Source organism: Pseudorca crassidens, chromosome 4, assembly GCF_039906515.1.
Source record: "Pseudorca crassidens isolate mPseCra1 chromosome 4, mPseCra1.hap1, whole genome shotgun sequence".
In the NCBI taxonomy this organism is placed as follows: domain Eukaryota; kingdom Metazoa; phylum Chordata; class Mammalia; order Artiodactyla; family Delphinidae; genus Pseudorca; species Pseudorca crassidens.
The window spans coordinates 907,596-968,543 of record NC_090299.1 but is presented as its reverse complement, the minus strand read 5'-3'; the positions used below and the strand labels follow the sequence as shown (position 1 = coordinate 968,543).

General features: G+C 60.9%; 1 protein-coding gene, 1 long non-coding RNA gene and 1 pseudogene across 7 annotated transcripts; 1 reads left to right on the top strand and 2 right to left on the bottom strand.

The window, feature by feature from the left end:
- Positions 1 to 421: 421 nt before the first annotated feature.
- Positions 422 to 6,092, bottom strand: LOC137223314 (uncharacterized). 2 transcript variants are annotated; one of them, XR_010942786.1, is made up of 2 exons: positions 5,609 to 6,092; positions 422 to 3,989 (listed from the first exon to the last, which is right to left on the bottom strand). It is a non-coding gene; the product is annotated as an uncharacterized lncRNA (long non-coding RNA). The 2 variants fall into 2 exon arrangements; XR_010942787.1 differs by lacking the exon at positions 5,609 to 6,092 and adding an exon at positions 5,408 to 5,601.
- Positions 6,093 to 6,366: 274 nt separating this feature from the next.
- On the top strand, positions 6,367 to 30,644 carry FAM53A (family with sequence similarity 53 member A). 5 transcript variants are annotated; one of them, XM_067734835.1, is made up of 6 exons: positions 6,367 to 6,423; positions 7,128 to 7,233; positions 16,906 to 17,153; positions 20,121 to 20,175; positions 21,434 to 22,143; positions 29,827 to 30,644. In XM_067734835.1, exons 3-6 carry the CDS (start codon positions 17,076 to 17,078, stop codon positions 30,118 to 30,120), a joined length of 1,137 nt encoding a protein of 378 aa, XP_067590936.1. In that variant the 5' UTR covers positions 6,367 to 6,423; positions 7,128 to 7,233; positions 16,906 to 17,075; the 3' UTR covers positions 30,121 to 30,644. The 5 variants fall into 5 exon arrangements, with proteins under 5 accessions (XP_067590936.1, XP_067590934.1, XP_067590933.1 ...); XM_067734833.1 differs by having other exon boundaries at positions 7,128 to 7,316; XM_067734832.1 differs by lacking the exon at positions 6,367 to 6,423 and having other exon boundaries at positions 6,466 to 7,233.
- A 7,202-nt stretch (positions 30,645 to 37,846) lies between these two features.
- LOC137224198 (U6 spliceosomal RNA) lies at positions 37,847 to 37,942 on the bottom strand (annotated as a pseudogene).
- Between the last annotated feature and the right edge of the window lie 23,006 nt (positions 37,943 to 60,948).

The window sequence follows — 60,948 nt, the reverse complement described above, 5'->3', positions numbered from 1 at the left end:
CCCCAGACGAGAACCATCCACATGTCCTTCTACAGGCAGTGGCCAAGCAAGCCCCGGGCCACCCCCAGTGTGGACGGGCGCTCACTGGTTCTGACAGTGCACTGGAGTTTTGCAAGACTTTATCCTGGGGGAGATGATCGTTCGTGACAATTTTCCTGGAATACAAAAGAGGCAAAATTACATGTTGAAAGGGCACACCATGTTCCTGGATATATTGGCTCAGAATGACCAACACAGACACATTCTAGAAAAGTTACTGGACTTTAAAGAGAAAAGAAAAAAAAATCCTTTGGGCATCTTGAAAAAAGCACATTACTTACATAGGAAAGAATTTTAGACTATCATACTTTTTTATTTGTTCATATTTTTTGTTTTTACTTTTTAAAAAAAATTCTATTTTTTGATTTTAGACTATCATACTTTTTGACAACAATACTTTATTCCAGAACACAATGGAGTAACATGTTTCAGATATTTGAAGAAAGAAAGTGTACACCAAGGATTTTATATCCAAAAAACTCACTTGCAAGTACAAAGGGCACAGAAAAGTTGTCATCCATGTGGGAGAACTCAGAATTCAGAGATCTTGTTCCTGTGAGCCCTTCCCGAGAATCTACGGGAAAATGATCTTCTGCAGCTGATGTGATCAGACGCGGCAGTGTGGGCACCGAGGACGGTGTCACACGTACAGCTGCTTCGGGGCCCGGGCCAGCAAGGCTGCGATGGGAGAGTGGGGCCTGCAGCAGCCTGGAGGAGGGTAGGGAGAGAGGGCAGAGGTGCAAAAACACTTCATGTTTTTAGCGATCATACTGTTGGGAAAACTGAATGAGTAATTGTGGGATGGATCTTCCAGACGGCGTGTCTCCTGTGTGGTCCTCTGGGCTGAAGAAGAATGCACACGTCAAAAGTAGAGAAGATCTTCCGGAACAGCTCTGGGTCTTGGGCCGCACGGGGAGCCCCGAGGGCACCATCGCACCTGTAACAGCCATGCCCGTAAGGACCCGGCGTTCTTTGTCGGGTGAGGGTAAACCCTCGGTGGCCCCAGCACCCAATACTCCACATCACAAAGGCACGGACTGTTAGGACAAGCAGCCCCGAGCACGTCTCCGGAGGGTCAGGCTGAGCGGAAACAGTCAACCTAAAAGGCTGTGTTCTATGTGCTTCCTCCTGTGTAACGTTGGGGGAGAGACAGTTACAGAAATGGAGCAGATCAGTGGTTGCCAGAGATCCTATGTATGTATTGTGTATCTATACGTCACCTATATTAACCGATATCTATATCCTTATCTCCCTCTAGCTCTGTGCTGAAGGTCTAGAAACAGTGAGCAACCTGGCAGTGCCCATCCCTTGCCCCCATGTCGTGGTCTTTTTTTTTTTTTTTTTTGGTGGTACGCGGCCCTCTCACTGTTGTGGCCACTCCCGTTGCGGAGCACAGGCTCCGGACACGCAGGCTCAGCGGCCATGGCTCACGGGCCCAGCCGCTCCGTGGCATGTGGGATCCTCCCGGACCGGGGCACGAACCCGTGTCCCCTGCATCGGCAGGCGGACTCTCAACCACTGCGCCACCAGGGAAGCCCCACATCGTCGTCTTGAAATAGCATTTCTCACGATGAGGGCCTCTTGGAGAAGCGGCCCTGTCCGAGGCATGGGGCAGGAGTGTCCACCGTGAGCCTGGGCACGGCATCAGGCCGGGGGCCCTGCGTTGAGGTCCAGTAGCGTCATGTCCAAAGCAGCTGGCAGTGGCCTGGAGAGACCCCCTCACTGGCCAAGACTGCGACAACCTGATCTTCAATGGGGATAAGAAACGCCATGGATTAAAACCCATCAAAATGTTTAAGTTCACGAGTTCAGAATGATACCTTGGAAAAAGAGAAACGGGCCACTCCTGGAGGCTGGTGGGAGCCACCTTACTCGTGAGAGCCGGTGGCGGGAGGGGATGATCCCAGCGTCTCTCCGGCGGCCACCGGACCAGGCTGCACCCTGCAGGGCCCACACTGGACGGTGTCTGCACGAGGACTCCGAAGATCAGTGACAAAGAAGGCAGTGGAGTGTCTCCCCTGGGACGGCCACTCAGACTTCCAAGTGACACAGCCAGGCATTTGAGCCGCCCCAGCCTTGCCCAGCGCCACCTGTAGTTTGGTCAAAGTTACCGAAGCCGAGTCTGACTGAGGCCCTGGGACTGACTGCCGGTCGGCAGGAAACCCAGAGGAAGGAGCCGGCACTGGGCTTTGCCCACAGGCCGCAGCAACCACGTGCAGACCGTGGACCACTCCAGGGGTGGCAGAGTGGTCCCGGCTCTGCAACTGGGTGGAAAGGAAGAGAACGGGATGGAGGATCTGGGATCAGAGATGCCAAAGGGACTCCAAGTAGGGAAATGCGCAGGACTGAGCTCCCGTGGGGTCTCGGCACTGCCCCCAGGGTCCGTCAGCTGCTTCTAAAGTCCAGGAAAGGAGCGTTTCTGGTCCGGCTGGGGGAGGGTGTGCCTCTGGCCCTGACGAGCCCCCTGGGGAGGCTGCCTACGTCCTGATTTCTCTCTTTTTTAAGCAGCATTGTTGAGAACGGTTCACATACTGTGCAATTCACAAAGTGCACAATTCAGTGGCTTTTAGGGCCACTGAGTTGCGTGTTCCTCACCACAGTCAACGTTGCACATCCACAAAGAACCCTGCACGCCTCCGCTGTTCCCCGGCCCCCAGCCCTAGACAGCCAGTAACCCCCTTTCTGGTCTCTGTATGTCTGTCTCACCTCGTGATGTTCCTCGAAGCCCACCCCTGACTTGGGGCTGGGCGGTCCCACCGCCGCCCCCAGCGCCCAGCCCTGGCCCGTGGTCTCTGCTTGGACCTCCTCAGAGCCCCCGTGCTGGCCTCCTGCCGCCCTGGCCCGATGACCGGCTCCACCCCTGCCCTCGGCCCTGCTCGTGAGGCCCCGCTCTGACCATCAGCTGCTCCCCTGGGGCTTCCCGACGGCCCACAGGGACACTCAGCCACCCCATGCGGCCTCCTCGCAGTGGCTGCTGGCTTGCCCTTCTCCCGACGCGAAGCCCAGAGCACCTCGGGGCCTGGGCACCGGCAGACCCCTCTGGAAGGAGGGAGGCCCCGGGGCCGCCAGGCGGCTCAGGTGCATGAGTGGCACCCCGGAGTTGGGCTGCCTGACTTGCTGAGCCCCTCGGTCCAGACTACCCTGGTGGCTGTCAAGGCTGGTGCTGGGCCGGAGGAGGACCCGGACCCCAGCTCTGAGTGGCCGGTTTCCAGACCCATCTCTGGCACAAATGTCACAACCTCCCTGGGTCTTGGTTTTCTTATCTGAGAAGTGGGAGCTGAGCCTGAAGGGAAGGACTGGACCCAGGACTCTCTGGAAACAGGATGGTCGCACCCAGAGGCGGACACTGGTGGACGGCAGGCCAGGGCAGCGCAGGGTAGGCTCTCGCTACTGGAGGTTAGCCCCTGGGTCAAAAGAGGGGTTCCACTCCTGCCCTCCCATCAGAAAGCCATCCAGGCCCCTGGGGACCCAGAGAGGCTTGTCTGAAAGGCTCTCTCCTCAGCCCAGTCTGAGTGCCGGGTGTCAGCGAAGGGCACCCTGGGCCAGGGAGGCCAGGGAGGGACGGGGCGGGGCCCTGGGTGGAGGGTGGAAATGTCCCCTCAGGCTTTGGGGCCGAGAGGGGCCTCCTGGAGACTCTCCTTCCAGGGCTCACCTCCTGACTTTTGCCTGCTCCTCCTCTCACTTCCACTGGGCTTTAAACCCCCAAGGGATGTCCCCTCCTCCGGGCCCTTCCTAGCCCAGATTAGGAGCTCTCCCACCAGCCCACCCGCCCTTGTATTCCTTAGCTCGCTCCACAGTGCATCGCGGCTGGGCGCCGGTTACTACCTTTTGTGCGTGGGTGTCTCCGGCTGGTGGCAGGTTCCGGGCCTCATGGCCCCTACGTAGGGCACAGCGTAGAGTGAGCATCTGCCCTCGTCCGCCCGTGTGCCCAGTGCCCAGCCCTGTGGCTCCTGGTGAAAGCATGAAAGCGCTGCTGGCTTTAAGGCAGCTCCGGCTCCGCCTCCTGGAGGGTGCCCCCGCACCTCCCACCCCCAGCAGAGGTCAAGAGCCACCGTGCACGCGGTGTGCCCCTTCTGCTGTTCCTGGCCGCTCTGGGCGGGGTCACGGGCTGGGGGGGCTCGTCCTCACTCCTAACAAGGCTCCGGCAGAGGGAGGATGAGCACCGGGGTGGGACGAGTCCCTTTGCTCTGCGCCTCAGCCTCCCGAATCGGTTCTAGCACCTTCCCTCCCTCGGGCTAATCCATGCAGGGCCTGACAAAGGGCGCTAGTGTGGGCCAAGCCCTCCTGATGGGACAGCCACAGCGGCAGGAGCCAGCAAGAGCTGGCAAGGACCTCTGGTCTGTAACTCCATCCCCACAACTTTGTCCCCGGTTGCAGGAGGGTTCTGAGATGCTTTTTCAGTTTTATGTGAAATCATTAAATCCAATGAGAGACATTAATGGGGCACAGACTACCTCTCTTGATCCACTGGAAACCTTCAGTAAATATGCAAATAAGGGCTGAGCGGCAGGGGGATACACTGTAATCAGTCCGGAGGCTTCTGACAAACACAAAGGTGACCTTGGTGACTTGAGGTGGTCATCACGGGTCCAGATGGGCTACAGCAGAAGACCCAGCTCCCCTCCCCCACACAGGTGCTCCCCAGGTGTCTGTGTCCTGCTCCGTCCTGGATCACAGAGCCACTTGTCCTTGGGGAACCTGGCCAGCACCGCTTGACTCTTGGAGGGGATTAAAGGATGGCGGTGTGGATGCCCGTGGAAGCGGCCTGGGCGCCCACATCGCCGTGCCCCCCGCCCCCGTCTATCGCTGGCCCTGCTCCCTGCACCAGCTATGCGGGGACTCCAGTTCTTCCAGGTGGCTGCAGGGGGACTCTTCCCCGCCAGTCCTGGTGACAGGTGGCTTGGCTCGGCTCTAAAACCTGTATAGGACAGGCCTCACCAGGCCCAGAAACTGCATGGAGGTCCTGGCCTGGCGCTCAGGGGCCACATCCCTGATGTCTCCCCCAACGCCCAACCCCAGGAATGCCCAGGAGGCTTACATTCTCACCTCCTTCGGGTTTCTTCCCAATGCCACTCCCTTTTCCACCTAAAAGAGCCACCACCCCATCCCTGTCATGCATTTGTCTGGCCTCAGGGCCCACTGCAGGGCCTGGTCAGCGTGGAGCCCCCTCGTCAATGCCCCTGCCCCCAGGCCAAGAGTGAGCACACAGGTGGCAGGTGGCTCTTTCCCATCTGACCCCTTCTCACCACCTGCACAAAGCTCAGCGCCTGGAGACTCAAGTGGGGGAACTGTGGACCACAGGGTCCCTAAGGTCTCTCCCAGCCCCAGTGACCCCTCCCACGGGTGAGGAGCGTTTGCCTGCCCGTACCCGTTTAATGAACCATCTCGTCTGAAACAAGCCCACGCAGACGCCCGGCCTCAGAGCTGCCCCCTGAGCTGGGCCGGCAGGGCGGGTCTGATGCGGGGGCCAGTGGGCCTGGGTCAGGACCCCAGCCGGCCACCAGGATGGAAGGCTGGAGGGCGAGGCAGGGCCCCTTCCAAGGGCCAGTCCCCTGACCGCCAGCCTCACCTCCGGGAGACACCCCAGAGGTCCGGTCTCAGCCGCCACTGTGCTCGGACGAAGGCCCACCCTTCTCTCCTGCCAGGAGCGCTAACCACGGTCTCTGAGCCCCTGCCGCCCTGCCGGTCGCACAGGGCGGAGTCGCCGGGAGACCGGAGAAGGCAAGAGACTTGCTCGAGGTCACACAGCGGGTCATAGGCAGGGCGCGGTGGGCGGCGAGGCCGAACCAGGGCTCCGGGCCGTACGGTGTGGGGAGTGGGGACCCCGAACGGCCGGGCCGCCGGCGGGGCCGAGCCCTTCGCGCCGGGCAGGCCACTCGCCCCTGCGCCGAGCGTGCCCTCCCGCTGCCTTAGGTCGCCGTCGCCGCCCGCCTTCGCCTTCCTGGACACTGGCTCACGCCCACCCCCCCGCAGGCGCGCAGGTACGTGTGTGGGTGTGGCCCCGACCCCGGGGCCAGCACGGCGCACGCGCCGTTCGCCCGCCCGCCGCGGAAACAAGCCCCGGCATGCGTAGGCCCTGCCCCCTCGGCTGAAACCCCGCCCCACCAGGCACGCCCCTTCCGCCGTAAGTCCCCGCCCACCCGCCGACCGAGGTACCGCCCCCACGACATAGGCCCCGCCTCTCATGCGCTCGGAGCGGCGCGGCTGTGGGAAGGCGAGTGCCGGCCAGCTGATGGGCGGGGCGGTGGCGCGGGGCGGTGCCTGTGTCGTGGGGGCGGGGCGCCGGCCGCGGTCCTGTTGCCTCTGAGGCGCGACGTCCTTTGAGGGAGGAGCGCGGCCTGAGGGCCGGCGCCTCCCTCGTTCAGCCCGCCCGGCCGAGCTCAGGTGCAGGGCCCGGCGTGGCCCGCGAGAACCCGGGGCGTGCGTGCGCGCACCCGGGGCCGTGCGTGCGCCCGCCCGCGCGGGGCCGCGCGTGAACTTGGGCCAGAGGGTGCCCGCTCCTGTCAGCGCGCTCAGCCCGGCCCGCGCGGCCCCATGCTTTTCCACTCGCGTCGGTGCCGAGCGTTTTCGCCGCTGCACACGGAGAGCGCGGCGGGCGGGTCGCTGAGGGCGCGGGGACCCGGGGGCTCGCGACCTGGGGTTGGGACTCCTGCCGCGCGCACCACCCCCGGACCGGCCCGGGCCCCGGGCCCCCCACTCCCCGGTCCCCCTGCACCCCAAGACCCTGCCCACCTCGGGGCCCCCTGCGCGCCCCAAGAGCCCCGGGCCCCGGGCCCCCTGCGCCCCGAGAGCTCCGCGCACCCCGGGACCCCCGCGCGCCCCGAGAATCCCTGGCCTTGGGACTCCTGCGCCCCGGAATCCCTGCTCCCCAAGAGCCCCGCGCCCCGGGACCCCCGCGCGCCCCGAGAGCCTGCGCACCCGGGGCCCTGTACACTCTACGCGCCCTTTGGCTGTAAGGGGCCCTGCCTGGGGCGCGCTGCCACTTGCTGAACCGACTTTGGGTGTCGCCTTTGCGAGCTGTCGTCGTTCCGGTACCGAGACGCGCGGCCTGAGCGGTTCCCGAGACTCATGTGCCTGTCATCTTGCAGCGAGAGAGAAGCAGGAAGTTGGACGTGATAAACTGTGCGTCAAGGGAGCCCAAAGGTGGACCCGCACGACGGGGGAGACCAGACCCTCCCCGGCGAACTGTGGAAGGTGATTGGAAGTGGATTCCGAAGCTGCTTTCTCTGCATAGACGAGGGTTGAGTCTCTCAGACTTTTCCTGGGAGTGGAGAGAGGTGCGTTAGGTAGAGAGTGTTTTTCTTTATTTCTGCTTTATTTTCCCTTTACTCCAAGTACAGCCGCAGATCTGAAGTGTTATGTCTGTGTTAAATTGGCTCCAGTTGTTCGCATTTGGTCATGGGCTACCTGTACTTGACTCTAAGCTTCCACAACTTTACAATTCTTTTTAACTCAGTCACTCACTACTTAATTGAGTATAGGATGACCTCTCTGTATTGAGCGCTTTTCTAGATAGGTTAGTTTGACTTCAAGAATGGCTTCAGTTTCACAATACTTACGAAATTTAACTTGAGCTTATAGGTTCTGCTTCTTCATCTCACTGTCTTATCAAAGCAGGTCCGGACAGGGAAGCGCAGCCTTAGCAGTCTGATGGCAGAAGGCCAGGAAACAGTTTGATTTTGAAGTTCTGGACTGTTACCCCCCAGTTGAAATTGAGATAGCAGTTGGTTAGGAACAGTGGCTTTTCTTTAAACTGGTCTCCTCCCATGGTTCACTGTCCAGAGAACCATTAGACCTTGGTTAAGGATCACGGGTGGGTGGCACGTGTGGTGTAAAGGGTTTGCTCTTTGGGTGGATCCCTACATTTTTTTGACTGACTTTGGATTTGGGGAGAGGAGAGGCGTTCTTGTAGCTGCTGGGAATGTGTAATGGAGAGGCTGCCAACGTTATTGTCTTTTTTTTCCTTTTTAAGTGGGTGCATCAGGACCTTTCCTGGTTATGGAGACATTTGCTCATGCACACCTGGGTGCACAGGGAGCAGGCACATAGGAGGCCTGTTTGTTTGCTGGTAGATAAAAGAACCAGGGCAACAGTCCGGTGTTTTTTGTTTATTTTTGCGGTACGCGGGCCTCTCACTGCTGTGGCCTCTCCTGTTGCGGAGCACAGGCTCCGGACGCGCAGGCTCAGCGGCCACGGCTCATGGGCCCCGCCGCTCTGCGGCATGTGGGATCCTCCCGGACCGGGGCACGAACCCGCGTCCCCTGCATCGGCAGGCGGACTCCCAACCACTGCACCACCAGGGAAGCCCCAGTCTGGTGTTTTTTACAGGTGCATTGCAGACATTCAAAAACAACTTTTTTTTTTTTTTAAAGCAAATTAAAATTTTTATATAAACTCTTTTGGCTTTTTCTGCTGTAATATTTTTGAAAGGCAAGTGGACTTTGACAGTCTTTTAAGCGTTTGTTATAAGTGGTCGTAATTTAACACGTGTGCCGGGGACCCAGCACCTTCATGCGCGTTCCTTAATTTGATTCCTTGCAGCCTCATGATCTGGCTGGTCTTTCCCAGAGAGGTGACGTCACGGACCTGGGAGAGCCCAGCTCGAAGCAGGCCCGCCGGGGTCTGACCCTGGGTCTTCTGTCCAGCCGATCAGAGCCCACCCTACATCCTTTCTCAGAACGAACTTTCTGGGTGTGGTGTCTGTTCTGCAGCGTGGTGCACTCTGCACGCACTAGCAGGGAGGTAACGGTCATAGTCTCCTTTTTATTGATATCATGTAAGTTTCTTCTCTTTGTTGCCTTGCAAAGGTCACAGTTCAAACATGGTTTCCGGGCAACTTTAAACTAAAACTCCTGTTGTCTAAACCCTCCAGTTGTGTATTTTAATATTAGCAAGATGTTGGTTAGTTAGGACAGGTGATTTCTGTCTTCTTTTCTCGTTTTGTTTTGAAGTCTTTTCGAAAAGACTTTGGTGGCCTTGCGCACAGTTTTTCGGTGGCACTGACACAGGGCTGTCTTTGCCTCAGACTTTCCCAGGGGTCATGAGTGTGGCACCGAATGTGCCCTGTTAGGGAAAGCACCGAACCCCTGACGTGGACTCGTACCCCAGACCCCGCCAACTGAAAATCATCGGGCGTTTGCGGCGGCTGCAGTAACTTTTCCCTTGTGGCCTGTATGCAGCGTGGGGACATGGCCACTCCCCTTTCCTTCCCAGCCTCCATGTGATGCAGGAGTGGGGACCGTGACTGGCTCCAGCAGCTCGAGGGGGACGCTTGGCTCCCTTCGCTTTGCTAAGTGTCACTGCTTTGGTTACTATGACAGCACAACAAATTCACTCCAAAACTGGTGGCTTCCAACAGCAACGCTCATTTATTACTGCTCAGGGTCTCAGGGCCCGGAATTTGGAGGAGCTTGGCTGGCCGGGGGCTGGGGCTGAGCGTCCCTTCGGGGGACATCCTGGCTCCGGGGCTGGGAAGATGTGGGGAGCGGGGTGGCTGGCCTCTCCGTCACTGTGATCGCCCCGTGCGTGCCTTCAGGGTGTGTCCCTAAAGGCACCAGGCCTCTGCAGCGCCCGGAGGTCACCTTGCCTCTGTCCGGTCGAGGGGCACCTCAGCTCCACCTTCTCCTGGGGGGCGCTGAGACCAGCACACAAACAGTGCTAGTTAATAACTCATGTCCAGTCAGGTTCCAAGTTTTGTTCGAGTGTTCTTGGTGAGAAAATGAAAGAAAATCTCTGAGAAGCTGGAGGTGGTGCCGCTGTGCCGGCCTCTAGCTTGTGACTGCACGACGCGCCTGGAGCTGGGGACACGCTGCTGGGTCTGCGGCGCCGGGGGCTCCGTGCTGTCTTTTCTGTGAAAACCCCGGAACCGATGCTTTTGGGTCTAAAGTGGCCTGGCTCTGGCCTCCCCGTGCTCTGGCACCACTGACTGAGCAGGTCCTGGAAACTTTTCTCCCCGTTTCGTGCTTCAGGAGCTGGCGGGGGAGCTGGAGCAGCCTGTCCAGAGCCCAGGCTCGGGCCCGGGGTCTGGGGTGCAGCCAGGGCTGGGTCCGGCTTGAGGGCTGGAGGGAGGCTGCATTTCCAGTGGCCCTGTCCCCCCGCCCCCAGCCCGGGCTGCTGCCGTCTGCAGCCTGCTGTCCACGCGGATCCACCTGTTCCTCCCCGAGTACCGGGTGGCCCTCGATGGAGATGCCGTGCAGGCCCCTCCCAGCGTGAAAGGGGAGCAGGGTGATGGGCACAGGGGACACCTCCGGCCTGAAGCTGAGTCCAGCTGAGCAGAGTTGGCTGAGGGAACCGAGACACTATAGCAGGGACAGGACGAAGAAACTGTTAGGAGGAGAGCCCTGTGCTGGGTCAGAGCCTCATAGATGAGCACACACGGAGGCTCACGGCGCTCAGAGGCGCGCCGGGGCCCTCGGGTTAAACAGGGGAGCAGAAATAAACATGTCACTGGAAGGCGTGGAAGATGAGGTGTTGGCCATTGTGGAAACAGATCGACAGCAACAAAAACGAGACAGAGACGGACGATCAGGGAGGGCCAGCCCAGGAGCGCAGCGCAGAGCACCGGCTGTCCCTGAAACAGACCAGGGGCAGGGGGGACGGGAGGGGCTCGGCAGTGACGCTGTCGAACCTCCGAGGCCCCAGTGGCTTGGGTTCCTGGTTAAGAAGACCCTGCTCAAGGCCCTGTGTATGTTTCCCGGCCCTGGGAGACAGAAGAGTCAGAAAGTCCGGCAGGCATCCAGGGAGGAGAGAAGGGGCGCGGGCATCACACGCCTGCCAGGCACCCTGCTCAGGAAGCCACAAGGTGAGGGTGAGGCCCAGGGCCCAGCTGGCCAGCGCCACTCCGGCCTGAGCAGAGGCCGGGGGTCCAGGAGCACACGGCCTAACGGTTGTCCTGACATCTTTGACCAAATGAAGCTTGCTTGCCGAGTTGATAATTCTTTGGGGGAGTTTGAGGGAAGAGTTTGTATCGGGCAGAAACTTTGTGTAGGAGAAAAAGGAGGCAATTATTAACCTGAGGAAACGGGCTCCCTGTGTGGCTCAGCTGGGGATGCTGTTTACAATGGCAGAGTGGTGTCGGTGATGACTTACGGAAGTGTTGGTGGGCCGCACTGGGAGGCTGGGAGGCGGGGGGGGCAGGGAGTTGGTGTGGGGACGTGCTGGCAAGACGTCAGCCCTGATGCTCCCCAAGTCAGAGACAACCAAGGACAGCTGTGCGCATGCACCGTCCAGCATGGACTCGGGGTACGAGTGCAGAGCTGCGGGGAAGTGCCCTGGCAGAGGCACTGCTGGTGCCCGTCCTCTGCGTTACAGAAATGCAGCAGTGTTGGCATTTAAACCTATGCGTTGCCGTGATACGATAGACGTGGCTTGTTGTAGGCTGAATTGTGTTGAAATCCTAAACCCCAGTGCCTTGGGAATAGGATTGTTGCATGTAATTAGTTAAGGTGAACTCATGCTGGAGGAGGGTGGCCCCTAATCCGAAACGACTGGTGTCCTTATAATAAGGGGGGTTTCGGACACAGACACAGTGAGAGTGAGGCTGCCACAGGCCAAGGAGCTACCAGGAGCCGGGGCAGAGCCCGGAACAGACTCTTCCCCGGCGCCTTCAGGGGGAGCACAGCCTCCAGAGTCGGGAGACAGTAAGTGTCTGTTGCTTAAGCCCCCAGCGTGTGGCCGCCCTCAGACACTCATATGGCTTTACAAATGCTGTCTGACTCTATGTCAATAAACTGAAATGAAAAGAACAGAAAAGCAGAGCCACTTTGGAGCCCTTGTGGAGGGTGGAGTCCAGAGGATGAGATGGGCCAGAGCGGCCGGCCGAGAGGCCCTCAGAGTCTGGGTCGGGCCACGCGCGGGGCCGCCCGTTGGGCACTTACTGTGTGCGTGACACCCCTGGGCCTGGAGAGTGCCTGTGTGGGGACGTGAGGGGCCAGGAGGCCCAGAGTGAGGATTTTGGCCTCTGTCCCGCAGGCACGCAGGGTGTTTCTGGTGGTTGGAGCCCTGTGGCTACTTCTTGTTGCCAGCTGAGGGCTGCTGAGTGGACGGGAAGGGACAGCTTTGCTGCTGCGGCTGCCCAGGCTCACAGGGGTGGGCAGGGAGAGGAGCCCTGGGAGGTGGGCAGCCGGGTCACTGGTTTGCTTGTGAAGAAGGACCAGCGCCTTTGGAGGGAGGACAGCGGCTTTGAATTTCTCACGGTAGGAAAAGTGGCGAGGCGTCCACAATTGGGCCTCCTCTGCGGCGGGTCCGCCTGACACGGGAGGAGACTGTCCCCTGGTCAGGGGATGCTCCAGTGTGTGTGCGTGGGGTCTTGGAGCTTCTGAACTGGGGCTGTGGGTGGAGTCAAAGGTCACCTGTGCTTCCAGGGGTGCCGAGGAGCCCTGGCCACACGTCTGCCTCAGTCGTCCTAGGGCTTGTGGGACGGAGCCTCTGTTTCCCGGCCCTCAGCGCCCGGCCAGCAGGGCCGGTTAGTTCTCTCACGTCTGGCGTCTGCGTCCACCTGGGCCCCCAGGGTCCTGGGTTTGTCCCTCTGTCCTGGTACCTCCTGCTCAGATTTCAGTGTTGGCTCCATCGTCCTCCCAACAGGCCGCCCTGCCATGGATGGGGTCCTGCTCGCTTCCTTCTAGCACCTGCCACCAGCTGGCATTGTTCCCAAGGCGAGCTTGCCTCCCTCAGGGCCAGGACGCTGTCCTGAGCTGCTCCAGCCCCGGCTCATCATGCTGACCGTTGAGCAGGGACGTGCAGGGCATTATGCATTGTGCCCGTGAGGTTCCATCCTGATCGTTTGATTTCTTATAAGGGGAACTGGCGTGGCCTTGAGGGTTGACACAGTGTGTCCTTCCAAAAGGTCTGCTCAAGTCCTGACCCCACGACCTTTGCATTAAGATGTAAATTAAGATATAGTCATACTGGGGACTTCCCTGGTGGCGCAGTGGTTAAGAATCCGCCTGCCAATGCAGGGGACCCAGGCTCGAGCCCTGGTCCAGGAGGATCCCACATGCCGCGGAGCCACTAAGCCCATGTGCCTCAACTACTGAGCCTGCACTCTGGAGGCCGTGAGCCACAACTACTGAAGCCCGGGCACCTAGAGCCCGTGCACCACAACGGAGAGTAGACCCCGCTCACCACAGCTAGAGAAACCCTGAGCGCAGCAAAGAAGACCCGACACGGCCAAAAATAAATAAATATTTTTAAAAAAGGAGAAAAAAAAGATGTAGTCATGCTGGATTAGGGTGGACCTCAACCCAATCACTGGTGTCCTGATAAGAAGAGATACAGAGACACAGGACACACAGGAGAGGCTGCCTGAGGATGGAGGCGGAGGTGGGTGTGATGCCGACACAACCAAGGATGCCAAGGACCGCTGGCCACCACCAGAGGCTGGGAGGGAGACAGGGAGCGGATCCCCCCTTGGAGGCCCCAGGAGGAGCCAACCCTGCCGACACCTCGACTTCTGGCTTTGGGTCTCAGAACCCGGAGGAAGTAGGTTTCTGCTGTCCTAAGCCCCCCGTTTTCGGTTCTTCATGGGGGCAGCTCCGGGGAGCTGGGATTTGAATCTGCATATTAACAACTGTGAGTGGCACGCGTTCCTTCCCCAAGACGACAATGAAAACGTTACCCAGGACGGTCGTTCTCCTCTGCCCGGTGCTCAGCCCCCACCCCCAGCCCCGGGCGGGCAGCTGGGCGTCCCCACTGGGCGTCTCTCGCTTTGTCCGCAGCTGCTGCGCCCTGCGCGCACCGGCCCGCAGCAGCCGGGAGCCGTGTTTGCGCTGACACTGTTTTGTTGTCTTTCTTGCACGTCTGCAGTGGTGGCGGAGGACCATTCCACGTGGAAGCTGGCCGTGCCCCCTGGGGGCCGCGTGGCTCCTGGCGTCCGTGTCGGACGTGGCGCAGCGCGGGGGTCGGATCGGGACCCGAGGTGCTGGCTCTGACCGCTGTGCTGATGCAGATGTCAGGCGTTGTCCCCTGGAGCCCTTTTTCTGACCCAGGACCTCGTGTCCTCCCAGGGTCGTCAGCAGGGCAGGACTCCCTCGTGTGCGTCTCTCCCGGCCCTGACACTGCTGATCGCTGCCCGTCACTTCGCACAGTTCACCTCATTTGGGTTTGTCTGACTTTTCCTCACAGCTAAATCCAGCTTCTGTGTTTCTGACAGGAATCCCGTGTCCCATGCTGTCACTATGCCCTGGAACAGGCTGTGCTCACCTTGGCCTCTGGCTTTCGCGGTGGCCTCCAGGCTCCTGTGCTGTGCGGTCCATGATGTGCCTTGCAGGGAGACCCTTGGGGGCCCCGCGAGGCCTCCAGGCTCCTGTGCTGTGTGGTTCACGACAGAGAGCCTTACAGGGAGACCCTTTGGGGCCCTGTGAGGCCTCCAGGCTTCTGTGCTGTGCTATTCACGACAGAGAGCCTTACAGGGAGACCCTTTGGGGCCCTGTGAGGCCTCCAGGCTCCTGTGCTGTGTGGTTCACGACGGAGTGCCTTGCAGGGAGACCCTTGGGGCCCCGTGAGGCCTCCAGGTGCCTGTGCTATGCTATTCACGACAGAGAGCCTTACAGGGAGACCCTTTGGGGCCCTGTGAGGCCTCCAGGCGCCTGTGCTGTGCGGTCCACGATGGAGCGCCTTGCAGGGAGACCCTTGGGGCCCCGTGATACCCTGCCTCTCCTCGTGCTTCCACCCACTGGCTTTAGCTTCAGCGATGATTCTTGCCTGGAACTTTATGCGGTGCTTTTCAGGTGGTGATTTAAAAGACATTCCGTCCTTCCATCTACATGTCTTAGTTGGCATTCTACCAAAAGGAAGAGCTTCCCCCTCCCCAATTTCCTTACCTTTTCAATTATTATTTATTTATTTATTTTGCAGTACGTGGGCCTCTCACTGTTGTGGCCTCTCCCGTTGCGGAGCACAGGCTCCGGACGCGCAGGCTCAGCGGCCATGGCTCACGGGCCCAGCCGCTCCGCGGCATGTGGGATCTTCGCGGACTGGGGCATGAACCTGTGTCCCCTGCATCGGCAGGCGGACTTTCAACCACTGCGCCACCAGGGAAGCCCACCTTTTCAATTATTTATTTCAGCGTGGATTTGTGCATCTTATTTTTTCTGTGGAGTATAGTCCACTTGCCTCGTTCGCTTCGCAGCTGCCCTGAGGGCCCTGTCACCACTCTCTGCTCCTGTCCTGATGCTCTGGCACCTGGAGATGCCCCAGCCTCCTCTGGTCGTTTCCCTGCCCCAGCCCTGGACATCAGCCATCTCTCCAAGGACCGTGGGGCCTGTTTTCAAAGTACTAGTTGTTTTATTATTTTTTTCAAATTTTGCCGTGGCTGCTGTTCCCTTTCTAGGGTTTTGTGTGCCGTGTGCCACGAAGAGGGTTTGACAGGAGGGTCTGAGAGACCCCCGAGCGGTCGGCTCGGGGCAGAGGGCAGAGGAGGACGCTGCCCCCTTGCCGGCTGTCAGAGGGCAGTGCCGTGGGCGTCGGGGGGTTGCAGCAAGGGAGGCTGGTCTGTCACGTGTCGGGATGAAGGGGCCCTCGTAAAGCCCCTCTCCTGTGAGGGGTTTCTGAGTGGGGCCCAGGTGGCTTTGTGGGGAGCGGCAGGGGGAGCTGTTCTGCGGCTTGGCTGGCCCTGCCCAGGGACTGGGGGCTGGCGGTGGGCGTGTGGTGTGGCCACAGCTCTGATCCGGTTCCCGGGTTCGCACGCATTGAAGCAGAGCCACTGCCGGTGCAGAGCTGCCCCCTGGGGAACTGCTGGCCCTGACCCTCCCGTCTGGGCCTTGGGGTCCCTGGCTGTGCTGGAAGAGGTGGCCATCTCTACTTAGGACGGGGAGCCCAGGGCTGCTGTCAGCGCCAAGCATGCTGGGTGCTGAAGACCCCGTGGACGGGCTTCAGGCTGAGGGGCACAGACGTGGGCGCTGTGGATGGAGAGCAGCTCTCCTGGCCTAGAACCAGTCCTGGGTGTGGATGGGGCCTCTGGTCGGGGCGAGCTCACGGCCTCTGGGGGGCAGTTAGGAGCCGGGCTCTGAAGATTATGGAGGTTCCATCACTGCTGTCGTGTTTAATTTCCAACAGCTCTTTTAGTTTTCTCTAAATGTTCACTTTTAGCGATCTTACTGTGTAGATACGGCGCCTTCTCGCTCGGAAGCTCTCGTCCTCTGGCGTCATCTGTTTTCTCCAGTTGCTGGGGTCTTCCTGTCTGTCCGCCTCTGTCTGTGGCTTCCTGGGCTGGGGGCCCTCAGCAGCTGCTCACGGGGGCAGCGGGCCACTGAGAAGGGGGTGCCTGCGTGGCGGGCGGGTGGCCGGCCCTCTCCCGTCAGCGTCTGCGGGGAGCCGGGTCCTCCGAGCGTCCCCCCCGGGCCGCCGCCAGCTGGGTCTGCTGCCAACTCTGCACCCCCGCCCCCCTCCCAGGAGGGAACCCCAGCTTCAGTTGGGGGCGGGGCTCTCACTGGCCAGGTGGGGCGGAGGGGTGTCTAACTGCTGCGATCAGTGGTCAGCGGTGACTGGTCAGCGGCCAGGTGGGTCCGGCCGTTCACGGCCAGCTCGTTTCCGGGGTCTCGCTGCCGCTGGCTGAGGACTAGGTTTCCAGCAGCTTCTCGAGTCCGAAGCGTGGCGGTCGCGCCTCCTCCCGTCTGGCGCCTGTGTTTGGAGCAGGGGTGGGGAGGCCTCCCTCGCCGGCTCTCATGCGTGTCCACCTGCCATCCTTCACCCAGACCGCTGCTTTCATTACATTTTCCAGGAGAGAGCTCTTGTGGTAGTTTTCACGCGGGAGGGTCTTTGTTAGGCAGCGAGATCAGAATATTCACACACGCAGTCCTGGCGGGTGACGAGTCATTAGCTGAATGGCTTTGCCCGTAATCCTTATGATGGTTTGTTTCTCTTTGCCAGAAACAGGCACGAGGCTCTGAAGAACCCTCGGGAATGGATCGCTCGTCTTTAAAATGGGAACGTACCCTTGAGGGTTAGCTCAGAGCCAGCAGCAGCCCGGGCCTCCCGAAGCCTGATGTTCCAGAACCCCAGGGCCTGTCGGCGCGGACAGAGGGCACGGGCCCCGGACCATGGTCACCCTCATCACTGAGAAGCTGCAGAACCAGAGCCTGGATGACCTTGCCCGCAAGAGCTACGATGCCGGCCCGGTGAGCTGCCTGGCCCGTGTTGGGGGCCGCTGCCTGGGCTGGGCCCCAGCTGGGGGAGAGGATGGGGGGAGGTGAGGAGGGAGGGGGCGGTGTCCCAGGGAGGCTGCAGCGCCTTCGCAGCCCCCAGAGCCCGTCAGCGTCGTGATGGTGGGTCCTCAGCCTCATTAAAAACAAACTTGGAAAGCCTAAGTTACACATAGACGCGTACGGTCCTGGGCGCTGAGTGGGCAAACGCCCACCCTGGTCGGCAGCCGTGCCCACCAGACGCTGCCCGTGCCTCCGGGCGCCGCCCCTCCTGAGAGCTCCTCTTGAATTCTGTCTCTGTGGCTTAGCTTTGCCCGAGGTGGAGCCGATTTCTGGGGCCATGTTCCCATGACCTTCAGCTCACACCCTGCCTGGTTAAACTGGAGTCCGGAGGGAGGCGGCTGAGCGTCCGCACCTGCCTGGTGCTGGGGGCCGTGCCTGAGCGTCTCCCCGGGCGGGTGCTCAGCGCCGTCGTGTCGCCCGCACCCAGCCCTTGGCCTGTTGTGGCCTGTGGTGTCCTGCAGGGAAGGGGGCACGCGAGTGGGTTTCGCTGTAAAGAGAGCATGACAAGAAAAGTCCTACTTAGAACTCTTCCCGTTGTGACACATCATTTCACCTTGTGTGACTTCCCCACACGTCCTTCTGGACAGGATGCACGTGCGTGGGAAACAATGCCTTTCTGTACCAATGGGCGTTTCACTGAGCTCCTGGTGAGGCTTGCTGACGCGTCCGTGGGGTTCCTGTGCTATGGGTGCATAGACGTGGCTTAGAGCACCTGCTCTAACATTCACTTAAAAAAAAAAAGAGGAGGGAATTCCCTGGTGGCCTAGTGGTTGGAATTGGGCGCTTTGACTGCCCCAGGGCCTCGGCTCAGGGAACTGAGATCCTGCTAGCTGCGCAGCCAGAAAAAAAAAGAAAATAAGAGTGTAATTTACATAGCGAAAGACACAAATTAGTGTCTCTTTCTGAGCAAGAAAGTCCCCGTCATCTCTATCACTGTTTGATTTTGGGCTCGGGGCGCTCCAGAGAGCAGGGCAGCTGTTCTCGATGCTGGGGTCGAGGCGAAGCAGATGATGTGCTGGGGACAAGTAGAGTGAGGAGGGGTGTTGGGAGTTGACACAGGGCTGGAATTTGGTGGAGCAGAGGCTGTGGGCGGTGAGCCAGCTGGAGCCTGGGCCGGACGCGGGAGTGAGAGGGTAGCAGGGCCCACAGGCCCCAGAGCTTGGTGGGGACGCAAGCCCTGTGGGGACAGGAGCCGGTGGGGACACGAGCCTGGTGGGGACAGGTGCTTGGCGTCCGTTCTCAGTGAGGGCCAGGGCGAGAGCAGAGGCCATGACTCGGGTCGGGGAGCAGGCCCCCTCTGCTGCAGGGCTGTGCTGGGGGCCTGGGAAGGGTGCCAGGTGGAGGAGTGAGGGGGGGTGCAAGGTCAGGGAGGGTCAGCGTGTGCTGGCCCCCGTGGACGTAGCCTCAGCGTGCTGTGTGTGTCCTCCAGCACGTCCGGCCGTGCAGGTATAGTTGGGTTGGCAGAGAGCTCAGCTTTTAAAGCCTTGAGTTTAAAAAATACTTTTTTATTGAGGTGTACGTTTCATCTAGTGAAATGTGCAGATGGGGTTTGGTGTGGATTGGGTGGGTTTTCCAGTCGTGTGCGCGGTAACCTTGTCACCGTCACTGCAAACCTCTCCACCGCCCCGGGAGGTCCCCTGTGGCCCCACGTGGCTTTGCTGTCCCAGAAGTGCCGACATGCAGCGTGTACTCCTGGAGATTGGCTTCTCCACTCAAGGTGAATGAGCGCCCCTGGGTTCACTGTGTGGACGGCGCATCAGGAGCTGTTCCTTTACTCTGTTGAATGGTCCGCGTCTCCTGTTGCCAGGCACTTGGGATGTGTCCACGACTGGCTGTTAAGAATGACACCGCTGACTGCGTTCGCGTGCAGGCCTCTTGTGGAAGTCTGTTCCCACTGTGTTAAGCGAAGGCCTGCCCAGAGGCCCGTCAGTGCCCCAGCCATGCCGTCTCCCTGGTCGGGAATGGTGGCGTCTGCTCACGACTCTGACCGCGTGTCCCTGATGACCAGTGAGATCAGGGCCATTTCCTGTACTTACTGGGTGTCTGTGTGTCCTTTTTGCTGTCCTTTTGCTCATCTTTCTCTTGGGTTGTGTGCATTTTTCTCACTGGTTTGTAGGAACTCTTTGTATATTCTGGATACGAGTCTTTTCTTGGATGTGTGTTTTGGCAATATTTTCTCTTATCCCATGGTTTGCCTTGTCACTTTCTTTCTTTTTTTAAAAAACTTTTATTTATTTTTGGCTGCGTTGGGTCTCATTGCTGCACGTGGGCTTTCTCTAGTTGCGGCGAGCAGGGGCTGCTCTTCGTTGTAGTGCGTGGGCTTCTCATTGCGGTGGCTTCTCTTGTTGTGGTGCACAGGCTCTAGGCTCACAGGCTTCAGTAGTTGCAGCATGCAGGCTCAGTAGTTGTGGCACATGGGCCCTAGAGCGCACGAGCTTCAGTAGTTGCGGCGCATGGGCTCTAGTGCATGCGGGCTTCAGTAGTTGTGGCTCACGGGCTTTAGAGCGCAGGCTCAGTAGTTGTGGCACACAGGCTTAGTTGCCCCGTGGCATGTGGGATCTTTCTGGACCAGGGATTGAACCCGTGTCCCCTGCATTGGCAGGCGGATTCTTAACCACTGCGCCACCAGGGAAGTCTGCTTGTGGCTCTCTATGTCCTTTACTTAACTGAATAATTGTGAGGCTTTTAAAAATCCTGATTAAGAAAAGAAATGTATTCCGGGGCCCACGTTTTTCTTTTTAATCACCAAGAAGGACAGTGTTGGGGACAAACAAGTTTATTGCAGGGATAAAAACACAGGCCTGTTTCTTGAGTTGGAACTCTTTCTGAATCCGCATGTGTAAACCCACAGTACTGAAACTTCTTTCTCTTCACTTTCAGTATTCTGCCCAGAAACTGAACACAAGTGGCCACTCGTTCCCTTCTGAGACCGACGGTAAGTATTTAAAAGCGCCAGCGGGTCTTTCTGGGCTGCTGTGGGCCAGGACCCCGTGAGCAGGGCCGGACGGGGAGGCTGACATGGAGCGTGGGGCCCCTGCTGCGCCCCCTCCTCTGCTGGCCTCTCCCTCCTCTGGGCAGCGGTACGGGTTGGAGAACTTCCTTTCTGGAAGCGGCCTGGCAGTGCAGACCTGAAAGGCCCGCCCGGTGGGGTCTTGTGGCCACCAGGGAAAGGACGGGGGTCCGGCGGTACACACGGCCTGTGCCGCAGCGCTGGTGTGGCGCACACCCGGCCAGTGGTGGGAGCCGGGGTTGTGCGTGCCTGGAGGGCCTGGGTCTGCCGGACCCCTTCCCTGCACCGCACGCCCCTGCCACGTGTACCCTGTGGTCTGAATGGGCCTAGGAGGCTTGGCCGCCCGAGCGTAAGTCTGTTTGCGTGAGTGTGGGTGTGGGCGCTGTGGCCCCTGTGACGAACCGTGGCTGGTGTCCGTGGTCGCAGTGAGGTGCTAGTGGTGCGACTTCAGGCCGGACAGTCCAAGTGGCATCCAGGTCTTCCCCTGCGGCCCTGCTCACCTCCACGGGGACGCTGTGCTCGGCTCCCTCCAGGCTGCTCAGGTGCAGCTGTCACCAGGGTCTCGGGTGGTACGGGCCCACACGTGGCCCTGGGCACCGTCTCCGTCCCACACAGGGCCAGTCCTGGCTCGGAGCCCCTCGGGCTTCCCGTAGGCCACGGAGCCAGCCCTGCCGTCCTTTCTGACTGACTGTGCGTCCTCGTGACCCGGGGTCACCTAGGGCCTTTGCGTGTGCCTCTCCCAGCGGCGGGTCCTGGCCTCCATGCCAAGGCCCCTGAGCTGGGGGTGACCGCAGAGCAGCTGGGCTGGAGGGGCTGCTAGCCGCCCCCGGGCCAGGTCATCAGGGCTCTGGGCTCCCCCAGCCCTGGCCCTACTCCCCTGGCTGCCCCCGTGCCCAGGTATGCTGCCTGCGTGAGCCCATCTGTGTCGAGCTGCTGACCCCTGTACGCTCGGCCTCTCGAGTGACCCTCATGCCCCCGTCTGATGACGAGGAAGCTGGGTCTGTGGTGTCAGGTTCCCCGTGCCCCTAGGCGTCCCCACCGTGGTGTGAGCTGCGACTGTGCAGGGCAGGGGCGGGGGGGAGGGGCATCCCACGAGCAGGACTGGGCCCACCCTGAGGCCAGGTAGGGCTGAGGGCGCGGGGGGCGTGCGCCCCTCACCCGTCTCTCCTTCGTGTTTCCCCAGAAGACAAGCACCCCTGGAAGGTCGTCGGTGGAGGACAGCCCGTTGGAAGCCAGGGGGCCGCGGGCCCTGCCATCCCCTTCCCTCCTGGCCCCTGCAGCCCGAGCGCCAGCCTGGGTGCGGTCAGTGCCAGGGACCTCAGGGACGGCACAGGGCCGCCCTCAGCACCCCCCACCAAGCGACACTGCCGCTCCCTGTCGGAGCCCGACGAGCTGGCGCGCTGCCGGTCCCCGTGGCGCCCCGGTGGCTCCAGAGTCTGGGCTCCTGTCTCCAAGCGGCGCTGCCACAGTGGCGGGAGCGCCACGCTGCAGGCCGGGGGCGCCTGGTCGCCGGGCCGAGCCCTCCCCGCTGCCAGCTCCGCCTCACCCCCCGCGCCCCGGCTGGCCTCGGCTTTGGCCAGCAGCGGCCTCCTGGCCCTGGGCCCGGCTCGGCAACCCGCCGGACCTCGCTGGCCCTCGCCGCGCCGCCGCCTGTCCCTGTCACAGGAGCACCTGTTGCCAGTGGACGCGGCCCCACCCTCAGCGGGCAGCACGCCCGCGTCCACGCCCGCGTCCACGCCTGCGTCCACGCCCGAGCTGGGCCGCCGCCGGGGCCTGCTCCGCTGCCGCTCTCAGCCGTGTGTGCGCGCGGGCGGGAAGGGCCAGCGGAAGCGCAGGCGTGAGGAGGATGCCCGCTGGCCGCGCCCGGCCCTGGACTTCCTGAAAATGACGCGGGTGAGGCTCCCTCTTGCGTCCAGTGCAGGCGCCCCCTCCATGGGGCGGGGCGCTTATGGGGGGATCCGCCCCCCACACGGGCCTGGGCTGCCCTTTGCAGGGTGGAGACAGGAGCCGTTGGTCAGGGCGTCGAGGCTGAGCGGGCGCCGTCCGCCACCAAGCCTTTCCTTGCCGTCCTTCGCGGAGCCCGCCACCAATGAGGCCTCTTTGGAGAAGGTGTTGTTCAGAGTTTGGGTTGTGAACCAGCTTGAAGATTCTGGTGTCCGGGGTCACCGCCTGCCCCTCCCATGCTGTTTTCTGATCGCGGGCAGTTCAGAGCAGAGTTAAAGGAAAGAGCCGGTTTCCAGAGGTCTGACCTGTGCATCTTTGCAGGGGGATGGCAGGACCTTCTGGGGGTGCTGAGGAGCAAGGACGGGGCTCTGGCGTGAGAAAAGGGAGAGGACGGCCTGCCAGGCCCCCTCATCACAGAGGCGGCTGTGCCTGGGGTCCTGGCGGGGGCGCAGGAGCCCGCAGGGTGGGACTGAGGTCGCCGTGGTCCACAGAACCCAGGTGGGATCCAGGCAGCACGATGCCGTCTACACCCACTCTCGACTTCACTGTCAGCTTTACCTTTCCTGACTGGTGGGTTTTCTGGAAGGTTCTTCCCAGTGGTGGGGAGGGAGCTCCCAACCCACACTTGCTGGCTGTGAAGTTTCCGCGGAGAGCTGGGGTTTAGGAAGGGGGTGTTCCGCGCTTTGCCACATGCCGCGGAGGAAAGCTGGCCGTGAGCCCGATACGCACCCCCAGCTCCGAGTACTGCAGCGTCTGCAGGCCCCAAGGGGGCAGGACTGTGGGGACGTTCCCACCAGGGACTCCAGAGTAGGCAGGGGGAGCAGAGCAGGGGGAGCCCTCACTGCTGGGTGGGCGTGCCAACCCCTCAGACCAGGGAGGGGGCAGGGATAGGGTGAGGAGGAGGGTGTCAGGACCACTGACCACAGATGTGTGTGGACCCAGCCTGGCAACTCTCGGGTTGCTGAGCTCTGGGCCAAGCATGGTCGCGATCGCCTTGTGATGGAGAGGCTGCCGTGCAGGGCGGCTGGTGGGGGAGCAGAGAGGAGACGGGAGCTGGGGTGTGGGCAGGACAGGGACAAGCCTGGGGAGGGCAGAGGCTCCTCCTGTTACGGGCGTGTGGCTGTGGTCCTAGAGCTAGCTCCCCTGCGCCCCTACCACGCAATTCCCGGGCCCAGCAGTCTCGTCCTGTGTCCCCTTCCTTCTCCAGCCATTCTGCCCCAGGCTCCTGGCAACCTCTCTCGTGCTCATGGGTGTCTGCCTCTGATTCAACCCTGATGTCCCCAGCAGAGCCATCTCTGAAATGAAAGTATAAGATAGTGTATCAGTCATCTGTTGCCTCGTAACAAACAGCCCACATCTAGCAGCGGAAACAGCACACGTCTGTGCTATGTTCTCGTGGGTTGGGCACCCAGGAGCGGCTCAGCTGGCCGGTTCTGCTCAGGGACTCCCCGAGGTCACGGCCATGCTGTCGGCCAGGGCTGTGGGCACCTAAGGCTGGACTGGGGCTGGGGGAGCCACCTCCCAGCTCCCTCACGTGGCGGAGGTTTGGTGGGATTGCTGGAAAGCCATCTGGGCCTGGGGTGGATGTGGATTTAAACAGAGCCGCACCCACTTTCTCCAGTCAGGATCTAGTAGGGTTTTCTGTTTCTTCAGTTTGTTTTGAGTATTTCTGGGGACTTGTCTGTTACAGTTAAGGTTTCAGTTTTGGGTACAAAGTTGCTCATTGTACTTCTCAGGCCTTTAAAATTTGTAGTCTGTACTTTTTTATCTTTAATGTGAATGATGAAGTGTGTGTGGCTAGGAACATGGCAAACAGATCACAACGGCCACCTGTTGAAAAGCATCTGGTGAAGAACCTTCCCCCCGTGCCAGTTCAGATCCCCATTTTGAGGCGTGGGGTCAGTTCCGGGCCGGGTGCAGAGGTCAGTGCCCAAGCGGGCCCCGCAGCCAGTCGGCAGCCCCTCCGTCCCTCACCAGACGACGTGACTGTGACCTGTGTGGACTCACACCGCCTCTGAAACTGAATGCCTGGGTTTTCCCACCACACACCTGCTGTTGTCTGCAGACACCAGCCGAGTGTCCAACAACTCACTTCACTTCTGAGACGAACTACCTGGGGTTAGTGCAGACCCTGCAGGTCAAGGCTCAGCCCCACAAGACGGCCCCACTTCAGGCACCAGCCCCAAGTCCAGGGCCTCCTGTACCTATAAATAGGGGGCTCCCACGACCCCTCCTCAGGGTCCATCATTTGCTATAATGGCTCACAGAACTCGGGAGAGCACCTTACTTACGACACCCGTTTATCATAAAGGCTATAACACAGGAACTGCCAGATGGAAGGGATGCATAGGGCAAGGCATAGGGAGGGCGCAGAACCTCCACACCCTCTCCAGGTGCACCACGCTCCCAGCACCTTGACGAGCTCACCTAGGAACCCCACCGTTGAGGGGATTTTATGGAGGTTTCGTTGCATCGGTGTGATTGATTAAGCCGTTGGCCACTGGTGATTAACTGGGTCCCAGGAGGTGGAGGTGGGGTGGGCTGAAAGTCCGACCCTGGAATCCCAGGCTTCGTTCCGCTGGTGACCAGCCCCCATCCTGAGGCTGCTGCGGGGTCGAGTCGTGTTGGTGTGAACTCGGGTGTGGTTGGAAGGGGCTCCCCCGCCCCCGTCACTCAGGGAACCCCGAGGAGTTTAGAGCTCTGAACCAGGCACCCGCAAGAAGACCAAGTATGTTCCGTACTCCATCACGATGTTACAACGTACCTAGAAAACGCGATTATTTCAAACATCAGAGGAGTGAGGTGACAGTGGCCAAGCGGTCACGGGGTCTGAGTGGCGAGGTTCGGGCCTCCCTGCGTTTGGGGTGTGGGGCCTGTAGGGCGGCAGGCCCGCTGCGGCGCGCTGCGCGGGGAGCGAGCTGAGAGTGTCGCGGGTGTTTGCTGCGGGGCTGCAAGCGGGGGGGCCAAGCACCGTCTGCAGGAGTGACTTGAGTCCCTGGTCCCGGTCCCTCCCTTGGGCTGGCCGCGGTGGTCGCTGGGCTCTGCGGGCGGCTGGGGCATAGAGGCCCGCCGTCACCAGGCGCCCCCTCCGCGCAGGACGTCGCCTCTGGGAAATGCCCATCGCTCAGCCTGGACACCTGGCGAATTCTGTCCGTTTGCACCTGGAGACCCCCAGGTTTCCTGTCCCTTAGTCCGTCTCCCTTCCACGAGGCTTCCTGGGCGCGGGAGGAGCCCCGAGAGGTCAGAGTGCACAGGCCCCTGGACACAGCGCTGGGGCTCCACGCTGTCGAAGGCCGGCTCCCGCCCGGGCCTGCCGCCGCAGCTGCCCGGAGCCGCCAGGCCTGGGAGCTTGCTGGTCAGCTGGTTCCCACTGCTTTCTCACAGAAGCAGCCTCTTGGTTCTTGTCCTTATTTTTGTGTCATGCGCACAGTGCCTTAGAGATTGTGGCCGGAATGTGGCTGTGAGCTTTCCCTGGGGAGGGCCCCCCACGAGGCCAGGGCGCTGACGTGCCTCCCCAGTGGCCACAGGGGCGGCCGGGCCCTGACTCCCAAGTCTTGTGTGGATGTCACTGGGCCGGTGAGAGGGCGGGGGGCCCGGCACCGAGAGGTCAGGCAGTCGCGGCCTTTTCACGGCCTCCTGGACTGAGGGGGGCAGAGGGTGAGCAGGTGGGGCTGGGGGCCTCGCCCTGGCCGTCCGTCCACCAGCCCAGGGTGGGGGAGGGCACCATGGGAGGGTCCGGCAGAGGCGGGGAAGACCCGGGGCGGTGGTGGTTGACCTGCAGCTTCTGTATTTGTGAGGCTAGTTCCCTGTCCATGTGTTTCAAGTTCGTTTTCTGAGCAGCTCGTGTCTGCCTTTCATTTTGTCCTTTTTATTCGTGCTTTAGTTTCCCCCAAGTTGAATAAACAGACCGTGCCATGGTAGATGTACTCTGTCTAGTCTGCTTTAACCTGTTCGCTTCTCCCGATCGACTGTCGCATGAGCGTGTTGCTTTAGACGGACGTGGAAGGTGATGAATGTAAAAACCGCGCGTGGCGGGTACACCCATCTCTCTTGTGGAGGGGACGCTGTGACCGCTGTGGGTGGCACTGTGGGTGGAGGTGTGCCCAGCGGCCTCGGGGCTACGCTCTCTCCCCTCTTCTGAGAAGGTCAGTGCCAGGGTCAGGCGAGGTGCCAGACACTCAGGGCCCAGGGCACGAGGCATGAGAGAGGCTGTGTTCGTAATGCCCCCGTGCCCTGTCGCTGAGGTCACTACGGGGCTCTCGCTGGTGAAATGAGGGTCCCCGGGCACTGCAGGCCGCCCAGCAGGAGACACCGCGGTGGTACCATCCTGGCTGTGCCACCTGGTGACGGACCCCCCGGCTGGTGTCTGGGCCTCCAGAGAGACCCAGAGACAGGTGGCCGTCCACTGCAGAGTGGACTCGCCAACCCCGAGAGCCAGGGGTCAGCCTTCCTTGTCACCATCTCTTTCACGCACGGCTTCTTGAGGAAGGAGCGGGGTGGCATGGATTCAGAGGCCTTGCACGTCCTCTCCCGTTGCCCAGGACCGGCCCCTTCACACTCCAGACGCTGCCCTCAGCTTCCGGGCCCCGCACCATCCCGTCTGGTCCTGGTTCCCCAGTCTCCTCTCTGTCCTCCAAGCATTTCGTGAGGACAGACCTCGTGTGTCTGTGTTTGTCGGTTGTGCCGGGTCCTTGGGGGTCAGTCGGGTGCAGGGGGCCCCCGCATTGCTGGGGAGATGATTTCGGGGTGTGATATTCTTCAGTCTGCCTTCTGGGGCCCCCGGCCTCAGAGGGTGGGCCTCCTGACTGGTCCCCTCTTTCCCTTTGCCGGTTCACAGATGGAGGATCTTATCCCTGGGTGTTGGGGGTCTGGTTTTGGGGACGTTTTCTTTGTCTTGCATCGCCTGTTTCCTCCAAACTGCTTCCTCTTTTGGGTTGTCCTCACTGCTGCCTTACATAGAAGATGCTGTCCCCAGGTGTTTGGTAACGTTGGGACGCCTGCCTGCGTTTAAGCCAGGGACCCAAAAGCCGATCGGCGGCCCCATGTGCCTGGGTGTGGCCCTTCGGCCATGAGCTTTTTGTGGGGTGCTGGGACCCCCCAAGTCTTCACCCCCAGTTCCACAGGAGAGGCCTCTTCCAGTGCTGCCTGGGGAGGCTGGGAGTCCAGACGGGGTGCCGACCCTCAGGCGGCCCCCGTTTCCGCATGTGTCCTGCTCGTGGTGGACAGCCCCATCCCCCCAGTCCTGTGGTGTCCACCGGGCCGGCCTCCGCCCGTGGTGGGTGAGGAGGGCCTTGGCTCGGCCAGGTCGGCCGCGGTGCGTGTCCAGGTTCCTCTCCTCGGCTGGAGCCCAGGCTGGACCTGCGCCTGGGTGCTGGGCTCCAGGGGCTCCGGGCAGCCGGAGGCTCCCGCCTGGGCTGTGGCCGTGGCCTGTGGGCAGGGCCAGCTCTGGTCTGGAGCATGGACTCCAGGGCTGTGCTTCCAGGAAGAGACCTGACGAGCCTGCGGCTGGGCCGGGCCGGCCGTTTGCTGGCAGGATGGTGTCAGTCTCACGGGGCCTCTTCGCTCCAGCCGCGGAGGGTTGAGCGCAAGCTCTTGCCCGCGTCAGTTGGGTGGTCTGTGGTGGGCGCATCCCCCAGGCTGTTTTGCACACAAGGTGAAAGACCCTCTAAAACTGAGGGCCCCTGATTCAGAACTCCAAGTTTTGACCTTTGATTGTTTTTGTAAAATAAATAAATTTATTTATTTATGTTTAGCTGCGTTGGGTCTTCGTTGCTGCGCGCGGGCTTTCTCTAGTTGCGGCGAGCAGACCCTACTCTTCGTTGCGGTGCACAGGCTTTTCATTGCGGGGGCTTCTCTTGTTGCGGAGCATGGGCTCTAGGTGTGCGGGCTTCAGTAGTTGTAGCACGTGAGCTCAGTAGTTGTGGTGCACGGGCTTAGTTGCCCCACCGCCTGTGGAATCTTCCTGGACCAGGGATCGAACCTGTGTCCTCTGCATTGGCAGGCGGTTTCCTAACCGCTGTGCCACCAGGGAAGTCCTGACCTTTGATTTTGAAAAGATATTTTCTGTTCATCTGCTTAGATGCAGGTCACCGTCAGACCAGAGCAGGACCGTCCGGCAGCGAGGGTCACACGTGTCAGGTCAGGCCCTCTGGAGCCTTGTGACGCCCCCTTTGGGCTCTTCAGTGTGGAGAGTCAGTGGCTTCGAGCTGTGCGTGGCCTGAGCCGGGAGTGTCCAGAGCTGCCGCATTCACGCTTGAGCCGCAGTTGTGGTCGTAGGCGGGCCTCCGTCCTGGCCACCGAGAGGACCTGTGGGCTGTGGTCCTCCCGCCAGCTGTCAGGTTACTACCGTCTGGGTAGGGCTTCGACTTCCATGCTGTGAATCAAAAGGAGAATTTTGTAGGTGGAGATGTGAGGAAGGACACGTCGGCTTCTGCTGCTGTGGGTGCAGGGCTGGGCCCGCCGTGCTGTGGGGTCTGCGTACGAAAGTGACCTTGACTGTGGCGTCCACCTTGATTTGAATGAAGGAGAAATTATCTCACGCGTCCTCATTTTGTGACCAGGGCTTGTGGCCAGTTGTCAGATCTTCAGGGACTTGACTCTTCAGTGTTACTTCTTGGCGGCTCACTCTTTCCAGTAGGACAACAGCCGAAATAAGGCCGTTGGTCTGGTGGAGCTGAGTGGCACCCCCGAAAGCGCTGGTTCCAGAGGGAGCTGCGTGTGTGGTTCTGGGGGGCCTGTTCCAGGGAGACGTGTGTCCAGGAGCCTGACCGCGGGAGGCCTGCGGGCACCCTTGCCCCGTGGCCGCCACCCCCACACACGTCGCCATGTAGGATTCTGCTAATGCCCTGAGAAGCCCCAAAACACGTGGTGACGTGTCTGCGGGGCAGGGTGGGCAGCCCAGGGGTGACGCCTGGACGCGCCGTGGACAGCACGTGGCGCTGCACGAAGCTGCAGGACCAGGAGTTCAGGGAGGGACCGGGGGCAGCGGCAGACCATCGGCAGAGCGGCTCTCAGCTGAGCGCTCTGGGCCGGCCGGCCGGGGGGCGCAGGGCGGGGAGATGCCCGCCAGGCTGGAGGGGGTGGAGGCTCAGGGGAGGCCCCCTGCGTAGGGTGTGCGTCTCAGGCGTTCTAAGGTGAGGACAGTTGTGGCGTGTCGGTGTTGAAAGCGGAACCATTGGAAGAGGGAGGGCTGAGGGGAGAGGAAGGTGGGCACCGGGGGTGGCTGTGGGGCTCGCCTGGTAGGAGCTGGGGGCCCTGGCGGGGGTCCCCCGAGGCAGGCTGTGGAGGCGGGCGCCGGCTGGGCTGACGAGCGGGGCCGTTGTTGCGCGAGGACCCCGGACCTCCGGCCAGTCCTTCCGCAGGTATTTGATGGGATCGTGGACACACCTCCGGCCTCGAGTCCCCGGGCCCTTGTCCCCCATGCGCCGGGTCTCAGTGGGGCCATGGCCCTGGGCAAGGCAGGGGCGCGGGCAGGCAGGGCTCTGAGAAAGTGGCCCCGAGGGTGGGAGGGCGTGTGGCGGGGCCCAGGGAACCGAGGACGCCTTCTGTGACCTCGGGGACCCCTCTTGGTGGGATGCCACCTCCCCTGTGGCCTCCTGGAGATGCTTCAAGCCTGTGTCTTTTCTGTTGCAGACGTTAAAAAATTCAAAAAGCCTTTGCTCCCTCGATTATGAAGACGAGGATGAGGAAGACGGCCAAGTGAAGACAGCCGTGTCCTCCCCGTGCGACCCGCACGGCCCCATGAGCACCGCTGCGCCCAGCCCCGGCGACGCCGGCCCCAGCCCGGGGGTCTGGCGGGGGTGGGTGGCCGGTGAGGGCGAGGGTGGGAGTGGCGGGGACCCAAGTGACTGGGACAGCGCTGGGGAGGAGGGCATCTTCCCCCTGGGCCGCGGCGAGCTGGACCTGGAGCAGATCGAGAACAACTGACCAGCAGGCGGGGGAGCCCCGGCTCTTCCCCGCGAACGTGCTGTTTTGAACTCGAGGTGTCGCTTTGATCCAGCCTTTCCTAAAGAAGTGTTCTGCGTTTTTACGGCGTTTACAGTTCCGAGAAAGCGTCTCTATTTTGAAGTGAATTTTCGTGAGGGCATTCTGTTAACAGGGTCTGTGCACAGACCCTGGGGTGGGTTTGCGTTCCTTTGGTGAAACGCCTGCTGTGAAGGGCACTGCGCGTGGTTCAGCTGCTCGGAAACACCGGGCGCGTGGCCGGCCCCTCTGTGGACGCGGTCGTCGTGTGCCGGGCTGTTTGGAGCAGGGCTGCATCGCTGAGGACTTGGGACGGGCCGTGAGGACGTGGTCCTGGCAGCCCTGCTCTGTCACTTCAATAAAAGGCATTCATTTGCTTTGCGGTGTGGCTTCTGCCGCTCGCTTTCCTCCCCAGGTCACGTAGGCCTGGCTGGCCTCGCGTCTCTTTTTGTTCATTCTAACAATAAAATCATAGGCTTTCTACCAAACACGTTGATCCAAGGAACTTTGGGTAAGAGGAAGGATTTGCGATAGCCAAAGGAGACATTTATAATCTTTGGAGAAGTATTCTTGCTTTTCTTTCCTGAGAAAATGGTCGTGGGGCCCTGTTGTTAACTGGAAGCGCCTTCTGAACTGGTTTGGGCTTAGCTGGGGGCCGGGCAAGGCTGGGAAGCGTGCTCTTCCCCATGGGCCCCCCATTGGCCCTGCCCTGCGAGGTGGGGGGCAGGGTCTTTGAGCGCTGCGCGGCCGCCTGCCGGGCACCCACCCACCTCGTGCCTCTTGGGAAACTCAGCAGCACCTGTTCTGACACAGTTACTTGCAGAACTGAAGTGGCGGTAAAGGCTTCTTTTCCCATCAGTGTTGAAGAGGTCTTTCTTCTCTTAAAACCTCGGCGGCAGCCTGAGGGCCCCGCTGTCCTCAGAGGCACAGTTCGGCTCCTGGTTGCTCTCCTGGGGAAGTAGGGGGACGGATGTCTGTGCCGCAGACAGATGCAGAGGGGCCTCCTGCCTTCTCTGAACAGTCCACGTGTCCAGTCAGAGGCCCCTGCCACTGGCTGGGCCCGTCTGGGGCGTCACCTGGACAGCGGGAATTTGGAAGCTGCCTGGGTTTTTTTTTTTGCGGTACGCGGGGCTCTCACTGCTGTGGCCTCTCCCATTGCGGAGCACGGGCTCCGGACGTGCAGGCTCAGCGGCCATGGCTCACGGGCCCAGCCGCTCCGCGGCATGTGGGATCTTCCCAGACCGGGGCACGAACCCGCGTCCCCTGCATCGGCAGGCGGACTCTCAACCACTGCACCATCAGGGAAGCCCTTTTTTGGGCTTTTTTTGGCGACGCCGCACAGCATGTGGTATCTTAGTTCCTTGACAGGGATTGAACCCTTGTCCCATGCAGTGGAAGCGTGGAGTCTCAACCACTGGACCTCCAGGGAAGCCCTGGAAGCTGCCCAGGTTTAGCTGAAAGAGAAAAGAACAAAAATAAGTTGCCGAGGGGGCCGGGGTGGGGGGCGAGACGGGAAGGTGGCTGCAGGGGACGTGGTGCTGGTGGTGTTGGGACGGCTGGAGAGCCCCCGGGATGGCTCTTCAGCAGGGGCTGGAGGCGGGGACTCTGGCCTGGCAAAGGCCACTATAGGGCCCAGGCGGGGAAGCGCGGGAGAGAGTCGGCGACGGCAGGGGCAGCGCTGTGTGCAGGAATGAGCCCAGCCAGGCCCAGCCCCGGGGGGCCCTGGGCATGTGGCGGGCGGGCAGGGGGGAGCTCCCCACAACCCTGTCCAGCTGGGCCGGCCGTGGGCCTCCAGGCCGAGCACATCTGTGTCACTCCAAGCTGCTCGGGGTCAGCCTGCAGGTCTGGGCGGCCGCGGAGGGGTGTCTTAGGAGCCCAGGTGAGCACCGCTGCTCCGCAGCTCCCGGCCTCCTGACCTCTTCCAGGTGAGTGCCTTGTGACCCCCATGCTGGTTGCCCCCAGATAGTAAATACCTTGGATTTGGAGGGTCACGTACAGTCTTCTCCCCGCAGAAGTGGAAAATCCATCTGAGCTCTCTCGGGCAGTCACCGTTCAGGGGTCGCTTGCTGGTGCCTGAATTCGGGGAATTAAAGGATAAAGTCAAAGACAGAAGGAGGAATCGATGGTAAAGTAAGAGCAGAAACGATGGAAGCGGACAGAGCCAGAGCGAGGAGACAGAGCCAGAGCGAGGAGACGGGAGTCTTGCCTCTGATGGACTCAGGTGACGGGCGAGCGGGACGGAGCCCAGAGGGACAGTCAGGGGCGACAAGAAGACAGAGCCTGAGGGCAGCAGGGCCCCTGACCATGGTGAGAGGGCGAGGTGGGCGGCGGGGAGGAAAGGGCGAATTCCCAGGAAAATAGTGCAGAAACCGGTGCTGCAAGTCAGAACCCAGGGCTAGTCCTGCAACCACTGAACAAAACGGGCCGAGCATCTTCCTGCAGAGACCACACCCACCCCAGACGACTTTGGGCAAATCCTACAAAATACACGAGATGGAGGAGATTCCAGTTGGAGAAGACACGCCCCCGAGAATCCAGTGTGGCCAGGGAGGCCCTGACATGATGGCGTGGAGGGGCGGTGGGGGTGGGGTGGAGCTCAGCGGTGGTCGGGGTCAAAGGTCAGAGTGGTCAGGGTTGAGGGCAAGCAGGGTCCGTCTCCTGGCCTCCACCCCAGGCCTCCGGACAGCAGGGAGAGGGCCCTGGTCCCTTCACAGTGGCCACCAGCCCGTAGGTGCCAAGCCCCTCCTCCCTTTCCCTGGGCCCCCTGACCTTGACCCCCTCCCCCACCCCACTGCTCAGCCGGGCCCCCCTCCCGGGGTGCCCGCAGCCCATCCCGACCGTGGGCCTCTGCCCTGGTGTCGAGTGGGAGGGGAAGTGACTGCCCATCATGCTTTTCCTATTTTTCTGCACCTGTGGATATAGCTTTTAAAAACCTATTTAAGTGATTTTGGTAATTTGTATTGTCTTAGAACGGTGTCAGTTTCATCAAGAATATCCCATGTACTAACCTGTCGCTTTTAATCCGGGCTCTCTGGTCCCCTCTTCTGGGCCCGCACGGCGTCTGGGTTCTCTCGCTCTGTTGATTAGCCTGGTCAGACGTTTGTTTATTTTATTTATTTATTTTGAGGAACCAGCGCTTGGATTTACTTTTGAGTTCCCCCATTTTCCTCGTTTCCAATTCATTAATCCGCCTTTATCTGTACTCCTCGCTCCTGCCTCCCGCGGATTTACTTTATTGTTCTGTTTTCCCTCCTTGTGTCGAATGTTGAGTTCATTTATTTTCAGTCTCTCTTGCTCAGTAATAAAAACATTTAAGGTTGCGAATTCTCTGACAACCGTTCCTGAAGCTGGCCCCGGGGATGTGCAGTCTCTCTCCCAACACCTGTAAAATCGTCTGTCACAGCTACTTTCATTTGCTCTCTGACCGAGGAGTTATTTAGGAGAGTAGCTTTGAATTTCCAAATCATCTGGCTTCCTTTTTAGATCCTTTTAGCAATTTTGAGTGTCACTGCATTGGTTTAAATAATGAGGCATATAAATGTTTCACCGTTTGGAATGTGGTGAGGCATGCTTGCATGTGTGTGCATGTGTGTACCTATGTGCACACATATGCAAGCGTGCACACCCACGTGCCCACACATGAACCTGCGTGCACCCGCATGTGTGCACCTGGGGGCCCGCGTGTGTGTATGTGCATGCATGGGTCTGTGTGCCTGCCCATGTACGGCCGTATACATGTGGAACGTGTGTGTATATGCACGTGTGGGGCTGTGCCCACGTGCACGTGTGTGCATGCACACGTGTGGGGAATGTTATGTGGTTTCTGGCCGGGCGAGGGCTGTCCAGTCAAGGGCGTCCAGGAGGGGACTCGGGCCTCGTCCACCTTCCAGTTTTGTCCACCCGGTCCTGGGTCTCTGGCTGAGGTCTGGGCGCTGGAGCTGGCTTCCCCAGATGCTCACGGCGACATCCCTGATCTCGCGCCCTTTGCTGGGTCTCGATGGCCAGGACTGCTTGTTAACAGGCTGAAAAGACACCTTGGAGGCCCCCGGGCGGGCAGCCTGGGAAGGGCTTGTTGGGGATCCTTGTGCTGGTGGCAGAGGGTGGGGCTTGTCCTGTGGCCCCAGGTCTTCCCTCCAACCCCAAAGACAAGGAGTAGAACGCGGGGAAGACCCGGGAGATTCACAGGAAGTCCAATTTTATTCCTAGTTTGCTAATGATAAAAAATCATGAACGAACGTTGAATTTTCGTTTATTCGTCAGTTGAGATGATCATACGGTGTTTCTCCTTTAATCTGTGCATGAGTTTTCTAGGGCAGCTGCAGCAAATACTACAGACTGGGGAGGGTGCGTTGGGGGCCTCAGACAACAGGCGTTTGCTCACCCCAGTCCTGGGGGCTGCAAGTCCCATTTCAGGGTGTGCGCGGGGCTGGGTCCTCCTGAGGCGGCCTCTCCTGGGCGTGCAGACGGCCACCTCCTCCCCGTGTCCTCACAGGGTCGTCCCTCTGTGTGTGTCTGTGTCCTGATCTCCTCCTCCTATAAGGACACCAGTCAGATTGGATCAGGGCCCACCCTTGGGACCTCATTTTACATTATTCACCTCTTTAAAGACCGTGTCTCCAGTTTATTTTTTATTGTGGTAAAATATGTATAGCATAACATTTACCACATTAACCATTAAAAACATTTTTTTTATTGGGGTATAGTTGATTTACAATGTTGTGTTAGTTTCAGGTGTACAGCAAAGTGAATCAGTTATACCTATACATATATCCACTCTTTTAGGCCATATAGGCCATTACAGAGTACTGAGTAGAGTTCCCTGTGCGCTACAGTAGGCCCTTATGAGTTACCTATTTTATATATAGTAGTGTGTCTATGCCCATCCCAGTCTCCCAATTGATCCCTCCCCCCCTTACCTGCTGGTAACCATAAATTTGTTTTCTACATCCATGACTCTACTTCTGTTTTTAAGTGCACAGTTCAGTGGCATTAAGTACATCCGCGTTGCTGTGCAGCCGTCACCATCCATCTCCAGAACTTTTCCATCTTCCCAAACTGAGCTCTGCACCCATTAAACACTAACCTTCCGTCCCCCTCCCCCAGCCCCCACATCTGCTCTCTGTCTCTATGGATCTGACTCCTCTAGGGACTCATATAAGTGGAATCACACAGTACTTTTTTTTTAACTGACTTATGTCACTGAGGATAATGTCCTCAACGTTCATCCATGTTGTAGCAGGTGTCAGAATCTCCTTCCCTTTTACGGCTGAATAACATTCCACTGTGTGAATGGACACTTGGGTTGTGTCTACCTTTTGCCTGTTGTGAGTAACGCTGCTATGAACATGGGGGTACAAATACCCCACTGAGACCCTGCTGTCAGTTCTTTTGAGTGTGTGACCAGAAATGGAATTGCCAGGTTCAGTGGTGACTGTTTAGTTTTTTGAGGAACCTCCACACTGTTCTCCAGCAGCTGCGCCATTTCACGTTCTGCCAGCCGTGCACAGGGCTCCAGTTTCTCCACATCCTGGCTGACACTTGTTTTCTGTTGTTTTTTTTTTTAAATGTTGAGCCTTCTTTTAATTTATTTATTTTTGGCTGTGTTGGGTCTTCGTTTCTGTGCGAGGGCTTTCTCTAGTTGTGTCAAGCGGGGACCACTCTTCATCGCGGTGTGTGGGCCTCTCACTGTCTTGGCCTCTCCTGTTGCGGAGCACAGGTTCCAGACGCGCAGGCTCAGTAGTTGTGGCTCACGGGCCCAGTTGCTCCGCGGCATGTGGGATTTTCCCGGACTGGGGCACGAACCCGCGTCCCCTGCATCAGCAGGCGGACTCTCAACCACTGCGCCACCAGGGAAGCCCTCGCCTTTATTTTTGAAGGATAGTTTTGCCATACATGGAATTCTAGTTTGTCTCGTTCCTTCTTTAAAGAAACAATTCCATTGTCTTCGGGCTTGCATAGTTTTTGGTGAGGGATCAGAAGTGATTTTATGGTTGAATCCCTGTAAGTGATGTGTCTTTTTTTTTTTCCTGGAAGCGTTTGAGATTTTCTCTTTAGTTTTGGTTTTCAGCAGTTGGCCACACCTGGGAATGGTTTTTCTTTGTATTCATCTTGCACAGTTGCTGCTGTTTCAGCCAGCTTCTGAACTCAGTGGGCTGTTAGATTTTCTGCTGTAGTCTTCTCTCTTCTGCCCTCTGGGCCTCCAGCTCCATGCCTGTTAGACACTTGATAGTTTGGACTGTTGACCAAGCCCGCTGACCCCCCACCGCTGCAGGCAGACCCACCGTGCCAGACATGTGCCCACCCCAGGTGCCCGTGAGGAAAGGCTCGTCTCTCTGTGCAACCAGTTCTTCAAGCTGCCCTGCAGGCGCTCCTTTTCCTGCATCCCTGGCTTTAATGTGATGAGTTTTCTTGTCGGAAGCCGAGGGTTTCAACATCCTCTGCATTCTGACCAGAAGCGGACGTCACTGGGTGTATATTTTTACATCCTTTTGTGTTAAATCTTTCAGTAGCCTTGTATGTTAGGTCTTTGGTGAACAGACCAGAGTGGTTTTCTTAATCCCACCTCCAGCTTTACCTGGAGAATTAGGTGTTTTTTCACTTATTGTAAGTCTTCTGTCACTGGGTTCTGTGGCTTCTCCCTCTCCTGGTCGTAATGTTATGAGTTCTGTTTCTGCTCTGTAAGTGGGTGCCCCGCCGTCATAATGAGCGTCCTTACCTCGCAAAGTCTGAAGCTCACCCAGGTTGCCTCCCCCCAACACCAGGACCTTGGTCACTTTAATTCCGGCCCTGCCCTTTTGGCTTTCTGTCCTCTTCTTGTGCACGGGCAGCCTCGTTTTGCCCCCAGGCCGTTGGCAGTCCTGTCACGTGCTGTCAGTGGCTGTGGGTGTCCCCACATATGTCCCACCCTGGTGGCTCTTCGTCGCCCTTTGCACCGCACGTGTTTCCTCGGAGTCACCCTCGGTCCCGCCGCTGGGGCTTCTACAAGGAAACTTGCAAGCAGCCGGCTTCCCTCGGTGGGCCAGCTAGCCACAGCACACCCACCATCTGCGGAGCCTGATGGAAGTGTGGGTGCGGCCCACAGTGGCGTGAACCCAGGAGGCGGGGGTCATGGGGTGTCTCAGAGGCCGCCCTCTGCTCAATTAATGCCCTTTCAGCTCAGGGGAACTTTCTCTGGGTCTTGCATGTGCCCCGTGCTGGGACCCCTCCCCAGGGAGCTCCCCTTCAGCTGGGAACTTGCTCCAGGAACAAGAAACCACAGTAACAGATGACAAATGAGACCCCACAGCATTGCACGGACTGCAGCGGAGAGAGCGTGCTGTGGCATCTGGGATGAACACCAGCCTTGCCGCTCCCAGGCCGAGACCCGGGACGTGTGGGGTGACAGAGACGCTTGCTGTGGGTGCCGCCGTGCAGGAGGGTCATGTCGTCCGCACCTGCGCAGCCAGGAGCTCCCTGGGGCGATGCTGTGGGGAGCCCGGGCGGGCACAGGTGAGGGGGCTAGAGGGGGGCTGGGGCCAGGCCGATGCAGCGGCCCCAGGACCAAAGCCTTCCCTCTCCGGTGTTACTATTTTAAAGGTCTTGCACAATTAACTGCAAACATCTTTTTACTGTTAGTGTATGAGATTTATTGATTTAGGTATTAATTTCATATATTACTATACATCCAAGTTATCTCATTGTCTTTTTTCTTTTAAATATGGAATGCTTCACGAATTTGTGTGTCATCCTTGCGCAGGGACCATGCTAATCGTCTCTGTATCCTTCCAATCTAATTGTCTTTTTGAAACCTGCTTTGAGGTGCAATTCACATGACACAAAATTAACGATCTTAAAGTGGCAGTTACGACATTGGCAGGGTTGTGCAGCCACCACGTCCATCCAGTTCCGAGGCGTTTCACGCCGTGGCCCCAAAGAAACCCCCTGCCCTTGGCCGCCACCCCACCAACCTGCTCTGCCTCTGTGGATTTACCCATTCTGGACATTTCACGGAAATGGAATCCCACATCAGGGCCCTTCGTGCAGGAGAGGAAGAGGCCCCGGGAGGCGGGGGACGGGTCCTGGGCTGAGTGTCCCCACGAGATCAAGGCTCAGCACCTGGCAGCCCTCGGGCCTGGCTGTTTCCGAAGCGAGGCGCGTCGGGCGGCAGAGGTGAGCAGGGACCGCAGAGGCCGTCTGGCCCTCAAGGGGGAAACGCTGCCTCTGGTGCTTTATGGAATCTGCGGACCCCGCGGTCGGTGCCCAGTTCTCCCAGTCTCCCAGCCCCGCCACCGACGCCTGGCTGGATGCGTGGCCGCCGCTAGCCTGGTTGTGCTCGCCGTCGACAGAAGGACACAGGGTGCTGGACCAGGGTAGGGAGGTCCAGGGCCCGGCCCCCGGGAGCCCCAGTTCTTTGGGCCCCAGCGTAGCATCCGTCCACTGGGGATTGACGCCCATTCTCCTGGCTTCCTGGGAGCACGGCCGCCTCGTGGGTGCAGCTCGGCTCAGGGTGGCTGGCAGGGGTGGCTGATGCCCTTGTATGTGAGGCGTGGGTCCTCTGTCCTGCTGTCCTGGCAGAGACCTCCACCAGCCCTGGCAGGCGGGCGGCAGGACACCCTGTCCGTTAACAGATACCAAGGCCTCCTCCTTCAGGGGTGCTGGGGACACAGGGCGCAGGGGGTCCTCACTCAGGCCCAGGGCCTGGCTTCCCCTCCCGGCATGGTACCTCCTCTGTTTGAATGGACCCGGGGCGTGAGGGCGAGGCGGACTGACCGGGGCAGGGTGTTGAGCGGCTGCGGTTTTTGCCCCTCTGTCGTGGTTTTGGCCTTTGACGGGGGGGCCCTGATCTCAGAGCTGCCTTGGGTGGCCCGGGTGGGTCTGTGTGGTGAGGACAGCCACGGCAGCCCTGGGACTACCGGGAACTCAGGGCTGGCTCCCCCTTCCCGGGGGGCTGGCTTGGGCCTGAGACGCTTGCCCTCCATGAAAGCCGGGTGTGGGCAGGGCTGCCCTGGGCGTCGGGCTCCCATCTGCCGAGGGTCCGCTCTGTGCCGGGCCCGGGTGGTTCTCCACGCAGGGGGAGACTGCAGGTGGACCTGACAGTGACAGGCCAGTGCACAGAGGGGCCTCTGGGGGGTGGAGCCTGTGGCCTGTGGGGCTTTGTCCCTTCATGGGTCAGGGAGGGAGAGGCTGGGCCTCACCTTGCCAGGCAGTGTCTGCCGCCTAGGCTCCCCGGCCCATCCCACCCGCCCTCCGCAGCCCTCTGGACCAGGGCAGGGAGGGCCAGGGCTGCCCCGGGGCTCTGCAGCCATACAGGCCCCCCCCAGCCAGGGCTCTGCCGCAGACGGCCTGCCGCAGATGCCCCAGCTGCTCACACTGGGATGCGGGTGCGCCCAGAGCAGCTGGGATCACAGGTCGGGGCCGGCGGGGGCGCCTCCCTCCCCATCCTCCTGAGGGTGTGGGCTGGGGCCGAGGGCCTGAGGGGAGCAGCTGCGCGTGGGCATCGCACCGTGGCTGCACAAGCTGGGCGGGGGGCTTGGATCGAGGCCTGTTTCTCAGCTTGAAGCCTGAGGGTCCAGACGCTGGACGCTCTCAGCGTGTGGGGCTAGGGGTCCTGGCCTCACGGGGCGACCGGGACGCTCGTGCAGGAACTGGAGGATGGATGCCCACTTCCCCACAGCGGGCGGGGCCCGGTGGCCCTAGACCGAGGCAGTGGCTGCTCTGCCCAGAGCTCAGCCCCACCCCCTTGGTCCCCAGCTGCCCTCTGGCTGGGCCTCTGAGGTGCATGGTCCAGGCCCAAAGAGGGGCTCTACTTCCACTGGCCAGCTCCTGGGGGCCCCTGGTCACTCACCCTGTGGCTGGGCGGTCCTGCGGTGGCCGGAGGCGCCCCCTGCACTGCCCCTAGCGGCCGCTGGGTGGCAGCAAAGATTGCCCCGGCCGTGGCTGAGACCTCAGCCTGCCGGGCGTGTGGGCAAGCCTGCGGGGGTGGGTGGGTGGAGGGCGGTCTGGAACCTGGGGTGGGAGTGGAGGTGGCGCAGACCCTGGGGCCCCGGGTGTGGTGGCGATGGTGTCCCCCAGTCAGTCCCCCCACTTCAGTGTCCTCAGGGCTTCAGGTGGCTCCTTCTACTTCCCAGAGAGGGCTGAGTCCAGGAAGGGGATCAATGCCGTTCCCCAAAGAGCGCTGGCCACCCTGGGGAGTGTGGACAAGATGAGATGCCCCCTCCCCAGGGAGGCCAGCCATCCAGGAGGCATGTCAGGAGTGCAGGAGCCCAGGGTCGGATGGGGCAGGGTGAGCTGTGGTGTGGCCCCGGTGGCTATGGGTGTGGCCCCAGTGGCTGTGAGCGTGGCCCCAGGGCTTACTGAACCCAGCGCTGGTCCCTGGACACTGCAATTTACAGATGGGGCTCTGAGCCCAGAGAGGGTGCGGGACTCGCCCAAGGCCACAGAGCTCACACAGCCGAATCCCCCAGGGGCCACTCCACGGTGGGTGGGTTGCCAGGGGGAGCCCGGGGAAATTGAGGTTCAAGGCCCAGGCTCCCACCAACCTGCTGCGTGACCTTGGGAGCAGCCACCCCACTGAGTGGAGACCCTGGGAGGGACCAGCGCCCAAAGGTGAGGGCCTGGGACCCCCTTCTTCTGGGCTCTCTCCGTCACCCCCTCTCTCCACGTCCCGGCCTCGGCTGGCTGCAGCCCTTGGCTGCTGGGCCCAGCCTAGACCCTGGCTCTCTCTGGCCAGTGAGTTTGGCACAGGTGATAGGAGGGCAGGTAGCCTATGGGACCCAGGCCCGGTGGGGGGGGTGGGAGGGGCGGAGGGCGGGGTGGGCCCCTCAGGGTCCCTCGGTCTGGGGCCCCTGGTGCCATCGATCCTGCAGTTATTGGAGGAGCGGTGTCGGCACCTCTCCTGGGAAACGTGCGTCTGCAGACGTTTCACCTGCACCGGCTGTCGCCAGTGGGGGGGTTATTCAGGGGCAGTGGCACCTGCTGAGCAGCTGCCGTGGCCTCGGCAGTGCCCTGGGGTCAGGGGTGGGGCTCGTGTCCCCTCCACCTGCTGGGCCAGGTGGGCCCTTCGTCCCTGGTACTTGACCCACAGGGGCCTGGGTGGCTGGGCTTCCCGGCCGGGCACTGACCAGGAGGCCTGGGGGCGCGAGAGGTAACAGCTGGGTCGGGGGGACCCTCGGGGGCTCGGGGCCTAACAGTGCACGGGCAGAAGTGGCTGGGGGACATGAGGCCCCCCTCCTGCACCAGACCCGGGAGAGGCAGCGGGCCCTCCCCTTGAAGGTGGGCTGGGTGGGGGTGACTGTCCGGGTCTCCCCAGAACCCTGGTGGTGCCCCAGTGCTGACCGCAAACACCACCAGAACCCGAAGCCCAGGGATAGCCCCCACGGGTCCCCAATCCCCGGCCCGAGATGCCCACCCAGCCCTCCCCATCACGTCTCACCCTGACTTGCCCCCCCCCCCCCCCCGTGAAATCACTTGAACTTGGCACTGACAGCCTCCTGGCTGCCTCCGAGGGTCCTGACCCCTCCTCACTGCCCCCCCCACCCCCGCCAGCCTCCCACCTCCTCTCCAATCCCCACGTCGCCTCGGGCTCCCCCGGCCCTGACCGCACGCGCTGAGACCCTGGATGGCGGGTTCCTCTCAGCCGTGGGCGATGTCCCCGAGCAGTTCCTGCAGAAAAGGTGCTGGGTGAGAGTCCATGGCAAGGAATGTTCCGCCTGGCATCTGGGACCCAGCCCCGGGGCCAGCCTTCCCTTGGAGAGGTCCGCAGACGGCCGGTGCCCTGCAGCGGGGCCGGGGGGGGCCAGGCCAGCCTGGCTCTGTCGCCTCCCTCCTTTTTGGAGGCTCTGTTATTGCTTCTGAGGATGTAAAAAGTCCCGTCTGCGGGGCCTGCGGTGGGCATCTCCCTGAGGGTCCTGCCCGGAATCCTGATTCCCCCAGACCCCCCTCTGGCAGCTGAACGGTTTGCTGGTGCCCCTGGGCTGTGGCGTCTGCCTCTCGAGCTCCATTCCCTCACTGAGTGGCGGGTCCCCGTGTGTCCCTGGAGCCCTGCTCCCCTGTCACCTGGGGCCTTGGAAGCTTTTCCCAGTGCCGCACGGCTGAGAGGGACACTGTACAGCTCACACTCCAGCTGCCTGGCTGTAGCGGGGCTGCGCTCTGGGGACCTGCCCTCTCTCTCTGTATGTGGAAGACAATTCACTGGCCCTCCCGAGGGGCCTTGGGGCGCCCCGGCCTGCAGCACCCTGGGTGGGGGTTGCCGCCACCCCCTTTCACGGACAAGGAGATGAGGCCTGAGGGGGTGGGCGGACGTCCAGGCATAGACCCGAGCGGACGGTGGCTCACCCGCCCTCGCCCCCCCAGCCGCTCCCCGTCCCGCGGGCAAAGGGGTTTCTCTGCTCCTTGGTGACCGGGGGGACCCGGCAGGAGGTGGCTGGCTATCCCTGCAGACAGGGATCTGGACAGTCGGACAGGCTGCCCGCAGCTGACCTGGAGCTGCCGAGGCAGGGAGGCCGGGCCTCACACCCCTTCCCTGGGTCCTCGGGTGTCCTGGGGTCCCTGGGAGGGGATGCCCCGTCTGCCGGGCCGGGGGCTGTACCAGTCGGGCACCAAGCTTCTCAGCGGCCACCGGAGACGGAGCCCGTCAGCGCTGCCCCCTCGACTTTTTTCTCCTCCCCAATTAATTAATTTAAATTGACCATTAAGTCAGCTGAGTTTTTGATTGATATTTTCATTAGCAGCCCTGTCCGACGCCCCAGGAATGTATGGTAATGTCCAATCTGCAGCGGCCGCGCTTCTCCAGCGGCGCTGAGTTATGGCTGGCACGGCGCGCGTCTCGCAGGGTAATTTGAATTCAGATGAGCTGCCGCAGCGTTCCGGAGCCTGGCGGCCGGCCGCTGACGGATGGCACTCGGGTTACCACAAGGTCACTGGCGCAGCCACCACCCGCCTGCCGGCGGGAGGGGCCGGCGGGCCTTGGGCGCCGGGGAAGGTGGGCGGCCAAGCGGACTCCGCGAAACTGGCTGGCGGACGGGAGCGCCTTCGGGAGAGCGCGGCCGCCGGCCTTCTGCCTGCTGTCCGCGGAGGGCGGGGTGGGGGCAGCTAGACGCCCGCCCTCACTGGCACCAAGGATGCCCCTCCACGGGAGGGCAGGGCGGGGGCCTCGTCCCTGGAGAGCTCTGACCAGCAGGTCCCGGAGAGCTCGGCGGGCCCCCTGGAGCTGCTGATAGAGGCTGGGATCGATCTGCCTGCAGCCGTGCATCTCTGTCCTGCAGCCAGGGCTCCCAGGCCTGGTCACCGCCAGTCCCGAGAGCTGGACTTGCCTTACCCCATGCTTCTCAGGGCGGGGAAGGGATGCCGGGCTGGTGGCCACGGCGGGAGGCCGTCCAGCTACGTGGCCGGGGCAGCTCACCTCTGTGCTCTGTGCCTCAGTTTCCTCTTTGGTACCGCGGGATGACATGGGGCCTTCTCCTTGGCTTGGGGCGAGGGGCTCAGGCAAAGCGCGACTCCTCTCCAGGCCTCTCCTCCCGCCTCCTGCTGACCTGCCGGGGAGGGGGTAGGACCTCCTGACCGGCCCCTCTCCTGGGCCCTCCAGGGCTAGGGTGCTGCCTGCTGACCCCAGGCCTAGGCAGGGGCTCCCAGGGGCTCTCGAGGAGCTTGGAAACATGGTGCCCGACACAGAGACCCCGAGGGCTGGCATCTGGGCTGGGCCAGAGCGAGGCAGGGCATGCGTGGGTGGGATCTGCATGGCCGTCCTGGGGGACCACTGGGTCGGGGAGCAGGCCATGGGCAGGGGCTGAGAAGGAGCCCCACTGAAGGGCCACTCCAGACAGATCTGCTTCTGGTCCAGGCATCCAGGCCCAAGCTTGGACCGTCACAAGGGCTGGACAACGCGACCCAAGGCTGAGCTGTGTCCTGAGTCAGTGGACTGCAGAGGGTTGGCTGGACCTCGCCCCAGGCACCGTGACAGAGATCAGAAGTTTGCCCCCATCCGTGGGTCCTGCTGGTCCCTGAAGACCCTGCTGGGGTCTCGGAGTTGCGGAGGCGGGACCTTGGGACAACCAGGGAGGGGGCATGAGTCCCGCCCAAGTCCCGCAGGGAGGAGTTAGCACTGGTCTGTGTCCTTGGCCAGAACTCTGTGGGGCTCATCCTGGCCCCTGTCCTCGCTCTCTGCTGGATTGGGGGGCAGGCTTGCCCCACAGGGCTCCCCCATCCCAAGTTTCTGGGCCTTCACCATCCTGGCCGAGCCAGATATCCCCTCTGGACCCCATTTCCTGATATTCCTTGCAGCTGTGTACAGCCAAATAACGAAGGTCTGGCAAAGGAGATGTGAGTAAAAGTGCTGGACAGAGCTTTGGGGGGGCTCCTTAAAAGTAGCTGACTCGCCTGGGAAAAGCACCCCCTGTCCTTCGCGTTGCTTTTTTTCTGCTTCCTGAACAGAGGCGTGATGGCTGGGGCTCTGGCGACAGCTTGAACCATGAGGCGACCTTGAGACAGAAAGCCATGTGCAAGGAGCTGCAGAAGAAGGACAGAGATGCCTGGGTCTCCGATGACTGTGGAGACCCAGACCGCCCTGGTTGGCCACCTGCAACTCTGGTCTCATGAGAGACACGTGAACGCCTGACTTACCGAAGCCACTTTTGTGGTTGCTGGTGGTGTTTCGGTGGTGTATGCAGCCAGCGCAATTCCTGAGTGAGGCAGGAACCAAGGAGGATCCACCGTGTGTGGAAGCAGCTGCTAGAGAGGCCTCGCTTGTTCCGGGACAGAGCAGAGGCTCGCAGGGCCAGTCCTGTGGGGCGTTCTACAGTGGGAGGGTCTGTTTCACCCAACAGCTGAGGTCAAGGTTACTTGGCTGTGGTCTATTACTGGAAAACACAGTGGCTTTTATGAGGCATTGACTTGTTTTTTAATACAATGTAAGGAAACGTGGGGACAGAGAAAAGGGGGCGGAGACAGGACGGTGGGTGGGAGAGGACAAGTGAGGTGGAGCTTCCCCCGAGCCAGCTGGGGAGGAAGGGCCCCCCTCACTGGGTCCGCTCCGGCCTCCCCACCCAGCCCGCCCGTCTGGGCTCAGCCTGGCTGAGAGCGCTGTGCTCTGCAGTGTCCCCGCCCCATCCCCGCTCCCAGGACCACGTGGGTCGCCCGCACGCGTTTGGATGTGGGAGCTCCCGTCTTGAAATCACTTCCTCATGGGTCAGGGAGATGCCGGGGTCACCAGCCTGCGGGGTCTTCCCCGAGGTGCCACGTCCCCTCCCAGGGGTGCACTTCCGGGAGGGGTCCTCCTTTGTTCAGGTGCAGAGAGCAAGGCGCTGTCAGCCTCACGATGCAGGGGAAGCGAGGGGGGGTTGCGCCGGCCGCCTGCCCTAGAAGATGTGCCAAAGGAAATCCTCGCAACAGACCAGAGGAGCCCGGGACCCCAGCAGGAGGAGCGACGGGGACAGCCCAGCAGAGGTGGGCGAACATGAAGGGCCCCGTCTCCCGCGTCCTCTGAATTCTGAGTGATGGTTGGAGCCAAACTGCACGCGGCCCACGTGGCTCCCAGTGAGCGGGAAGGAAACAGTGAAGATGACAGTGTCACAAAGGGGGCAGGAGAGGACAGAAGGGGGCAAGGCTTGCACACGTCTTGGGGGTACCCTGTGTCTGAATAACACCCCAGAAGCTCTGGAAAGGGACCCCCTCAACATCACCAAGGTGAATCCGTAAACGACCCCCGAAGTCGAGGAGCAGCTCTCCTGCGCTTTTCCTAAACCAGTAGCCTTGGCTTTCGGGTTAGACCCATGACCTGTGTGGCATTCATTTGGGGTGTGCTACAAGGAAGGAGGGGAGTCCGTCTGTTTCCAAAGACTTTCCTTCTCCCATTAATAAGCATTGGTGTCTTGTCAAAAGTAAACACGCCACGTTTCTACACGTCCACTTCTGGATTCTGTTCTGTCCTGCTGTCTGTTGGTCCGTCTGTCTCATTGCAGCTTTGCAGTAAGTCTTGACATCAGTCTTTCCCTTTCCTTCAAAAATTTCAGGCCAGGTTTCAAACATGTTTTACAAAAGATGCCATTGGCACTTTGATTGGGATTTTGTGCTAAAGCTACACCGGTTTGGGGAGAATTTCCATCCTGATGGGACTGAATTTTCCAACCCACAGACACAGTCGGTGTCTCCATTTACTTGCCTTTAATTTCTCTCCGTTATCCATGTGGAGGTCTTGCACATGCGTGTTTTGTTAAATTTATTCTCATGTATTTTATTTTTGGTGCTAATTTAAATAGATTAAAAATTTTCATTTTCTAATTGTTTACTAGTAGCTTGCAGAAATACAATTGCATTTTGTGTATTGACCTTGTGACCTTGCTAACTCTATTTGTCAGTTCTAGGAGCTGTTTTCGGGATCCCTTCATGTATTAGTTACCTGTTGCTGCATAACAAATTACCCCTAGAACTTGTTTGCTTTAAGCTTTTTATGATCTCACGGCTTCTGAGGGTCAGTAGTCTGTGTGTGGCTTAACTGGGGGCCTCTGGCTCGAGGGCTCACAAGGTTGTAGCCAAGCTGCTGGCTGGGGCTGTGGTCTCACCTGACTCCCCCCGCCACCAGGCATGGCAGCTGTGCCCCCGGCGTGAGTGGGCCAGTTCGGAGGGGAAGGGGGGCGCCCCACAACGGAGGCCAGTCTTTTACAGCCGGATCTCGGAAGTGGCGTATTTCTGGTCCCCACATCCAGCCCACACCGAAGGTGTGAGCGTCGGGGGCCACCTTGGAGGCTCCCTCCAGGGTAGGGTTGTGCGTAAGGAATTTCATCCTTGAATAAGCCGTCAGGTTTTGAAACAAGATTATGACGTGATCGTTCTAGGCAGAGCTGTTTCCCAAAACGTAAAGATACTGAAACACATTCTGAAATATGAAAGGACCCTGAGAAAAATCCCTCCCCCTACGTCTTCTTCCTTTAAAAACTACTGAAGGATGTTCACCTGAGAAATGAATCAAGTTAGGAATAATCAAGAGATGGAGAAATGGAGGTTTCTTCTTCAGGCTCCGTTGCTCTTTATTTTAACAGCTCTGATGGGATGCGAGGGGCTCGAGGACAGCGCCCTCTTGTGGCGTTTCTCTGGCTGGCACCCGCTGCTTCCGGCCGGCCGGCACATCCCGGTGGGATAACGGCCCGGTCCTGACAGCAGTCCTGCCGGGGCCTCGGCTGCTGGGTGAGCGTCTCGGAGCAGGTCTGCCTGCTGCTCTCACTGTCCCTGGGCCGACAGGCCTCAGCCTTTCCGGGGTGGTGTGGCCAGTGTCCTGGAGACTCTGTAGCCTCCTCTCCATTGCGTTTCTGCCTCAAACATGTACGAGACATCCCTTCCCTGCACTCAGTGATGTCCACACCGACGGGACTCCCGGGGTCCTACACCCCTCGCACAGGGGTCGCAGCCAGTCCACGGGGAGGTGGGAGGCCTCGGGCAGGTAGGTGGTGGGGCTGGGCATGGGCTTGGGGCACACGTCCTCGTGCCCTCAGTCAGCCCGAGTCAGGCTCTCAGCCTCCATCCCCGGCCTCCAATCCAGTTCACGTTTTTAATGCAAATATAACCAACATATAAATTTAAAAACACAGTAAATCAACTATACTCCAATGAAAACCTTTTAAAAGTTAAAAAAATAAAACAAAAACAAACGAAAATGAAAACACAGGACGCCCGTTTATGAGTCACGAATGAGGAAAAAGCAAAGAAGCCGTAACTCCTAAGCCAAACGACAGAAGCAGAGAGACAGGAAGCAGCATAAACAGCACCTGCAGAACACTGTGGATGTGAGAGCAAATACACGTCACGACCGTAAGTCGTGACCATAAGTCACGCGCCCTGTGGAAACGTAACGGCCGTGTCTGTGTCCGACGCCGGGACCGTCTGCCAGTGCAGCTGTTGCAGGGGGCAACCCGCGCTGGGCAGCCTGCCCCGACCCGCTCTCGGCCGCCAGGCGCTGCGCTCGCGTCCTCCTTCCCGCTGTTCTCTTGGTGCTGGGGCCGCCATCTGCTTCCTGCTGGAATCCCGACGTTACACCTGCAATGAACTTCAGGGAGAGGTTACACATGAAGGAGAGTAAAACCATGCTGGGTAAGCACTGAGCCACAACGGGAGGTCAGGTCAGATAACGGTACCCAGCCGACGCGTTATCCTTTTCTGTGTAACAAGTCACCCCAAACCGAGCAGCTGGAGGAACAGCCATTACCTCATGGCTTCCGAGGGGCAGGGGTCGGGGGGCAGCTTGGCTGGTGGTTCTGGGCTGGGCCGGAGCGAGGCGGGGCACGCGTGGGTGGGATCTGCGTCGCCCGAAGGCTTGAGCGGGGTGGGGTCTCCCAGGCCCCTCGCTCACCTGCTGCTTCCGCCCACGTGGGCCTCGGCAGGGGCTGGAGGCCGCCCTCTCCTTCGCTCTCAGGTCACCACGTCCGGGCCACCCTCCGGCCTGGGGGGGGGGGGGTGCGGGTAGGTACCCTGTCCGCAGCAGGAGAGTCTGCAGGCCTGTACAAATGTCCATAGGCCAAGTATGATTAAAGGTAGAAAGCATGAGAATGGAGCAAAAGTAAACTTATATTGACCAGAGGTAAACTCCACAATGAAGAGACTGGAGCGATAAACTTCTATGGGGTGAGCAATATAGCATCAGAGTATTTAAAGAACCCTTATAGCAACAGCAAAGAAAACACGATAGGGGGCTTCCCTGGTGGCGCAGCGGTTGAGAGTCCGCCTGCTGATGCAGGGGACACGGGTTCGTGCCCCGGTCCGGGAAGATCCCACATGCCGCGGAGCGGCTGGGCCCATGAGCCATGGCCGCTGAGCCTGCGCGTCCGGAGCCTGTGCTCCGCAGCGGGAGAGGCCACAGCAGTGAGAGGCCCGCATACCGCAAAAAAACAAAAAAACAAAACACACGATAGGGACACAATTGTGATGAAAGTCTTTGACCAGATCAGGGCATAAAAATTCACACGTGTACATAGGATTCGAATAAAGTTATCCAGAGGTAATTTAACAGACACACATATATGTGCATCAAACTTCCTACTCTACATTCAGAAGACCCTCATTTTAAGCGATTAGGGAACATTTACTAAAAGGAGGCATCTAGTGGCCCACGAAGACCATCTCAATAAATTCCTCAAACAGAAGAGACCCCGTTTATAGTCTCTGGCTGCAGTGTAACACTCGGAGTCACTAACAGAAGCTGAAACGACTCAACACGCTCACACCATCGAACAATCTCATCTCTTTCTTTCTTCCCTAAATATCCATCGACTCAAAGAGGAAACAAAAGCCCATCGTTAAGGGCAGTTTAGAAAATGGTGACACTGAGACGGTTACACATCAAAACTCAGGAGCTCGGGCGTTTGACGAGGATCTTTTAAACAGAAAAGGACAGTAACGCACTGCCTTCGAAGCCCTCCTGTGCGCCTCCCCGCCGGGCGCCCCGGCCCCTCACGTGCTGCAGCGTTTGCGGCGCCCTGCTCAGCCCCGGATGCCCCGCGCCCCACCCCGTGGCACTTCCAGCCTCAGATGCGGAGCTGAGTGAGTCTCCCGTGCAGTGCAAGGAGCTTTTCCTTCCCAGTCGGTGCGAGGCCTGCCTCTTATATTTTACTTTATTTTATTTTGTCTCATTTTTCTCTTTGGTCTCACTGTCCCCTGATATCCAGTCTCTCCTTCTTCCCTCGTTGGAGCCCGTCTCCCCGCCTTCCTGGGGTCTGGGTGGGGCGCCCCCAGGTCCAGCGCTCCAGGGAGGGTGAACGGCAGAGCCAGGAGCCTGGCAGCTCGAGCCTTGAGTTGCGGTCAGCTGGTCTCTGTCCTTCAGATGCCGGCCCCCGGCCCCTCCCCGGCCTGGGCACCTGCTGGCCTGTGTCTTCGCTGTGTGGCCAGCTCGGAGGGGCAGGGCGAGGCGCTGGTTCTGGACAGATGGCGGTCTTCGGTATTCGCGGAGCCTGTCTTTGCGAGTCCGCCTGCTGGCGAAGACCCGCTCGTCCCACCGTCGGCAACGCTCGCGGCGCCTTCGAGGCTGTCCGCGGATGGACGTGCGCGGATGGACGGGCCCTGCCTTCTCGCTTCTGCTCACCCGTGAGCGAGCCCTCTTCCTGCCCCTCCGGGGCCGCGTTTCCGCTCCTGTGATTTCGGGGTGATTCTGCGGCTTCCGCGGCCCCCGGCCGAGGGCTCTTCACATCCAGAGTCCTGAGCGCCGAGGGCTCTTCACATCCAGAGTCCTGAGCGCGGGAGGCCGGGACGTGCCCCGCGGAGGAACCCGTGTGCCGGGGAAGCTCCGTCCGGGCTGAGGGACAGCGCTGCCGGCCGGGTCAGTGCTTAACGAGCCAACGACGGTGTCTGTTCACTAAGTGGTCTTTTGTGTTGACCCATCGGGGAAAACGCCATGACGAGAGGCTGGCAGGAAGCATCCCGGTGTTTCCCGGGAGCGGCTGGTGAGTGCTTGCGGGTCCAGAGATTCCGAGCTTCCGGGGACGATAGAGCACGCTGGCCACGAGCAGCGAGGAGGCCACGAGCAGCGAGGAGGCCACGAGCAGCGAGGAGGGCCGCTTTGGCTCAGATGTGGCCTCTGGCACGTCCCTCCTTTCCCACAGCCTTTGTGGTGACGATCCACCTGTGGCTGCGTTCCCCCCACCCCCGGTGTTCTGGGACGACTTCCACTGCCCTCATTCCTTCCCCTGGTGGCAGACGTCTGGCTGCTCCGACTCCGCAAACGTCAAGCCCGCCCGTGGCGGGGCTCCCGGGACCCTGGCGGTGCGGGCCCGGGAGTGGGACTGCAGGCCCGGCATCCGCACGGGCTCTGGGACCTGCTGCGCAGCTGCTCCGGTGGCCGGGCTCTGCCAGCGTCGGCTCTGGGCTGACCTCAGAAGCCCACCATTCCGCAGGGCACCGAGTGTGTCCGATTCTGCGTTTATCTGGTTCCTGGCTGGGGCGACCTCTTGGTGAGCGGCTTAGCCTGCCGGCTCTCCCCTACGTCATTTGTCTGCCCAGTTATTCCGTTGGATTCTCCAGCTTTTTCGCATCAATTTCCAAAACTTGCTGGCGTGGCCTCAGCCCCTAGATCTTTGCATCTGGCCTGAGCTGGGAACGCAGCTCTATTCTTCTCTGTATAATAATCCAATCCCCTTTCATACCTAGTTTTTAAGCGATTTAACAAAACAGTAAATAGATGTTGAACTTTACCAAACACACTTCCTGATCCTTTGAGATGCTCGTGTCATTTTTCTCCCTTTGGCCCTCGATGGAGCTGAGTCACTTTGACACACGAAGTACGAGGTGTCATTTAGGACACGCCACTGGGTTCGGTTAGAAGAGCTTCATTTAAAATGAAAATGTACTTGTGGTACATACATGTATGCCTGTGTGCACACACACATCTGCACACATACACGCGTCTGTATAGGCACACACACCTGTATAGGCACACACATCTGTACACACATGTGCCTGCCCATGCACACACAGATCTGTATACGTACATGCACCTGTACCAATGTGTACACACGTCTGCACACATACACGCACCTGTACGCACGTGCCTGTGCACACACAAATCTGTATACGTACATACGTCTGTACACACGTGTACACACATCCACACGTACACACATCTGAACATACACACAGGTACACACACATGCCTGCACACATCCCCTCCACATCTGATTTCTTTTCAGAGCCGTCTGTGTGCCCTTATTTTGGTGTAGGGCCATCACCTCGGTTCACAAGGTAGGGACTGCCCTCTTCTGTTTCTGGAACAGCCTGTGTCAGGCAGTGAGAGAGGCCTGGGGGGTTCGGGGTCTTCGGTGGGGGGGTGCCAGCCTCTGGATAAGGGTCTGGAGCTCTGGCCCCACCCCTCCCCCCAGCCTTGGTCTCCCAATCTGATGTTCCCGACACTCACATCACCGGGTGACGGTGCTTTTTGTGGCCCTTCCTTGGAAATCCACTGCTGCTCGCGGGCAGCAAAGCCCCCTCCAGCCCAAGTGGTCAGCTGAGGGCCGGGAGCCCTTGGGGCTTACCAGTGGGCATGGATGGAGGCCGGGCACAGATGCCCCGAGAGAGTTTCTGGAAGGGTTGGTCCATGCGAGACATGCCCGCTGGCCTGGAGCCCAAACCAGGGGCGGAAGACTGTGCTCATCCCCTGGGCTCAGCACTGGTGTCGCCTCCCCCAGGAAGCCTTCCTGGATGCCCAGCTGGCATCTGTAATGACTCAGAGGCTCCTGGTGCCTGGCCTGCCTCTTCCTGGAGGTCATGTAGGTGTGAGGAGGCTAGAGGGCACCTGCGTGTAGGTGCCAGGCACAGGCAGCAGCCGGGAGCTCAGAACCGCGACGGGGAGGCTTCTCTCCGCTCCCAGAACCAGGCCAGGTCGGGTGGAGCCCACAGCGCTGAGAAGATGCTGCGACTCGAGGAGAGAGCCTGGCGTGGCCTGAGCCCTCGGGGCCTGGGGAGAGCCTTGAGGTGAGTGCGTGTGTGCGTGTGCATTCCTGTGTTATCGGATTTGTGCCGTTGTGCACGTGTGTGTGCCTGGCGTGTTTGTTGCAGGACAGCATGCGTACATGTGGGGTGCTGCGTGCTCATGTGTCTGTGTGTACAGGTGGGCGTCTGTGATGGTGTGGGGTGATGTCCACGTGTGCGAATCTACTGTGTGTGCACGTGCCGTGTGCATGTGCTAGTGTGTGCATGCGTGTTCATGCCTGTGCACAGGCAGGCACACGTACCCACCTGCTCCAACATCTGTGCACGTGGGTCACTCAAGCACGCTCAGACGCACAGGCACCTTTGTGCCATGTACATTTTCATGTGTGTACGCATGCACGTGTGTTCACGTGAGCATGATTACGTGTGCTGTGTGTGCATGAGCGTCGAGGGGCCTGGCCGTGGGCACTGGTGGGCGCCCGGGCTGGGCGTCACCTGGCCCCTCGTGGGCTTCTCCGGAGGGACCTTGCATGGGACCCCACGGCACAGAGACCTTCACCTTCACGAGCAGTGCCGTCTGACGCCCCGCGTGACCTGGTGTAAGTGCAGCGATCCCCACTTCAGATAAACACAAGATGCGTCAAAAGATTTAAGGCACCTGCTGTGTATTTAGAAGAATTATATCTTGTTTATGGTTGCGTATAAAACGCCCAGCTATTTATACGGCGGCTGGTCCATCGCGGAGGAAATCTCATTTCAATCATAGACGGCAGGATTTGATTTAAGAATTCATTCTTTAATGGGTCCGCAATGTTCAAATTTAAACCCATTCAATTCATCAGCCAACTATTCAATATGGGCACAGGGAACTCATTTGGGCAACAGAGACTTTTAATATAAATTTTCCGGGAGATTTCTCCATCGATTCCGCAGTTTAGTGCAAAATGATTTGTGCGATACATTCTCGGGGATCAATGCTACTGGTCAATGGCTCCTAGAAAACGCCTGCCCCGCCCGGCGCGGGTCAAGGAGCTCTGGCTCTCGGGGAGCTGTTCCCACGGCAGGCACGGCTGAGTCATCCCACCTCTGTGCGTGTGCCCACTGCCAGCCCACTGGGGGGCCGCCTCCCCATGCGCCCACCCGGGGTGGGCGGGGGCCCCCTCTCCGCTCCGCACTGGCCTGCCGTCCCCTGAGCTGAGGAGACCCCCTCGGTGGACCTGCTCTGCTTGGTGTAGCCACTGTCCCCTTGGGCCCTGGTGCCCCTCTGTCTCGGTGCCCAGCAGGGGTGCACACAGCCAGGGAAGCCGGCTGCCCACTCACGGGCCCAGGCCACCTGTGCCGGCCAGCGGGTCACCCCCCGGGAGCTGGTGAAAGGCATTTAGGGCCAGGCCAGAGCTGCCCTTCGTAGCCACTGGCTGGGTCTGGGGGTTGGTCTCTGGGACAGACGGTGGGGTAGATGGATCGCTGGCAGCAAGGCATCAGACTAGGGTGGCCTGGACTGGAGCCTGCCAGCAAGAGGGTCTCGGGGGGCGCAGGGGCTGGACCCCGCAGCCCCCATACCCTGGCCCAGTCTGAGCAAGTAAACGGGGGTGCCCCCTTCCACACGCCTGGCCGGGCCGAGTGCCAGACCGCTCGCTGGACAGCACGGGGGCCTTTTCCTGTGCCCCCACGTCCCAGGCGAGGGGCTGGGCCTCAAGGACCTGCCCAAGGTCACAGGCAGGTTTCAGAGCCACGCCGCAGGCACGAGGGGCTCTGACCTCCGGGCGGCTGAGAGGGCCCTGCTGAACGCTGCCGCCGTGGGTTAGGGGTGGCTCCCGGGGGTGGGGCAGAGGTGGGCAGTGTGCAGGCCGGTGTGCTGAGTAGGACGGGGCAGGACAGCCAGCCCAGCACCCAGACGGCTGCAGCGTGGGCAGCTGGGAGGGCACGTCCTGGTGGGGCTCTGCGATGGCTGAGGGGTGGGTGGGACGTGGCGGTGGCCCCTCGCTGACGGCTGACCGTGAGCGCTGAGGGCCGGACGCGGTGAGCCCTGGGGGCAGGTCCTCAGGCCTGGCGCCCCTTCCCCTAACCTGCCCCACCCCGCCTGGGGAGTCCTGCTGCCCAGCCCTCTGCTCCCTGTGTCCTCCAGACCCCTCCCCAGCCTAGCGTTGGGGTGTCCCTTGCTGCTCCGGTCCCCCACACTGGGGCTCCCCTGGGTCCTCAGGTCACTCCCCCGTGGACGCTGGGCAGCTCTCACGTCCTTCCTGAGAGCCCAATTCATCCCCCCGTCCCTTCACCTGTTCCTTCCCTGGCTGGCTCAGCCCACACTCATCCCTGCTCCCTCTGCCCTGGGATGAGCCAGCAGGCCTCCCCTCAAGCAGCTCTGGGCCTGGGGGTTGGATCTGCAGACTAACCCCACCCCTCCCTGACCAGGAGCGGAGAGCTGGCAGGCCGAGCGGGGAGCGGGCTTCGGGGGAGCTGCGCGGGTGTGGTTGCCCCTGGGCTCTGTTCACTGGGGGTGGGCAGTGGTCCGGCCCTGGGAGGGTCCTGGGGAAGGGCGGGCCCCTGCGTGCTGCAGCGAGGAAGGGCACGGACGGGCTGGCAGGGAGCTCAGCAGCCATGATCTGGGGGTCACGGGTAACCACAGCTCAGGGAGGCCGCGGTGAACGTGCTGAGCCTCAGCGGAAATCCAGGCTTCGAGGGAGGCTGGGTGGGTGCAGATCCGGGCCTCCCGGTGAGAGCGAGGGATATAGGGAGATGTGGCCCTGCGTCCTGGGGTGGGTGGGCCCCAGGCAGGGGACAGACAGTCCCTGCCAGGACCCCAGGCGAAGGTCCTGGCCATTCACTCGCTCAGGCGCCGGCCCCGCAGCCCTGTGATCTTCCCGCTACCGCAGAGAGCTCGAGGTGAGTACCAGTCAGTCAGCAGATGCGTGGAGGCCACCCCGGCCCCGTCCGTGGCCCTAGGCACGGGGATACTCCAGGGAGAGCTCGAGGTGAGTACCAGTCAGGCCAGCAGATGCGCGGAGGCCGCCCCGGCCCCGCCCGTGGCCCTAGGCACGGGGATACTCCAGGAATGAAAAGCACAGCCGTATTGATTTCATTTCCAAATTATTAATCAACTTCACAGCTCAACAGGAACATTGTATTGTTCAGCTTGGGCAGGTCCAAATGGCTCTCCCTCAGGCGCGGCGCAGGGGCCGGTGAAGGACACGGTGATAAACGTCCCGGCCCCCACGGAGGCCGCTGTGCGCCCACCGGGCCAGGTGGGCGCTGGGAGGGGCCTGGGATCAGAGCTGTGCAGGTGACACTGCCAGACCCTCGGCATGGGACCCCGACCGGGGGGCTCTGTCCCCTTTCGGAAACCTGGGCGGGTGGGTGGAAAGGCCGCGCTAAGTGCCTCGTGCCCCAGAACCCTGCCGACTGCCCTGGTGTGCCGCCCGCCCTCCGTGTCCCGCCGGCCTCCGTGGCCGGGCTTGGGGGCCTCTCTGTCCCCCTGTCTGCCCGTCTGGGTTCTGTCTGACTCTCCTTCTCTCCCGGCCTGTGGTTCTCAGAGGGTCACGTGGCACCTGCTGTGTCGCCACAGACCCCTGCCCCTGGGGTGGACTCAGCATCGGCTCACCGAGCCCCGTTCCCAGGAAGCAGGGCCTCCACCCAACCCCGCGGAGCGGAGGGCGTGCGGGGCAGGGGCCCCGGACACAGCGGCAGCAACAATTCAGGGTGTGACGGGGCGGGCCCCTGGGCGGAGGCGGGGAGTGGGAGGGGGACAGTGGGGCTTGGGGCGACTCGATTTCCCCACGACGTGTGAATCAGGAGACCATCAATTTCGGCCTTATGTGAACACACCAGGTGCTGGGGAACAGCAGTCTGTCAGGGATTGGCGGTCGTCATTTTTAGCGATTTTGTTTTGTTGAAAGTCTCCTTGGCTTTTAGCAATACAACCGGAAGCACATCCGAATGAAAGGGTTTGTGTGGAGAATTCACTCTCAGATAACCTGCGGGTGAGGGTAGAGACGAAACCAGATTCCTGAATTGATAGCTGTTGAAGGGCGATGGGTACCTGGGGTCCTTTATACAGACCTTGCTACTTTTATGTGTGTGTTAACATTTCCATAATAATGCAGATAAACGCAAATCAAAACCCCCCTGAGATACCACTCATGCCCAGGAGGATGGCCACTGTCAACAAAAACAAAAACAGGGAATTCCCTGGCAGTCCAGTGGTAAGGACGCAGAGCTCTCACTACCGTGGCCCCGGGTTCAGTCCCTGGTCGAGGAACTGAGATCCCGCAAGCCGTGTGGTGCAGCCCAAAACACAAACAAACACCCTCCCCAAAAAACCCAAACCGAAAAAGCCCAAAAAACAGAGAACAGCAAGTTCTGACGAGGAAATGGAGAAATTGACACCCTTGGCGCTGTCGGCGGGAATGTAAATGGTGCAGCCGCTGAGGAAAACGGTACGGAGGTTCCTCAAAACATTAAACATAGAATTAACATACGATCCAGCAATCCCACTCTGTGGTTTATACCCCAAAGAATTGGAAGCAGGGTCTTGAAGAGATGTCTGTACACCTGTTTCATGGCAGCATTGTTCACAACAGCTAAGACACGGAAGCCACCCACGTGTCCAGGGAGGGATGGATGCAGTCCGTCCACATGGTGGAATAGTATTCACACTCAAGAGGAAGGGAACCCCGACACCTGCTATGACACGGATAAACCTGAGGACATTCTGCCCTGGTATCTAGAGGAGTCAAATGCATAGAGACAAGAGTGCACTGTGGGCGCCAGGGGCTGAGGGAGAGGAGGCGGAGTTAGCGTTTGCTAAGTACAGAGGTGTTCATGAGAGGGTGAAACAAGTTCTGTGAGGACTTCCCTGGTGGCGCAGTGGTTAAGAATCCGCCTGCCCATGCAGGGGACACGGGTTCGAGCCCTGGTCCGGGAAGATCCCACGTGCCACGGAGCAACTAAGCCCGTGCGCCACAACCACTGAGCCTGCGCTCTAGAGCCCGCGAGCCACAACTACTGAAGCCCGTGTGCCACAACTACTGAAGCCCATGTGCCTAGGGGCCAGGTGGGGCTGGGGGGTAGTGTCTGCACACCAGGAGGAGGGTCTGGCTGAGGGAGGCGGAGGCGGGAGGAAGCAGAACCTGCCCAGGAGCCCAGAGAGCAGGTGCAGCCCGAGGGGCGCGGGCTCAGCCCAGGGGCGTGAGGCGTGGGGTTGGACGCAGGCCCCACTCCATGTGGCTTTAGGCGGAGACTCTAGGGCATGTCTTGCACTTCCTGGGGCCTCCCGGGGTCCAGCGGGGATGTGCCGGCCTGGGAGGCTGGGGGTGATTCTTCCTCTGGAGGCCTCGCCTCGACCCCGGGACCAGCCGAGCTCTCTGCCTCCCCGGGCACCCCCTCCTGCCTGCAGTGACTTCCATGTCCTCCTCCGTGTGAATTCGGGGCTGCGGCACCCCTGGCCCCAGAGGCCCCTTCCAGGAGAGACCCTCCCCTGCTGGAGCCCCACCCGGCCCCGCCCTCCCCTGCCTGCACAGTGGGGTCTTCCGGAGGAGGTGGAAGCAGGGGTGATGCTAGACCCGGAGCGGTCCAGGGCGTGTGGCCTGGGTGACACACCTGCTGGGCGATACGGGCAGCGGCGGGAGCGCTGGGGTGCCACAGGCCTGGCGGCTTCTGCCCTGGGCGGGGGGCCTTGGTCCAGCATCGGGGGGGCACATGTTGTGACTTCTCTTCTTACTCTTAAGGTTGCTTCAACCCTTTCTTCTGAGGGGCCCTCTGGGTCACATCTCGTGGCGGCAGAGGTGTGCAGAGTCCTGTGCGCAAAGGACGCCCACCCCGCGGGATGGCCTGAGCCTCCCACCGGGACTGCTGCCGGGAGGTGGGTCCCACCCGCGAAGCAAAGCCAGACTGTCCCAAGCCTGGGGCGGGGGGCCCAAGACCACTCTCTCAGGGCTGCCCCATACTCGGGGGGGCGGAAGTGCCTCTGCCTGGCCGGCCTCACAGTGGGGCTGCCCGGGGGTGCCGGGATCCAGGGGACCAGGGCTGGCAGGAGGTGCAGTGGAGGAAGATGCTGTGCTGTGCGTGGCCACAGGCTCGGCCCCCCCCCAGGACCCCTGGGTCCTGCCCGTCCGGCCTCCCTGCCACGCAGGTGGCAGAGCCCGAGGCTCTGGCCACCACAGGCCTCGGCGGCGGCTCGCTCTCCCGCCCGCTGTGCCCGCGGCCCTGACCCCGAGGGGCCCTTTGTCCCCTGCAGAGGGGCGCCCCCCCCCCCGGCTGCGTGGCCGGCCTGGCAGGTGCTCGTGGGTGAGGCGGGGCCGGGTTCAGCCGATTCTGCTTCCCTGGGTGCGACAGGTGGGGTTCAAGGGAACGCCGTCGCCCAGCACTTTCTGCTCAAGCCCCACGCCCGCGTCCTTCCCCGGATGCCAGCCCGTCGTCCCCAGGCCCCCCCAGCCCCTGTTGGAGAGCTCAGCTTCTGCAGATGGAGGGGACTTCCTCTCGGCCCTGAGAGCCCACCTGTGCGGTTCCAGTGGGTCCTGGAAGGCAGCAGGCTGAGGGGCCGGAGCAGCAGAAGGGCGGCCACGGCCAGGCCATCCCCGAGGACTTGGGCTGAAAGGCGCCCCCTCCTGCAGCCTCCCTCCTGCCGCGCCAGGGGAGGGGCCGAAACCGTTCCCTCTCCCCCACCCCCGGTGTTGAAGCGAGTCAATTTTTTCAAACCACATTTGCTGTCTTATTGCTTATTTTCGGGCAGCAGCAGCAATTTTCGATACCCACCTCAGATATGGCTCGGGTCACCTGTCATTCCAGAAAGGTCAGCGATTCATTTAAAGTTTCATCACTCTTCCCATAAGCAGGCAAACACCATTTCACCTGCCACAGCCTTCGTGTGGGCCACAGACCGGCTGGTTGTCTCCTTCCTGTCCCGCAAGTGCACAGCAAGGCCGTCACCCCACGCGGGGGGACGCACCCATGCCCGCCCCGGGCTCCCCCAAACACGCTTTCACTTAGAGGCAGCTCTGGGGCCGGGCCCCAGCCTGGCCCTTCCCGCGCCGGCTCTTAAGATGGAATCGTCCAACTGTGAGCCCCCTCAGCCCGCTGCCCTGAGGCAGGCGCCGGGGCGGAGCCTGCAGACTGCCCGTGGACCAGCCATCCACCCTCGGGCCCAGGATGTGACGGGAGGCTGACGCAGGTGGGACTGGGGTCCGGGGCTTCGAGGGCCATGGAGCCTCCCGAGGTACTCAGTGGAGGCCCAGCGTCATCGTGGCGACTGTGGCGGGGCTGTGCTGACGGCCCCACGGTCAGGTCAAGGACGGGGTGGGGGGGGCGGCTCTCGCGTCCCAGAGGACAGGCAGCCCCAGGCCTGGGTGGCCCTTGTCCGGCTGCCCCCAGGTGTGGCACTGGGTGTTCTCTGGAGGCCTCTGGGCTCTTCCCTCATCTGGGAGCTTCCTGCCCCCTCTCCACCTCCCTGTAGGGTGGGGCCCCCAAGGGCAGGCTAGGTCCTGGAGTGCCCAGTGTGCAGAGCCCCGCACAGCCTGAGCCTGACAGATCTCTGTCCATTTGTCTTGTTTACGCCCCACCTGCTGCAGGAGGACAGCACGAGACAGGAAGGTTCGACGTAAGTGGTGGGCGCGCACTGGGGCAGTGGGGCCGTGGTGAGCACGTGGGCCACGGTGGCCGGAGAGGAAAGCGAACCCAGCAGGCTGCTCTCCATGCCCCGCCAGGGCCACTCCAGCGGCTGGGCAGCTAGACTCAGCCTGCGCGCCTGCCTGGTGGTGTAGGCTTTGCATCCCAGGGCCGCCCGGTCCTGAGGCGCGGTGGATGGGGGTGTGTGTGAGTGGGGGACCCCGGGACGGCAGTGCCTCCCCGCATCCTTCACCGAGGCCCTCCTGGACTGGGGGCCGTGTTGGGGGGGGCTCCCGTCCTGGCCCTGCCCGCCGGTACAGGTGGTGTTTCCGGCTCCTTCTGGCTTGGCGGGCTGCCACGCCCACCTGTCCACACAAGGGGCCGCCTCCTTGGTGGGCTCCTGGGAGGGTGGTGAACACACAGCCCCTGCCCGCCCCGCCCAGGCCACAGCGCTTCCCTACAGAGGACCCACCCCCTCCCCCGACTCCTTCTGGGGTCCTGTGGCCTCCCTCCACGTCTATGCCCCAGCCCCCCCGCTCCCTGATGCCCCAACTCCCCGGGCACGGCCCCCCAGCTAGGATCCAGCCCCCCGCCCTCACCTGCGGGATCGTCCCTTCGCCTCCAATGAGGAGCTGATCGATGCGGCCTTGGCCGCCAGGCTGGGCCACTGACATGGGCCACGAATCGTGGTCGCTGGGCCTGGCCTTCTGCCCCTGGGCTGCCTGGGGGCTCAGAGGCCAGCTGCCAGTGCCCCGCGGTCTGGGGAGGCAGGCGAGAGCTTTTCCTGTCACCTGTTCTGGGGAGTTGGGGGAGCCCACC

What these genes read in the sequence shown, in the direction of transcription:
- FAM53A (XM_067734835.1), top strand. Translation starts at nt 17,076, where the DNA reads ATGGTCACCCTCATCACTGAGAAGCTGCAGAACCAGAGCCTGGATGAC. An exon ending in GTTCCCTTCTGAGACCGACG is followed by an intron (nt 20,176 to 21,433) that starts GTAAGTATTTAA and finishes GTGTTTCCCCAG; the next exon opens with AAGACAAGCACCCCTGGAAG. An exon ending in ACTTCCTGAAAATGACGCGG is followed by an intron (nt 22,144 to 29,826) that starts GTGAGGCTCCCT and finishes TTTCTGTTGCAG; the next exon opens with ACGTTAAAAAATTCAAAAAG.